The sequence below is a fragment of the Triticum urartu genome, chromosome 6 (assembly GCF_003073215.2).
Source record: "Triticum urartu cultivar G1812 chromosome 6, Tu2.1, whole genome shotgun sequence".
In the NCBI taxonomy this organism is placed as follows: Eukaryota; Viridiplantae; Streptophyta; class Magnoliopsida; order Poales; family Poaceae; genus Triticum; species Triticum urartu.
The window spans coordinates 499,426,649-499,498,354 of NC_053027.1; the positions used below are offsets into that span (position 1 = coordinate 499,426,649).

Genomic DNA, 71,706 nt, shown 5'->3' on the forward strand with positions numbered 1-71,706 from the left:
GGTGGGCTGAGGATACCACTGTCCACCTAACCTAACCAACAAAGTTAAGAGACGAGCAGGTTGCATCCGTTCACAGCTCAAATGCGCCAAGGGCACGCGCTTGCGCATGCGTTTCGGAAGGGATGACTAATTGAAAAGCCACGAACAAAACAACTCAACGGCATGCGTTAGCAACAGCCTCGGCGAAACTAGGGTGGTTGAAGCAGCCGGCGGCTTTCCACGCTCTAAAATCCTTGACGATGGCTTTCAATACCTCCTGAAAGGAGCTGGCCGAGGTTTAGAAGATTCTCCGGCTCCGTTTTTCCCGGATCTTCAGGTGAACTAGGATTAGGCTGACCAGCGCACACACTAGAACTTGTTACCACATATCTATAGTATCATGAAGTATATTAACGAAACAACATGTGAAATTCAAGCGAACCAACTTGTGATTGTGATAGTTAGAGGGACAGAAATATTCCTAGCACATCAGGGTTCAAGTTCAGGGTCACAAGTGTATGCGCGTATGTATGAATGCTTGCGCGTTAAAAAAAGTTGTAAAATTCAAGAGACAAAGTGATACTCCACAATTATGTTGAGGGAAGGAGATTACGTGAATTTGATAGAAGGAGCACATGTTCTCAACTTATAATGGAGAAAAAAATATTATTTTGTACGCGCTTAATTTTGTACGGCAAGTCGAGAAGGTTGCGAGTCAAAACTCACGGCCAGGGGAGAAAAAACTCGCCGCATGCCCCTGAGTCGTTCCCGCGGGTGACTCGGGTGGCGACTGCAACCCTAGCCGCCACCTTCACTCCCCTCCTACGCACCATGCCGCACCTGAGCAAGCAGGCAGAAAAGCCTGCACTATCTCCAAGGACACGACAATGACACGTTCTTTCTTCTTGTGGTGCGCGTGCGATGCACTCGTCGTGGCGCGCTTTGGTGATGGTGCGGAGTGCTAGCATCATAGTTGGGGAGTTGCGATTAGCAGTGGCGAATATTTCGATGTGCTAGTGCAAGGAGGTCAAGGCAAACGGCCGCAAGATGAGATCGCTGGCATGCCTCCTTGCGTGGGAGGCGTCGGCTTTGGTGGTGCACTTTGGTGCCTTCTCTCGCCAGCTAGCGGTGGACGACCTAGGCCACGAGGGTTGTGCGGCCTTGCCAGATCATGAGTCCAGAACCTCCGGCTTTTTCAGAGATTACAAAATCACCGGAAAAAAGCAACAACAATCATTTTTCATATAAGGCCTCCCGTCGAGGGTAGGTCGTCAAAATATCTCTCCGCCCCTATTGCTGATCACCTCCAAGCTCACATTCCCACTTTAGCCAACCAAAAGCCTACATCTTGAGAGGAAAAGAAAGAGGATACCTAGATTTGCAATTCAATAAACCAACCTTGAATCCCCTAGGTTCCTTGCGTAATTTGTTAATCTTTGGTTTGTGGAAACCTTGGGTGAGTTTGTTTCACTTGGGAGCTTCCAAGTTGTGGGGTTTTGCCCCATGTTCATGTTGAGGGTTTGGATCTGAAGAGTTATTCCTAATGAGAGGGAACCGGGGTATATGTTCACCAAAGTTCTCAAAGACCTAGGTGAGACATTCGGTTTTATGGGGGCATCCTCCCCAACAGCAGAGATTAGCACTCCACAAGAGTATGAACTTTGGATTAGATATTCGTCTACATCAGCTTTCGGTTGTCTCTTACCCTAGCTTTACGTTGTGTAATTACTTGGTTGCTCGTCCGCCTTGTATAGTTTGATAGTTTACTATAACACATCATATATGGTCTATCACCTAGTTGCATTCATAGAAAACTTATATTTTCGCACTAACCTCTAAAATCAACTAAGAAAATACTAAATTTGGTAGTCACCTATTTTTCCCAACCTATTGTCAATGTTTAGCACATCTTTGATCCTTCACTATGGCATCTCGTTGTTGAGCTCCAAGTGAAAGCCTAGCACCCACTTCAGACACTAACGATGAGGGCGACCTCCTTGGAGGCATCACCATGGAGCCCATTCACCTCCTACATCATTTGGATCTCGACCTCTTCAGGTGAAAACACTAATTTTGACCTTGGCTGGGGTGAGCGTCAACGAAGTTACTTCCCTCTTGGGAGCATCGTCTTGGAGGTCATGTCTTCTTTTAGACGACAATGGCTTATGTTGTCTTTCTCGTTGCATCTTCGGCTAGGTAGGTGCTTGTCCTTGGGGCCGGTTGTGAAAGTTGAAGCGGCGGTTTCAAAGGTCACCTCTCTGATGATGGATGTCGAGTAGGGATGCAGAGCGGACGGGTCTGATGGCTACAACCTAGTACAAATCCAGCTCTAGTTAGTGTCAATCTTCCGGCCAGAACTAAACTAGTTTGCCGCTTGCATCCCTAGTGTCAAGTATAGTGAGTTGGCTGTCAAAGTCTTCGGTTCATCTAGTCCCCGAACTCTTATCGTTGTGTGTGCATTGCTGAGGTTTGTAGGCTTGTCGACGGTTCAAAAAAAGAGTAGCAAAGATTGCCTCGTCTTGTGCCTTCCACACTATAGTCAATATTTTCTTTTGGAAAATACCAGGATACAACTAGTTGTAGATGAACCCCATAAACTATTTTTGGGATACTTTTTAGTAGTTCAGGAAAGAGTTAACAATCTTGGGAACTTTTTCAGAACAAATTTGACATGTTGGCCTACTCATAAAAAATTGACAACAAAAATTCTCCATAGAAAATCTGAGCATAAAAACAAATTGTCCAGGACAATATAGAGTGAGTATTAGCTCTAATAGTGTTGATTTTGTCTTTTTTTTTCACCAACAGTACAATGAATTTCATTTCGTCCCCAAAAAATTTACGCAAGAGTAACGTTTTATGAAGATTGTTGCCAACAAATTTCATGATTGCTTTGACCTTTTTTAAATCACTACTTTAAAAAAGGGTGCACCTGCCTCCATGTTTCATTCGTTCCCTTCCATATTTTTTTTGTTATATACCAGTGCAACTAACTCATATAACATTCTCTTTTCGCAAAGTAAATAAATAAATGACAACCTCTTGTGTGTGCAGGAGCAAACTCTTCACCAAAGGGGTCAATCCTCTCCCTCTCTTTCTCTTCACTATTTTCCATTGTTAATCAACAAGAAGAAATGCTTATATGAAACAGGTGTAGTACGTGTGAGTTGGAGGAGAAAAAGGAAAGAAACAGAACTTACACCAGAAGGGCCCACGAGATGAACCCCGAAAAAGACAAGGGGATTCGTGTAATATTTCCCATTTAAATTCCCCATGCTCCCCACATTCCTGCCCCAAGTTCGCGTTCGCTGCCGACCAAGACTGCGCGCAGAAGCCAACGGCCATCCCTCTCCTCCTGCCCTTCCCTGGCTCGATCCTCACCCTTCCTTCCCCGCGCGCACGACGCGCAGACCCAACCGCCGAGCGACCGCGAACTTCGCCGTCGCCATGACGGAGTCGCGGCGCGCGCCGTCCGGCTGCGCCATGTTCGGCATCTACAGCGGCATGTTCCGCCGCCGCCGCTCCGCCTCCATGTCCTCCCTCTCCCGGATCAACGGGTCCCCGCAGGCCGCCGCCGCCGACAGCGATGCCGCGCCGCCGAACCCGGCGCAGCGGAAGGCCGGCGTCCGCGACGATTCCTCCCTCGTGCCCCGCCCCAAGGTAATGCCTTTGCAGCCGCAGATCAACGGCGCGGCGGCGGCCCAGGCCCAGGCGCAGCGTCCGTCGGGCGACAAGAGCAAGCCGACCAGGGCGATGAACGGCGGGGCGAAGGCGGCGGCGGCGTCGCCCGCCGTGGAGTACACCGGCATGGCCGCGGAGCTCGATAAGATGATCCAGGACCACCAGAGGGTGAAGGGCACGACGCAGATGATGCGCGCCACCTCCGGCAACATGATGATGCACCGCAACCTGGGCAACCTGAACGCCGGCGCGTCCGCCCGCAGCTCGCTGGATCGCAGCACCAAGGCGGCGGCGGCGGCCGCGAGCGATCGGGCCAAGGCGGGGCCAGGGAGCAACGGGTACGCCTTCTCCGGCATGGGGAACATCGTGGGCAAGCCGGGCGAGCAGCTGTGCCGGGCGCTGTCGCACCGGACGGACCCGGAGAAGCTCAAGGAGATGGGCAACGAGGAGTACCGGGAGGGGCACTACGCGGAGGCGGTGGCGCTCTACGACCAGGCCATCATCATGGACCCGACGCGGCCGGCGTACTGGAGCAACAAGGCCGCCGCGCTGGCCGCGCTCGGCCGCCTCGTCGAGGCCGTCGCCGACTGCAAGGAGGCCGTCCGGATCGACCCCTCCTACGGCCGCGCGCACCACCGGCTCGGCGGGCTGTATCTCAGGTACGTACGTTCGCTCGGGCGCACGCATTGATCGCCACCCCTAATCCGATTGGTTTATTGACGCAATGCAATTCAATGCAAAATGCGCGGCCGTTCTCAGCTGCTAATTATCTCCCGTAATTTGCCATAACTGTCATCAAATGGTGACTTGATCGATCACGCGAGTAGTTTCTACAGAAATTTCACCGTGGTGGCCAATTGACTGAACTGATAATCAAGGAAATTTATGTGTAAACGTGCAGTGATATGATAGATAATAATTTTGCAACTTGAATTGAACTCACCTACACCTAGTGGCGTTTCGTGGAGAGCCACTACGTGTGCTCGACGGTGGCTAGCTAGCAACCAAATGCTAGTTAATTCCTTAACGAACAGGTTGGGGAATTAGATAATGGCGTGGCTGCTTTGCATACACATATCATCGGCGTAGCTGGATTATTATTGCTATAGGAAACGACTAACGTTCCCCGGAAGAAATGGAATAGCCCTTTTTTGATAATTAGGGCCTGGATTCCTTGATCCGCAGTCTACATGTGCTGCTTAATCTATGCTATCAACATTCGGTTACTGGCTGGTTTATTTATCAGGTCTAGCATACGCAAAACCTCCCTCCTCAAATCACTCTGGGACTTTGTGAACTTTTCATCCATGATTGGCGCTTTCAGTGGCTAATCACTTGCTCAACAAGCCTTCTTACCCATCTTTTTCAAGACAATGATTGGTATACTTCTAGTTAAAACCTTGCAAGATGATAGAGAATAAGTCCACCTTCATTTCATTTGTCTGCACTGCACTCTACCATGCTACATCTACCAAGAGTTCCATAATAATCCATGTCAATTCTCAGTTACTCGCACGGTGAACTATTAAACGGACCAAGAATTGTGATGTACTATGTAAGACGTTTATTTATCAATGATGAGATGATCGATTATATACTCACTAATAAATGGTTACGTGTTCGTTGTCAGATTAGGAGAACCAGACAAGGCCATAAACTACCTGAAGCAGTCGCCCATGGACTCTGTAAGCGCGGACGTTTCCCGCGCGCAGTCGGTGAAGGGCCGCATCGCCAAGTGCGGCGACGCGCGCAAGGTCAGGGACTGGATCACGGTGCTGCAGGAATCCCAGGCCGCCGTCTCCGACGGCGCCGACTGCTCCCCACAGGTCAGTACCCAGTGCCAAACGAGCACGCCATCGCCTCCTGTAGTGGCGTCAACGTTGCGCGACCAACATGACGTACGTGCGTTAGTGGCTGACACGACGTACGAACTTGACCTATCCGACAGGTGATGGCGCTGCAAGCGGAGGCGCTGCTGAAGCTGCAGCGGCACGACGAGGCGGACTCGGCGCTCCGCGGCGCGCCCAGGTTCGGCGCCGACGAGTCCACCAAGTTCTTCGGCACCACCGCCCACGCCTACGTCCTCATGGTCCGAGCCCTGGTCGACATGGCCGCCGGAAGGTCTGTTTGCTTGTGACCCCGTGAACATTTTTCACCGCAAAACTTGTTTTCCTCCCGAGTGGCATGCATGGCACTGCTTGGCGAAATGCACGTCTTGGTCTTCTGTTCTGATGTACGCAAACAAACTCGTGAAGGTTGGAGGAGGCGGTGGCGACGGCGCAGGCGGCGTGCGAGCTGGACCCGGGCAGCCGGGAGGCCGCGAGCGTGCACCGGCGCGCCAAGGCGGTGGCGACGGCGCGGCAGCGCGGCAACGACCTCTTCAAGGCGTCCAGGTTCGCCGAGGCGTGCGCGGCCTACGGCGAGGGCCTGGACAAGGGCGAGGCCGGCTGCGCCGTGCTGCTCTGCAACCGCGCCGCGTGCCACGCCAAGCTCGGCCGGCACGAGAAGGCCGTCGAGGACTGCAGCGGCGCGCTCGCCGTGCGGCCCGGCTACAGCAAGGCCCGCCTCCGGCGAGCCGACTGCAACGTCAAGGTCTTCCGTCTTCACATGCTTTCTGCTGCATTGCGCGATCGAGCTCGTTTTTCGTCAGATTTGTTGAATTTTTGTGTGTATGCTCGTTCAGCTGGAGAGGTGGGAGGCGTCGTTGAGAGACTACCAGGTGCTGATCCAAGAGCTCCCCGAGAACGAGGACGTGAAGAAGGCTCTCGCTGAGGTTGAGGCCAAGCTCAAGAGCCAGAGGAATTGATGGGGGGTATGTCTCAGCATCGACGTCAGGTAATTGCTCTCAGCTACTCCTCAGACTATTCATGCTTCAACTGCCAGTCGGTGGACTTCACCATAGTCCTAATGAAAGCGTGGGTTAGGAACCGAACGCTGTATTTTTACAGCAAAAGGAAGGGCTGCTCTTTCAAGTTGACGGAATTTGTCTTACAAAATTCAGACCCTGCACAGAATGTTGAACAGACTTGCTTGATGCTTACTGTTTGTATACTGAATAGATACTGTTCTAAGATACGTTGCATACTAATACTGGTAGCATCAAGGTCTCTTCTATAAGTTCTATTACTCCTTCAACACCAATCATCCAAATGTCGGCCATAAGAAACATACTTCAGTTAGTTCAGCACCTTTATCTTTCTTAATCGTAGTTGGTTATTCGGTAGGTGTTAGGGCATCATCAGATGACCACGCGCAGATGAAAAGAAACCAAAGGCGGTTTGAAAACCAGGGCAGATTCCTCGCCCGCGCTTACATATTCTTTAGAACAAAGCAAAGCATCGGCATGCTAGTCGTCGTAGCACTAACCTATTCTTCTCCGCAGGTTCGTTTGTTTCTGTCGGCTACCGGAGAAATCAGCACCGAAGTTCTGAAGAGAGGGCATGAACAAAGCGACTCCGCACGCGCCGTCGCGCAGCTTGTTTAAGTTAAAACCTGTGTGCCTTTTTTGCCTTGTTGTTAATTTAAACATACAGCAAACTACAGGAAGAGGATGAAGTGATGGAACTGTACATAATACTGCTCGCTCCATTGTTGTGATGTGTAGTTAGTGAATTTGTATGAGTGTGGGGTGCCGGTGGTGGCGCCCAGGGCTTCTGAAGCTTGCCTCTGAAACAGAACGTACGGAACAACTGTACACTGAAATGGATGTTCATTCTAAGCAGAATGTCTGAATGTGTTTGGCTATACGTTTGGTTTGGGCAAGGCTCCCTTTTGCTGAAATTAGAACAGACAGCTTTGTTCTATGTGATCACAGGCTGTATTCTAGTCATGGTGTGCGCTAGTGTCTCGTGGTCTGCTGGAGTTCAAACAGTGGCGAAGGCAGGAATAATTTATATGTGTGGCGGATTTCACGAGGTAAAGACCAATGTACAATATAACTATGTGCCGCTCGTGCTCTGCCTCGCCCGCCCGTGGCCACTGCCATGCCCGGCCCGGCACTTCCAACCTCACACGGTTGCTCTCTGATCGATGCCTTACTCGATCTTCTGGCACTTAGCCGGCTAGGGACGGCAGGTCGGAACCAGGAAAGAATCACACGAAGCTATGCAGGCTCGCGAGTTTGGAGAGTAGCTGTGCGGAGTGCCACATTTAATGGGTATTCAAAGTCTAGAATGAAAATCGAAAACATAAAGGTTCACAAATCGTTCACTGCAAAACATAAACGTTTGTCGGTGTTGAATTAGTGCTCTTTGAAGCTTTCTTCCAATTTTTTTTCTAAAATTGCTTATTAGTCTCTCTAGTTACTACTCCCTCCGTCCCAGTGTGAGAAAACGTCTTACATTATGGGACGGAGGGAGTACATAGTAGATTCCTTTTTTAACACAACTTACTTCATAGATCAGAAAAACAAATTCACTGATGATAGATCACAGAACAACTAATCGAATTCCCCTAAAAAACAACTAATCGAATTTATAAAAAAGAATTGATGTTTACTAGTGTATGGACTGAAAAAATGGACACAAGAAGTACGAAATTTTAGAACCAATACGGCCAGGATCCTGACCTGACGTCATTGCTCCGGCCTCGCCGTTGTTGGCACATAGAGGCATTAAGCTCGTCGCTTTTGGGTCTGCGCCGCGGCTGTGTCACTCGCCACCTAATTCCCTGCAGTGCCACCCGCCGCCGCCGCGTTCGCCGAGCATGGTCGCCGCCGGAATCCCCGTAACCGAGAGCTAGATTCCGTAATTGCGGTTGTGTCTCTGCGTGATTTCCATCAGCGGGCTCGATTTGTAGCGTAACTGGACTACTAGAGGCTGGAGCTGGGCTTTTTTTTTTTGGAAAAGGACTGGAGCTGGGCTAACATGCAGCTAGGTGGGCTGCTGGGAGGATAATTGGGCCATGGGCAATTCGACGCGCCTCTGAGAGTGTTCTCCTCCTCCCAACTAACGAAACTGAACTCAGCTCAAATCTTCAGACAAGTATAGTATATATACGTAGTATTTTTGCCAAATTTTAGGTATGGCACCTGCCAAACCTCGTCATATAGCTGGCTCCGCCCCTGAGTTCAAATTCTCTCTACGGTTATCAGCTGATGATTTAAAATAAAAACCTTTGATTACCCAATTTGACTAAAATCGCTTTACTGCTGTGCATATCTGAGCTTATGGATCATGGCTTGTTTCCCCCAAGATGCTTCCGAGCTATGCCTGACACTCTGCACATTGTATCTCTCTCGCCCTCAAGCTCGCCACCGAGCACGTCAGCCACTGGAACAGCGCCCATGTCCGGTTCACGATGGTCACCCATCACGGCAAGCCGGCGCCGGCCACGCCGTACAATGTCGGTCACCGAAATTCCTTCAGTTACACGGGAGAATTTTGGTACCATCCGGCCTTCGTCAAGACTCAAGAGGGAAGTGCTCGAGAAGGCCGGAGTGCCTCGTGGACGACTGATTCGCCGCCCGGTGCGACGTGCGTGTCATCAGCTCGTTGGCCGTCGCGGGTGAGGTCGTGCCGGCGCGTGGCCTCGAGAGGATGGGGTTGGCCGGCAGCTGCAAAGGACGAACTCTGCCAGCGTTGCCACGCATCGAGTTGGGTCTCGGAGAAGGAGACTGCCTCCGAGGGCTCGATCGGAACAGCTTCGATCTTTCTGGTTCGCTGGTCGCGGTTGACCGGTCCACCAATGACCGTAGACCTTTCTGAGAAATTGTGATTATTCAAAAAAAAGGAATTCACAAAAACTGTTCACGAATCTAAAAAAAATCAGGTCTTAAAAGAAGTTCACGAACTCGAAAAAGTTACGAGTCCAAAAAGAGTTTGTGGAGTTGAAAAAAGTCAGCAAACCCGAAAAAGTTTACATGTTCAGAAAAAAAGTTTGCGGGATTCAAAAAAATTCGTGGATTTGAAAAATGTTCACGAGTTAAAAAATACTTCATGGATATAAAAAAGTTCATGCTTTTGACAAAAAAGTTCACGGATTTAAAAAAACTTTTAATGTTTTGTGAATTTTGAAAAAGTTAACGATTGTGAGGAAAAAAGTTCACAAATTCGGAAAAAAATGTTTGCATATTTGAAAAACATTCGTGTATTTGATGGAAAATTGAAAAAAATTCTCAATTTTAAGTAAAAATGTTCTCAAAACAGCAAAGAAGTTCACGAAGAAAAGTTCATGAATTTGAAAGATGTATTCAAATTTGAAAAGCTTCATGCATTTTTTAAAAAAAGGGGAAAAGAAACTGAGAAATAAAAATAAAAAGGTAAAGAAAAGAAAAGAAAAGAAAAAGGAATAAAAGGCGTTCAGAAAACCAGAAAAAGAAAACCCCGGTCTTCTAGAAGCTTCCCAAAACTGGCCGGAAGTTTCCCAAAATTGGAATCACACTCTGATTAGGCACATTAGATAGCAGATATTGGTACTGCCGAGCCATCTTGTCAGCATGCACAAATTCCATCTTCCCAACCCCCAAACCCATAAGGGCCAGTTCTTTTCAGGCAAGATTCTACAGAATCAAGGTTCTGGAAAATTCTCCCAGAATCTGTTGCCGAGTTCTTTTCAGAGATTGTATTTTGAGATTCTAGAAACTGTTGTGTGTTGAAATGTTTGTACCGCCCTTAGACAGAATTTGTTTGATGAAATATCGACATATTATAGCATTATTCAAGCATGAAGAAAAACAAAGAGATGCAGAAAGGAGGGCTCACCGTGAGCGTCGGCGTCGAACTTTGAGGGACGGGGCTGAGGGCCGGGGTGGACTGAGGGGCGGGAGGAGCTGAGGAGGGAAGCTAGCCAGCGAGGGCGGCGACGGCTTGGCCTGGCCGGGCGGCTGGCGGGGGCGGGGGCGGGTTGAAGGTCCCCTGCCCCGATGCGGTGCGGGAACTGGGCGACGAGCGAGCGGTCGGGTGCGTCAGCTCGTTGTTGGGGTCTCGGGCTGGACTGCGGGGTGGCATTTTGACCGTAAGTACGTGATACAATATGTGTACGGGTATACTTCGAAACGTTTTCTTTTGTGGGACTAGGCAGAATTCTGAGATTGTAGGAGAAACCAGGTATTTTGGGATTTTGGGATTGCACTAGGATTCTGGAGAATCCGGTTTAGATTTTGGAAATTCAATCGAGTTCTTTTCGCCCGGGATTTTCGGGACCGAGATTCTTCATATTCTGCTTAAAAGAACTGGGCCATGTTGCAAATTACCCACCTGTTGAGCACTAAAACCATGCTGATGTTGTGGCACCACGCCTTGTGTCACCACACTCTGTTGCAAATTCTACGGGTGTGCTTAATCTATAAGCAGTGAATGTTCTACTTCTTGCCTAGTACACAGTGAGGGGGTGGGGTGTTATAGCAAAATTTAATTCGGAATATGCATTGTAGCAAAAAACTTCATCTCATTTGGCTATGAGAAATAATCGATCTCATTTCATAAATGCAATTTTGAAAGTATGGAAAAATGCTTCAAGAGATATGAACCGGATGGATGCCGGAGGCTCCTCAGGGATTTGAAACATCCGACCGTCCATCTCGTTTTCCTGGCGCGTCACAACCGTCGGATCTCGGGCTAGATCCATGTGAGCCGTCGGATATTTACCGGATCAACCTCGGCCGTCGGATAAAATTCCAATGGCATCAGAATGTAATATCCATGCCCCCACCAGGGCATTTTGGTCATTTCACGTGGGGAGGGTATAAAAAGGGACCGTTGTCGTGGGATGACCTAGCCGCATCCTCCCTCCCGCACTCGCGCCTCCCCCGTGCCGCCTCCTGCTCTCCCCTCCCGCGCGCCTCCTCTCCCCTCCCCTCCCACGCGCCTCTTTCCTCCCACCCACATCGCCGCCGCCGCCACCCACCGCCTCGAACCGCGCCGTCGGCGGCCAGATCCGCTGCAACAGAGCCCCCCCCACCCTTCCCAACGACGATGAGCAGCAGCGGAGGGAGGACGGGGAGCACGACAGCGGCGGCGGAGGGGAGCAGCAGCAGCAGGCCAAGGCGGCGCAGCACAAGCGCACTCCCGCTCCGTCCTCCCCTAACCCTATCTCCTCCTCTCCTCTGAGCCGCCGCTGCCCGTCCTCCTCCTCTCCTCTACGCCGCCGCCGTCGACGGGAGGAAGCCAGGCGGAGCGCACCGTCGCCACCGGCTGCGGCCTCGGCGACGCCGACATGCTCTAGTGGCTCAATGCCACGGAGACATCGTAGCAGAGGCAGAAGCAGGTGCTCGATGCGGCGCTCCCCCGTCGCTCCTCTTCTGCATCTGGTACAGGCGCTCGATGCGGTGCTCCCCTGTTGCTCCTCCTTCTCCTTCATCGCCAAGAGGGGCGCTGCCTTCTACTGCTGCTCCAGGTCCTCTCTCTCTCTCTCCCTCCCTCCCTCCCCCCCTCCTCAGGTTTAGATCCCTTTTCTAAAGCTCAAGACTTATAGTTCAGTTTGTGTGCAACAGCTTGGGAGGGACAAAAGAGGAGGTCGCTGGTAGATGACGGGGGAGCAAGCAAGGACTGATGGGTGCATCACTACACTGCTACCCGTTTCTCAACTTTTGCTTTACACGGCACTATTTCGACAGGTATAATTGTTTCAGTAACTTCAGTTCTTGCAACTCATCATTTTGCTAAGAGAAAATCGATGCATCACATTACTAATGAAGTGGGTTTACTGAAACCTTTCACTTTCAAGGTAGGAGACTGATATGAACTGCCAATGTAATTTCTTTTTATTTGTGATTCTTGCTGTTTAATTGATTGATTGGTGTGCATATGATTTCTAATATATGAATTCCTTCGTCTTGTGTATTGAATATAGGATTTAGCTACAGATAATCATTAATCAACTAATGTAATTTCTTTGCCAAGTTGTAGTTAGAGTTAAATGTGCCACTGGTTATTTTATATCCTTTATTTATTCTTATTCTTCTAAATGAAATAGGAGATTTGTTGGTGCTCCATTAACTAAATATCACTGACAAAATGTTGTTCTCATTTCAGTTGAGAGAAAAGTTGCATACTTTGTGAACCAATTGGAGATTCATGTTGTTTCCCTAGATATTGTGTAGTTAGAGTTGATGTCACTGTTTATTTTATATCATTTGTTACTATTCTTTAATCGCCAAATCATATAGGAGATTTTGTTGGTGCCCAATTAACCAAATGTTACTGACAAAACTGACAAAATGTTGTTCTTATTTCAGTTTGAGCGCAAATTGCATGCTATATAAACTAACGGGAGATTTCTGTTGTTACCAGAATATTGTAGGAAGGGTGGACTATGAAGGGAAACACTGGTGTTCTAAGATAGATGTTCTGTGTTTGAGATCTTGCCTTGGTAGCTGGATGCCTTGGTGCAAGACATTCAAGGTAAGATTGATCCCCTGTACCCATGAGTTCACTTCTCATGTAGAGTTAATAGTCCTGTTATTTTTCTATACACTATGGCAGAGTAGAGATATATTGTGTATGCCAACATGTATGTAAGAGTAATAGTAATATGATACTTCTGATTGTAGATCCAAGGTTTTAAACCGACAAAAAATGCTATGAGTTCTCATATCAAATTTTTATGCCAGATGTGCATGCTCAAAGATTTTGGTCGGCAACTTATAGTGTGTATCAAAGGATTCTGAAAAAATAAGGTTGAGTTGTTATTGGACATTGGACCTTTATATCTTTTGCATGACATTTTATTTACTACCTGAGCTCTATATTTTTCCTGTGCATATCTTTGTGCTAAAAAATGCATTTCTGTTAAATAGTAATTCCTAACTAATTGTTTCTGATAAACAACGATGCCTTCCTTACACAGGTTGTTTGATGCGTTCGTGCTCGTCGGCGGGACGGTGCAAGGCGCAACTCCGACGCGGTTCCTCGCCGGTTGGACGGCGTTCAGGCGCAACCCCGGCGCGCACTGAGTACTGCCTCGGCTACAGCCTCCCTCGGTGAGGTCCATCTTCCTCCCGCTCCTCTGCTTCGGCTACTGTATGGGACATTGCCATGGCTATATTGATGTGGTGCTTGTCTGGTTGATGCTCTATGCCCTACTCATGCATCGGTTCCTACTTGAGCTCTGTACTTGTGGATCCATGCCATTTTAGGGTTTGCAGGCTGTTGTTCATGTTTAGTTGCTATCATAGGAGCTAATGTGATGCTCTGGTTTACATGTGGATGCCCTGGTCCTATAGCTATGCTCCTGGATTTGCTAGATTGATCAGTGGCATTCGTGCTAGGGCGATGATGATTAATCGTGGCTGAAATAAGTGTGCCTTTGAGCAATCGTGGCACCTGTGCATATCAGGTTGGATCCTCCCTCTTGTCTCTAGAATCCTTTTTGATCCTGTGATACTTGTTGTTGTCCTTGGATGGTCATTCTTGTTGAGTGATAACCAGGGCAGCTCCACTGTAGGAACAGATTGATCTGGTGATAAGAGATGACGGGGGTAGGTTATATGATCGAGGAAAGGTGAATCTGAGCCCGCTATGCATCCCCTTGTTAGAGTCTGAACCGAAATGGAGCTCTCCCGTGCGTTTCCCTTTGTTAGAGTCTGAACTGAAATGGAGCTCTCCCGTGCGTTTGGATTCTGGACCGTCGGATCGAAATCTCCTCGCGATACAGGCCGTCGGATCTCGATCTAAATCGTTGTGGGTCGTTGGATATTTACCGATCAACTTCGGTCGTCGGATAAAATTCCAATGGCAACAGAATGTAAATATCATGCCCCCACCAGGGCATCTGGGTCATTTTGCTTGGGGGGTATAAAATGACCGCGGCTTCCTGCGATGAAAACCTAGCTGCCGCCTCCTCTCTCACTCGCTCTTGCAGCTCCCTCCCTCCCACGCAGGTGGTTCCCATGGCGATGGCGGCAGCGGCCACGGAGGAGGGCGGCATATCAGCGGCACCGGCAATGGTGTCCGTGCCGGCTATGCAATGAATCCTGAACCATTTTTTATTTGTATTTAAAGTTGTTGCTTATTTATGCTCAAGTGGTGTTCGTGCTACGGCGGTGATGATTACCTTGGCTGGAATTAGTGTGCCTTTGAGCAATCGAGGCACCAGTGGGTATCAAGTTGGATCCTCCCTCTTGTCTCTAGAATCCTTTTTGATCATGTGATACTTGTTATTGTCCTTGGATGGTCATTCTTGTTGAGTGATAACCAGGGCAGCTCTACTGTATAAACAGATCGATCTGGTAATAAGAGATGATGGGGTAGGTTATATGATCGAGGAAAGGCAAATCTGTGCCCACTATGCAATAAAACTGCAGCTACCTCCCCTAATGTGTGTAATATTGAAGGAAAAAAAGAACTTTTCATGTCTTGCTACTTTAAAATTCCAAAAGGTTCATTCTTCTTTTGTTGGTTACTTAACCATGTTTTTTGTTTTGCTTTGGTTCTGGTTGAGATACTAAAGGTTGTTTATATATGAAAAGAACAGACACTTATAGTTTTGTATGCCTCAACTGTAGCTTAGGATCCAGTGTTGTTGTGCTTTGCCTAATTAAAAAAAACTATAATCAATAATAGTCATTCTTTCCTTGTGATTTGAACTCTGAGAGGGCCATTGATTCTTGATCTTAAGGTGACCCCATTTTTCTATGCCTCATGCTCATGCTGCTCTATGTTCCTTTTTAAAAATTCTTGCTTGCATTTTGGGTTGGTTTTCTGCTCTATGTGTTGGGGAACGTTGCAGAAAACAAAAAAAATTTCTACGGTTTCACCAAGATCCATCTACGAGTTCATCTAGCAACGAGTGATCGGATGCATCTACATACCTTTGTAGATCGCGAGCGGAAGCGTTCAAGGAACAGGGATGAGGTAGTCGTACACGACGTGATCCAAATCACCGGAGATCCTAGCACCGAACGGACGGCACCTCTGCGTTCAACACACGTACAATCAGCGTGACATCTCCTCCTTCTTGATCCGGCAAGGTGAAAGGAGAGGTTGATGAAGATCCAGCAGCACGACGGTGTGGTGGTGGTGGATGCAGGGCGTCACAGTAGCAAGGCTTCGCCTTATACTACGAGAGAGAGAGGTGTAGCAGGGGAGAGGGAGGCGCCAAGACTCAGGGTGCGGCTGCCCCCTCCCTCCCCTTCATATATATAGGCTCCCCTAGGGGGGGCGCCGGCCCTAGGAGATTGGATCTCCTAGGGGGGGCGGCGGCCAGGGCTGGAGTGGCCCCCAAGGCAAGGTGGGGCGCCCCCCCACCCCTAGGGTTTCAACCCTAGGCGCATGGGGTGGGCCTAGGGGGGCGCACCAGCCCACTATGGGCTGGTTCCCCTCCCCACTTTGGCCCATGGGGCCCTCCGGGATGGGTGGCCCCACCCGGTGGACCCCCGGGACCCTTCCGGTGGTCCCGGTACAATACCGGTGACCCCGAAACTTGTCCCGATGGCCGAAACAGCACTTCCTATATATAATTCTTTACCTCCGGACCATTCCGAAACTCCTCATGACGTCCGGGATCTCATCCGGGACTCCGAACAACATTCGGGTTACTACATATACATATCTTCACAACCCTAGCGTCACCGAACCTTAAGTGTGTAGACCCTACGGATTCGGGAGACATGTAGACATGACCGAGATCGCTTTCCGGTCAATAACCAACGCGGGATCTGGATACCCATGTTGGCTCCCACATGCTCCTCGATGATCTCATCGGATGAACCACGATGTCGAGGATTCAAGCAACCCCGTATACAATTCCCTTTATCAATCGGTATGTTACTTGCCCGAGATCTGATCGTCGGTATCCCAATACCTCGTTCAATCTCGTTACCGGCAAGTCACTTTACTCGTACCGTAATGCATGATCCCGTGACCAGACACTTGGTCACTTTGAGCTCATTATGATGATGCATTACCGAGTGGGCCCAGTGATACCTCTCCGTCATACGGAGTGACAAATCCCAGTCTTGATCTGTGTCAACCCAACAGACACTTTCGGAGATATCCGTAGTATACCTTTATAGTCACCCAGTTACGTTGTGACGTTTGGCACACCCAAAGCACTCCTATGGTATCCGGGAGTTACACGATCTCATGGTCTAAGGAAAGGATACTTGACATTGGAAAACTCTAGCAAACGAACTATACGATCTTGTGCTATGTTTAGGATTGGGTCTTGTCCATCACATCATTCTCCTAATGATGTGATCTCGTTATCAATGACATCCAATGTCCATAGTCAGGAAACCATGACTATCTGTTGATCAACGAGCTAGTCAACGAGCTAGTCAACTAGAGGCTTACTAGGGACATGTTGGTGTCTATTATTCACACATGTATTACGATTTCCGGATAAGACAATTATAGCATGAATAAAGACAATTATCATGAACAAGGAAATATAATAATAATGCTTTTATTATTGCCTCTAGGGCATATTTCCAACACTATGTTCCCTTTTAGCGTTTCTTTCCGTTGTTGCTGCACTCCCTTTTCTGTATACTACTTGATCTTTTTGTATCTCATTCTGCCGCTTCTTGGTTATTAGATGCTTTGAGTTTGAGTGGCTTGAAGATACAGATTACACAATGTTCTGTTCTGTCATATGCCATCTTGATATGGATACAATGTTAGCTTTTGATATGAGCTAGAATTATGTTGCCCCACCAGCCTGAAAATGTGATAAATAAAAGCCTACAATGCTCGTTTATTTGTGTTTACAGGCTTCGTTGTGTAGATAATTTACTCTTTGTTCCATAGGATCACATTTGGTAGTGGTGTGACCTGAACCTTGATGCTTTCTTCTTGTTGCTGCTGCTGTATTCTGTAATGGAACTGTTAGATAAGGTAGTTAACTGTCTAGCCGTAGGTCTTAGTAGTGCAGATTCATTTTCTTTTCTAGGGTGTGCAGAACAAAATCAGGAGATGGTAGTAACTGGCAGCTACTTCTGAGTACAAATTTTGCTTTTCTGGATTATCATATTCCTTTTGTTTCTCATAATGAAGCCGCCGGGCAGTGCTCCAATATTGTAATACTGGGCAGTGCACGCCGTTGCCACCAGTTGCGCCTTGCGCGGCCGAGGGGCGCCAGCCGCAGGTGCTCGATGCGGCGCTCCCCTGTCACTCCTTCTGCGACCGCTGTAGGTGTTCCCCGGTCGTTCTTCGTCCTCCATTGGCAGGAGGGGCTCGGCTGCAGTTCTGCTACAGTCAATCTCCTCTCTCTCTCTCTCCACCCATCATCGTGGAATTGCAGGTCGTTCATTAACACTATTTGATATCTGAGAACTAGAAATGCTGAAATCTGAAAACTGGAATCTCCAGTTAACTGAATTTTTGAACGTTTAATCTTGTCTAACTATTTGTGAGGTTTATTGGTGTTTCCAGTAGATAAAACCTAACCCTATGTATTTATAAATGGAGCAGAATTGTATTTATAGAACTTTAGAGAATATATTGTTGTCTTCTTCATATTCTTTTATTACTGAGCCACCATACAAAACTCTCTAGAGCAGAACTCTATTTCAACTATAAATAACAGGAACAAAACTTTTATATATTTTCTGTGTGTAGATGCTTAAGCTTAAGCTTCTGTTATTTGCTTCAGTTAGATATTAAAGAAGACTGAAATTGAGTCGATGGTGTATATACTTGATATATATAAATGGTCAAAATACGGAAGTGCTTTATGAAAGTCAAATATGCAGTTGTCTTCCTGTTTGAATCTTCATTGTTGATTCCAGGTTTGCTGCTTCCCAAAAAGTGGAGATTTGTAGTACGGACAGAACTTCAACCTATTCAACATAGATCTTAAACTGACCAGACAATAGTATAATATTTTTTATTTACGTCCTTATAATTGTATTGCCACAAAAAACAGATTTGGAATATCAAAGAAAGCAGGTTCTTATGCTACATAATTGTTTCCTCTACTTATAGTTAACCTCTCTATTTTGTCGTCTCTAAATCTTCATTGTTGATTCCAAGTTTGCTGCTTCCCAAAAAGTGGAGATTTGTAGTACGGACAGAACTTCAACCTATTCAACATAGATCTTAAACTGACCAGACAATAGTATAATATTTTTTATTTACGTCCTTATAATTGTATTGCCACGAAAAACAGATTTGGAATATCAAAGAAAGCAGGTTCTTATGCTACATAATTGTTTCCTCTACTTATAGTTAACCTCTCTATTTTGTCGTCTCTAACAGCCAAGATGAGTGATCTACTCTTACGGCTCATGCTAACTGAACTGGTGATGTTTCTTTCTTCACCTCGATTGACGCCACATGTTCCCCCTGGTGAGTCTTGACACCATGTTTATACAATTAAGATCGTCCTCTGGTTGCTTGAAGAACACATTTGATTTATTGCAAATTTTGGTACACTATTTTGATAGGAGTGTTCTTTGCTTTTAACCGTTCACACTTACTATGTTTTTCAGAACGTTTGTTAGAGCATAGTTCATGTATCTGGTACCTTAGCATTGTTAGCTTTTAAACTTGTTTTATGTCCATCACCCAGACATCATCTTATGTTCTTCTCAATTTGTGTGCGCAAAAGTTGCAATTCCATGTTCTAGGCTTAGCTCAACCAGATAACATGTAGGGAGTTCAATTTTATTTGTTAATATAATGGTGGAATCATATATCTCTAAGGTGCAGTCATTAGTCAAGTGTCAGTAACTTGCTGGTAGTTCTATTATGTCATGAACTAAAATGTTAAGGAGATTTCTTCCGTTTTATGAATTAACGATGTGGCCAACTGTTGTGAAGTCTCAAAAATGAGAAATGGTTGTCCATCAGTTGGTTTCTTCATTTTCTGCTTGGTTTTGTGAAATACATTTTGATTAGGGTTAAGGTTGGCCTTTGGTCTCAGGTTGCCGCGTCGTCCTCGTCTTCGGCTTGCAAGGGACTGGATCTGGTGTGATTGATTCTTCCTCTCGCAAGGTGGGTACATCCTCTATTTCGATTTCTTCCACGAGTTTTGGTTTGCTGACTGAGAAATTTCAAGCAGAAAATGCACATATTGTACTTCTCTTGACTATTGTTTCTTCCTCCATTTTACCTTTCTGGGTATGTCCATTTTTCATTAGATACTTTTCTGCAGCGCATATGCGACAAATTCACAAATTTATAATTTTGACGTACTGCTGAAGGTAGAGGGACAAAAATTGAAGATCCAAATGAGCGACTCAAATTCAGGATTTGAGTTACCAATGTAGTGTCTACGACTGGCTGATGGTTCAAGAGTTCGAAGAAAGTCAAGCAGAAGGGAATACTACACATGCCCACGCTGCTATATGCCAAGGTATCACTTCAGCGGTGTTATTAGTTGCCATTCTGTCCTGATACAAACATGAGCCTAGAGTAGAGGAAGCACAACCCCAACAAGAACATTCCTGTCTCAACATATTGGAGCCCCACTTTTGCGGATTTTGCTAGAAGTTAAAACAGTTGCTACTGTCACAACATACTAGATGCAACTTAGTATGCTGCCCTATGTCCCTCTTAGTTTCAGCACCACAAGAGCAGTATTGAGATGATTGGAAGTTTCCTTCTCTTCACATCTATATTTTGTTACAGGTTAAAAGGTCTGAAAATCTAGGTATGCTAGCATTGACAATCTTGCAGCTCTTTTGAATTAGTCCTAAATCATAACAGAAAGCTTTCTGTCATGATAATATATATTTCCGGATACATACTAGAGGCTACATATTGGGCAATACTAGAGGATACATACTAGAGGCTACATATTCCGACTTGCCAAGCCTTAAAGCCAAGTTTTTGTTCATCGATTTACCTACAAAATATTAAGAGTTATAATAGATTCTCTGATCTAAACGAGTTAATGCAATGTTGCTGGCAGGTGCTAGAGGCCACATATTGGGCAGGAGTTGTGGTGTGCAAGTGCTAGAGGCTACATATTGCTGGAAGGTGCTCAATTCACATTAGGACAGCCCACCCCCAAGAAGAAATTAAAACAGAGGTGAGACCTAAACTTCATGCCGATAAAGTTAATAGCTTCACATATACACGGTCCTTCACTCTCACTGATAATGCACCTTCACTTCCTTTTACCTGCCTATGTAATCACAAATATGAGAAACCTATTGCCTTATTGAACTTTGAAGATCCACGTTCCGAGGTACATAATTGACTATATTGGCAAGTTACATCTTTTTGTGGGCAGGCAAGTTACGTCTTAATTCTACTGTTTTGTCCAACCTTGCATTTTTTAAATCAATGGAGAAGACCAGTTCTCTCCAAGTGCGCATAGTCCTCTTTCCTGTAATCATATGAACTACTAAAGCCAATCTGTTGTTGGACTGGGTCACATACATTTTGTGCACCGCGCTTCCATACTCATGTCATATTTTGGCAAGGGCTATTCTCACTAACATATTCTTTCGTACCAACTGTCATCTTATGTAAACATGCTGTCAACCTATGAAATCTACTCCCTCCGTCCCATAATATAAGATGTTATACCAACCAATATATGAGTACATTGGTTGTAATAACATTGGACATTGCTTTGTTGAACATCTTTCTGAGTTTCACTTATGCAAAACAATGACATATTCTTTCTTGTGTCATATGGTGGTCTTTTTTGTATTTCAGTGGAACTGGACTGTGATATTAAAGATCATGCCACTGTTATGTTTTAGGAGCAAGTTGTTACTAATGTTGGATTATCAAATACCATTTTAAACTGGAGTTCACAAAAAAAGTCAAAACATATAGCGATGTAGCACATGATTTTACAAGTTAATTATCAGCACATATACATTCATTGTTCTTCACGGATTTCTTGATGCTAAAACCGCCTGATACATGGAAGTATACACCTCTGCTTACTAATAGGATCTATTTGAGTATGTACTCTAGCCTGGTTAGATATATCTTATGCATGTTCTTACCTTTGTTTCCTTAGTGTACAACCTTATACTTGGTGTCTTTTGAACTTAAAATGTATTACATAACAACGGGTGAAAGAGCTGGTGTACATAATCATCGGAGAGTCGGGATAAAACTGAAAAAATGGAACTCTTGAGCTTTGTCACATTTTAGTAGGAAAAGTTGATATGCAGGTTGTCAAGAGCTTCTTTTTTGTCCATCAGATAGTTTATATAGCTTTGTCACCGAAGGTAAGTTTCGGATAGGGGATGCTGCTTGTGAAAATTATATACAACTACGAGTCCCTAGGTAAGTTCCGCATAGGGGATGTTGCTTGTGAAAATTATATACAACTATGAGTCCCTTTCTCTTTCCTGATATTTACAATTCCTTTTCAATTGGCCGTCACCGACACTGGCTGAAATATTTAGTTCTGTTGTCGCGCACCTAATACTTGCACACTATTTGTTTATCTATTTAGTTGGTCCTCACTGAAAATATATATATTGTCCGCGATGGATGTCGAATTTGGTGTGGAATAGTTAATGAGAATCTGGAGAGTGCCTAATGTTACATCAACCTTTATTCCGTCCCAGATACACTATTAGTGTTGATCAGCTACAAAGAACACTAAATAATATATGGGGATTAGAATGTAGGTACATGGAATGCAATCCAGCAGAGGAACTCAACAAATGAATAGACTCATAGAAAGCTACCAGTTCACCTCACACTTGATCTATTAGCTTTTTTTATTTTTCAGTAGTAGCATGTATGCCATGTAGATGAGTTATTCATAAAACTTACTGGTTCTCTAGAGGAAACATCTACTTTATCAAAAGACATCAAAGCTAATTTTCTAGGATGATATGATGATACCTTATATAGAATCCAGTTTACTCGCTCTTCATAGAAGTGCTTTTTAAGTGGTAGAAGTGTGCAGAACATTTTTACTCCCTTTTCTCCATTAACTGTTCAATGGATGAATAATTATCTTTCTGCTTTAGGAATACTAGCTTGATTAATTAGTGTCTCTGTGCGATCGAAAAATTTGTAAGTCCTGAAAGTGAATCCTGACCGATGTACCCCTGCTTACCTTTCTATGCACAGATTATTCACTTTGTGAAGATCAATAACAAGGAAGAGCAGGTGCCGGCAGCTGAGGCGTGTTTGTCTGGTACACACGAGCCAATTTCTCCTGTTAGGGTGGACGACATGTATGACTTTACGTCTTTACCCCGCATGTCGGTCCTTGGTTTGCTTGATTTTTAATGAGCGATGTGAGATTGATAGCGGGTCACATGTTTATCAATGTTATTTTGGCATCATCAAATTACTTACCTGCCAGTTCTTCTGTCACAACTCTCTATCTTTTTGTTTATACATTTAGAAATCTTGTCTTAGGTTACAACTACTATTAAAGTAGTTGTATCTGCACTTTACCCGCGTTCACTCTTCTCATGTTTGATTTTTATGCTTCTATTTTTTTGGCTGACGAGAGCTTTCATGGCTGCTTATGTCATGTGAGTAAGCCCGATGCCAAATGTTAAAAAGTAAATAGGAATTGAGCTACAAATTCTTAGAGGAAATCAGATAGCTCCATTTGGAACGAAAACTGAAAAACACAACTTCCAGTTGGCTTTGATAGAATAGCAGCAGATCCAACCATGGCTAGCCAGAATAGGTTCTTCTTCGTCAATTGGGCTAGAGAGACGATCATGATTGGTCAATATGGTAGCATACAAAATATGTCACAATGTCAACCGACTGTAGATTTGATGGTCCAGTTTCACAGGCAATTGACATTTGTATCAATTATCCTGTGTATACATTATGCTATATGACCATGGAAGGTATGCCTACAAAATACAGAGCAGTTTGGTCTACAAAACATTTTACAAATATATTTGACGGTCCATATGTGTGTTTTCCTTTGACCCTGCAAAAGAATTGTAAAATAATGAGCAGTTCTGGAAAAATACCAGAGGCCCAACTAAGCACAGTAGAAAGCCCGCATCTCACTTTACCATTATATAATTCATTTTGGTACCATCTGACCTAATGTTTTTCATTTCCTTCTGCTCCAAACCAGGCAAGCAGCCGCGATGACGGACAGGCCGCTCTCGCACCACCAGACTCCCTTCAGGGTAGTTACCCACGGGCACGTACTTTTGCCGTTTATTTTTACTTGTGATTCCGCTCGTTGTGAACGTGGCTCGATCCATGTTGTGGCCCAGTTATTATTTTTGTTTTGTTTCGATGGATTGTCTTGGCTTGCTTTTGGCCTGAAGTTGTTGCCTTGCTTTTGGCACACCTGATTCCACTACCTTTTGTTGTTGCTTGGACCAGTTTCTATGTAATGAACATATTTATATCAATGTTGTGCTTCTGTTATAATCTTGCTATATTACACTGGTGATTTTCGGTGATTACTCTGATTTCTACTTGCCCCAGTGAGTATTTACACGGTCATACTCATGTTGTATAATTCCTTTGGCTAAATTGTATAATTCTGACAGGTTCATACATCATGTTAAGGAGTATTAAGTTGTAGCACGCTTACTTAGGTTCTTTGGCATGTTATTCATAGGGTTATCAAGTAGGTCCTAATAGGGTTACTCACAGTATTAAGTTAGGGATTGAACTTGTGGCAGTCCAATATCATGCTATTGTGTATATTTGCAATGCTTTGGTCACTGTATTATTGTTACTGGATTGGATATGACTTTTACCCGGCAGCGGTGCTGCCGGGTGCGGCAAGCCGCACTTCCTATCTAGTTATAGATTACCATAGCTTGTTTTCACCCTACGATGTCGATGTAACTAGAGACTTGAATCTGGAGTATTATGAGTTTCATGATGAATGAAATTTGACGGCATGGCCCTACATTAAAATTTTTAAATTAATTCTACATAAATATACTAAGTGGTTTTTTTGTGTGCCAAAATTTGGTGTCACTCGAACTCGATAGGTTATGTCAAGTAAGATGGCTTGGTGGAATCATCCTCAGTGCGAGGAAATTATTCTACCCTAAACAGAAACACCAAGTAACACAAAAATCAAGGAAATTTTGTTTTTGCTAATCACTTTGACTCAATGAGGGTCAATGATACAATAGAGGGAAGGGATTCGGTAAATCTAACATAGAAGGGATTCGACCACTCCCCTATGCCAGGGCTACCTGGTCATCGCACCACTGGAAGAAGCAGCAATCGCCCAAGGATACCTTGGGTTATCAGAGGGGATTGCACTGCAAGAAACCCCGCCGCCGCCATCCGCTGCATGGACTTAGATTTACAGTGTCCACTAGTGACGGCGAGGGGAGGTGGGGCAGTGGATGGGGGCCGACGGTGCGAGCTAGGGTTTCCGCCGTTGTTGCCCAAGAGGTGACGTGAGGGACAAGTGGGTAAAGGCCAACAATAGTGGCACAACTGAAAGTAAGGAATGACGAAAAATGAACAACAAAGATGAAGTTGGCACCAGTCTAACTAACTTCTAATCAACCTTCCCTGAAAATGAGAGACTTCTAATCAACGTATTTGCTCAGATCCATCAGATAACATACTGACAGCGATTGCCGTATTTGCTCAGATCCATCAGATAACATACTGACAGCGATTGCAGCCGGCCATACACAACGTACAGCTCTTGTTATGAACCTGGACTTTTCTAACTATCAATCGTACTTTCAGAACCGAAGAAGTTGTCGCTGAACCCGACATCCGGCGTTCATAAAAGGACAAGATCGTTTCATTTTCTCACAGCTAATATGAGGTGAACGGTGGCATCAAATTAATTCTCCCAAGTAGTACACAAACAGAAAGCAACAAATCCTTAACAGTCAGCATACTGTGTAAACAAGAGTAAGGAAAAGCACCAGAGAATTTCATCTCAAATCCAAAGTTAAATTGCACGCTGGCTGGGAGCTATAATACACTTCACTCATATTACTCCTCACATACTACAGGTACTACTATTCACCATGTACATAGTATATATCATAAGGTAAAAATATGGCAAGGGATCCCTAATGGTACAGCAATATCTACAGAGCAGAATTTGTTTTGCTGAGAGACCTACACGCCGGCCTTCTCTGAACCAATCCGCCACATGCTGATCGAATCCTTTACGCGATCCATGCGCAAATTGTGGTGGTAACTCTGCTCTCAGAATGAGAATCGGCGGCAGAGGATCGGGTCGCAAAATGTTGAAAACACACACACACATTGTTCGCAGAAGGAGAGGATGGATGGACGGATGGATCGTCGCTCATTTCTTCCAGCTCCGGCAGCGTAGGACCGAGTCGTCGCCGCCGACGATCCATGTCTCCTTGGCGATGTCCATGGACACCTGGAAGAAGTCGGGCGGGTACCTCATCACCACCAGGTTCTCCTTCTCCGGCTCTTCCTCCCTTGCCTTGTTGCTCTCGCTCTCGGCCTCCTCCTCGTCCTCCCCTGCGTCGGCTACTCCTAGCCTCCTCGCCAGCCCCTTCGCCGGCGCCGACCGGCACCGCATCAGCATCAGCGCGTTCGCCGGCGGCGCCGCGTCTTCTTTCTCCTGCTCCTCGTGCGGTAGCTCGTGCTCCTGGTTCTTGCGGGGAGCCCTCTTCCCTTCCTCGAGCACCATGAACCACTTGGCCAATGCGTCGCCGTGGCGCCGATCCGTCTCCTTCCCCGCGCGCCCCGCCTGCTCCTCCTCCTCCTCCTCCTCGTCCTCCTCCCCGGAGGTGTACTCGACGACGGCGCCGGGGAACCTGCCGAAGCAGCCGGAGACGTTGAGCCGGAAGGCGCCGTGCAGGGCGCTGAGGAAGGGCAGGGCGTCCTTCTTGATCCCGAGCGCCTGCATCCACGTGGCCTTCTTCTTCCCGCCAGCACCGGCGGCCTTGGGCTTGGCCGACCGGGAGACCTTGATCTGCCCCGCGCACGTCACCTTGGGCGACGACGGCTCGTTGTCCTCGCCGACGTCCACGGCGTGGTGGCGCCGGCTCGGGTTCCTGTTGGCGGCCACCCTGAGGTGCGAGCCGGACGACGACGGCCGGGCGCCGCTGGTGCTGTGCCGGCGCTCGGAGCTGGCGGACGGCCGCGACGGGCTGCAGGCCGTCTTGGGCGGCATGAGCGCCAGGTGCGCCCGCGGCGGGAAGCAGACGAGGAAGTCGGTGGCCGTGCCGCTGCTCCCCCTCCTCCTCCCCCTCATGACGCCCGCGCTGCGTGTGAAGCTTCTTCTCCCTCGTCCTCCTCCTCCTCCTCTGCTCCTAGCTCCTAGCTAGCGTCCGCTTCTTGTTGTGAGGCTTGAGGCTGTGATGAGTGACCGAGCTGTCCGTTTAGGTGGCAGTTTTAAAAGCCCGGCCGGACGACGTCCAGCTTTCGGTTGGTGCCGGAGTTAAAAGAAGAGTGCTTAAGCCCAAATAAACAAGACAAGCCAACATGTAATGTAACAGGAAAAGCTTGAGCCAAAAATGATAGCTAGCTGCAATGGCGTGTCGTGCTGCTTGGCCGTATGCCTGCGGTAAGATTAGCGTCCGGCCTCCGGCGATTGCTTTTGTGAAGTGGTCTGGGCTAAAATATTGGGATCTAATCGGGGGCCTAATTGAGGTAGTTGATCACGGGTATCTTCAAGGAAGTGGACCTTGGAGCTGTTCTATGGATACATAATCTAATCTATCTACTGGGTATCTTCAAGGAAGTGTTCGTAAAGCTACACTCCACCACCTTCCGATCTTGATCCCATCAAAAAGAATGCGCGCGTAATCTACTGTTGCATGGCGGAGGATCTATTTATGTGTTGTGTGTAAGAGCATCTCCAACAGCCGCCTAATGCGTGGCGCCTAAAAAACGGGTTTACAACGCGCAAGTAGTTTTTTTAGGGCGCTAGAAGACGTTTGCTCCAACAAGCGCTGTAAAATATGGTGCGCGCGAGTCCAGCGGTCCCAATCAAGCGGTCCCATCTGCATCAGCCCAGATTTTACAGCGCGCGCGACCGGGCGCACTAAATATGCTGCGCGCGCTGCATTAGTTATAGCGCATGCGTTTTTTGTGCGGCCGCTGGAGACTGAAAATCAGGTCCGCGCGCGCTAAAAGTAGTTTTTATACCGCGCGTCGCTTATATAGCGCTTCTGTTGGAGATGCTCTAAGTGCAGCATCATCAGAGGAGCCCAGCTTTGTACTCCCTCTGTCCCATAATATAAAAGCGTTTTTTACACTATTATGGAACGGAGGGAGTATTATACAATTCTTCTTCTTTTCAATGTGCTACGTCGGCTCGATCTGTATTATACTGCTGTGGGCGCAGGTTTGTGAGAAGTGTGCAACAACGGCTTAACCTACCTGTTGCACAAAACTGCAAACAGATGTGCAGATACAATGATAGGCTGGCGTTCAAATTGGGTGGTAATGTCACCCTACTAGCATGATCTTGCCTAGATTTGTAGATGAAATGCACCGGGAGCCACTGAACATGTGGGGACAGTGCAATTCAGTCCTCCAACTTTCAATGTGTGCACTCGAGGCAGTGAGTGAAATGCATTGAAAGCCATTGAACTTACACCATGTCTACTGGATGCACTGCAAAAGAAGGGTTATGGACCGTCGATCGACCACTTTGTAAAGTTTGAGGATGTATGGTTGCGCCTCCTCTGCGACCACGTCACACCATGATGGTGCCTACATGCGTCACCTGATCGACCATCGGCCTCTCATTCTCATGTCTAATGAGTATCCCTGGCCTTGGGATACCCGGTCCGACCGACCCGACCTGACCCAGCCCAGAAAAGCCCGACCCGACCCGGCCCTGTCTTACCCGTGGGCCGGGCCTAGGCCTGCCATATTTGTGATTTTTTTGCAGAGGCCCGGTGGGTTTTTTCGTTGATAGGCCGGGCTTGGGCCTGGATTCTAGGCCCGATGGCCGGGCCGGGCTAGGTTTTTTGCGTCGGGCTTTGTTAGGCCTAGCCCGGCCCGACAAATAGCCAGGTATACCAATGAGCCACCACAACGCTAGATGGTATCTACCTCCACTACCTCTTCTCCGACGACCCGCAATGAGGAGGCAAGGCACTGAATGGTGCACTAGGGCGCTAACATGGGTGCGTCGCTCCAGGAAAGGTGGGCTGAGCCGGAGAACAGAGCCATATCGTCACACCGAGGTCGGCAAAGGCACAATCATCATCTAGGTGGCCTAGAAAATGGCGCCACATTTGATATGTAGATCGGGGAAAGCGGGTAGGGACGTTCTGTGGGGGAATAGAGGCAGTTTGTCGGTTAGTATAGGCATGATGAGGTCAATGTTTCATTGTGCTAGGTGTCACTTACAACTAGGCCTTGTGGGGCCAAATATTTCTGGTTTTACTAGCAAAGGGACTAGGTTTTGCCGATTTCCAAGCAAGGGAGCCACCCCTCCTGCTTCACTGTCCTCCCCTCTCACAAATTGAACCTCGCACAGCAACCAAAAATAGCCACCACCACTCAAACCCTAAACCACCACCTCTTACCTCCCTGACCTTCCTTTCCCCGACCGCTTTTAGAGACCAGTGGCCGGGCTAAGCCCCGTCACTGGTCGATTTAGGTGTAAACGGGAAGGTCATCGCTCTGGTAGCCTTTGGTGGCGAGATGTCATTTATGAGCGGCGGCTAGAGGCAAAGGGCATGGTTGCGTAATGGTGACAATTGTGTTTTTGGCATGGTCGACAATCTCTGGTGGCGAGGTGGCGGTGCCGACGATCTTGATCCGTCTGCAGGCACGCAAGGGGCAACGGTGTCCATCTACGCCCTATCGTGGCGGTCCTCTGCTCGGGGGCATGGGTGACGCCATGGTCCCTCGTTGTTAGGCGATTGATGCGGCATCGGCTAGACGGTAGTCGCAACAAGCCGAAGTGTCTTGGACCTTCTGATCGAGCAACAACAATGGGTAGTTTGGTCGGACTATTTTGCTGCCACATGTGACAACAAAAGAGCAAGAGGATGGTGTGCGACCACAGGAGCACCCCCAATTGGGATTTTGGTGGTGTGGGTGACTTTCCTCCCCCGTTAATCTTTGTCCCGTGTGCGATGATGACCTTTTCCATTCTGGGCTTTTTGGTGGCGACCGACTCTTTGTTGTTGCTTAGCTGCCTGTTTGTGTGGGTATTTCTTCACTTGTGCGACATCTTATGCCAAGATCGTGCCACACATGTAATTAATGGGATCGCATAAAGTGGTGATGACAACATGATAATTTCGATTTGGTGGTGTTCTTCACGAGTACCCAGTCTCAAATTGTGTGTTGAAATCTCTAAGTCTAAGCATAGTACGTTATACTTGGCAATGGCAGTGTTGTCGTGTCATTACCTTGTTGAAAGCATTGCTCGGACTTGATCTTCATGGCGAGAGCTCAGGCCTAGTCATTATTGGTTGGATCTAGCGACCTCAGCAGTTGAGCGTAGTTCACTTCCTGAAGGTGTTGTTACCGGAGAACATTTCTCACTGTTCTTGTGATGTCAAAAAATGATTGGTGCATATAGTTGTTGTAGTAGTTCGACGATCGTTGTTTTGATCACTTTGGAGATCCTTTTCTTCTGTTTCCTCTGCTTAGACATAACTTCTGTCTGATATAACTTTGCCCTTTGACAGCATGATTGTGTGTGTGTTGGTTGTATGCATTCTAATCATAAAGGGACCAAGTGTGTCCTCATTGTGTTTGTTCGTACTGCCTTGATACTTCATTTTGAGTTAATAAAAAATCCACCTTCATCGAAAAGGTTTTTCCAATTTTCGTGCCGAGTACAATTTCTGGACTTATTAAGAGACAAATTTAAAACACATTTGTCTTTAAATTTAACTACTCATAGTTTTTCAATTTCAACCAAACGCCCTATGCATACATCTGAAGATACCAGCATGGATGCGTCGGTCCTCATCATACGAACCTGTTGCTATCAAGTGAGGAAGCAAGTACGGACAGTTCACAGTCAGCTGACTGTGGCAATGTTCGTACACAGTAGACATATCTACAAAGGTTTTGCCACAAAAAGAATCTAACAGACATGCTTCTCCATGCCGTGGTGGCCCAACGGGGCCGGCGTCCATCACCATGCATGGACCCCGAGCTCCAGCCGCCCCTGATGGCCACGCTCGAGCCCTCCGAGTGCGCGGTGGCGGCACACGGCCGGGCCGGCGCGGCGCCTAACCAAATAATTCATCTACCCCCCCAGCATGATTTCTCTCCCCCGGAGCACGAATTATTAGCGCTACTGCCGCGTCGATCAATACTACATGCAAACTGAACGGACGAAAACCAATCGATGCACCATTACGCATGCACTGATGCAGACCGGAGCAGCGGAGCGCTTTCCATGAGCCACCACTAGTGCTACTTGTTAATCCTCTGCAATCATGCGACGAGCTTCGCATAATGATGGTATCTCGAAGCATTAGCTAGCACTGACAGAGCACCGAGCCGCGGCTACGCTGCTGATGATGGCCGTCGCCGTGGTTAGCTGTTGTTTATCCGCGTAGCAATGATAAGGGAGAACCGGGGGAGAAGGGTTGGGTTGGTGTGTGTGTGGATTGTTTTTCTTGTGAAAGCAGGTTGGTGTGGGTGTTCATGAGTGATGGATGTGTAAAGGATTAAAGGTGTTAAATTCATTTAAGGGAAAACGGGTGCCATCATGGGAAGGGGGATGCATCACGCACACTATTGGGAGTTGAGAGGGGATGGAGGGGGTGAGCTAGCGGTTGGGCTGGCTGGCTGGACCCTCCACCACGAGCCAAGATTTGGAGCCCGAGATTCGGTGCGATTGCCAACTTGCTTTGCTCCCCACGCATCGCTAGCTAGCCTACCCGGCCACGGCCAGCACGGAGGCCATCCTCTGGGGGCGCTTTCTACAGTGTTCCGGCGGAGTGCCCATTTTCAGGCTTCCGAGGGCGTCGAGGTTCGGTGGAACTCCATACGACCTCCGGTCCCTGCATGTGTTCTCGTTCGCCATGTCGTTGCGTGTCTCCTCTTGGGTTCTTCCTACCATCAGTTGCACGCTTCGTGGATGTTTTGCTGAGGAAAGTAGATGGAAGTCTGGCCAGTGTTTTGCGAGGAATGACCACCGTCTTTAACATGCAAGTTTAATAGTAGAAGCTTAACTGCAAAAACTGTATCATGGATAAAATTCATGAAAATCTCCTGCGCCATTCCCCACTAGCCACCCTAAGTTCTTACATATCAAGATAGAGATTTTCGATGCACACTTTCTTAAATGTCATCTATTTCCGAATAGAGGTGATAGCTTGTATGGAGTTGAGGTGATGTATTATAATACAACTAGAATTTGTTAACGTGTGCAACATATTATGTGTTTTGCTTCTTTTGGATGTGGGGGCCAAATCTGTATTTTATGTTTTGTTGCATGTTATGAATTAGAATGTGAGATAGGAAAAGGTACTGACACAAATTCAAGTATATGTTGAGGAATAGAGAATATCAACTTGTATGGTGGGATCGTCTTAGTCTATGAACTTGCAAAACGATATGGGCTAGCCCCTAAACTTTCCATGCGGGTTCGATTCGACAAAAAACAGTCTGAATCACACACGAGCCATGCCATAAAGGGCACACTCCCGTGGCTGTTTTGTGTTAAAGCCGAACAAAATTAGTCAAATGGGTCCTTAATATGTGCTTGCCCATGTAGATATTTTGTTTACGAACCAGGGGTTTAGGCAATTCTCACTCCTAGTCTCCAAACCCTACATGCCCCCCTCAAACTGTTCGCAACGACTGTGTAGAGTTGTCATTCGCGAGCTGGCTGGCTGCTAACCACACTAAATGGAGCCACGACATTGAGGAACATGAGATGAGCTTCCCGATTACGATAAGTTGCAGCTTGATCTTGCTACCTATTGGCCCAAATTTTGGCAGGGTTTTGGTGTAGAAAATTGCTTTTTTTGCATGATTGCGCCCAAAACTAGACAAATTTGATGGTTATATGTTAGTACTGACATGGACCTGTTTATCGATGTACATGGCACTTCTCTCAGATGTACCTGTACGCTCCATTTATGGTCGTCTCTACAACGTGTGGAGAATCGAGACCTGTTTACGAAGGTGTGTACACGCTTGAAGAACACGGCGAGGGATACTCTTACCCGACATGGAGGGCAGCATGATCTTAGGATTAGCCCTCCCACAGATTAGGCGTCATACAGTCTTATGATTACTTGTATGTCGCTTTTTTCCCTAAGTTTGAACTTGATTTGGATGTGTGCATCTTAGTTATGCAGAGGCCAGGTCTTAAACTTTTTAAGTAATAAAGCGCCCCTTATCGAAAAAAGTAGTGACAGGAGAAAAGTGATAGGAATGATAGTTTAGGGGTCGTGATGATTGTTGCCTTAGGTCCATGGGTGGTTTGAGGGGGTAGTACTGATGGTTTGACCAGAAGATAGAATCCTTAAGTTAATGTATGTCTTCTAAGTTTGCTAGTACGTTGATCAGATCATACCCACTCCTCCCATAGTCGGCGTGGTTTCTCTTCTCCATCAGCGGTAGCGGTCAGGACCGGAGCCAGAAAATGGTGATAGAGGGGTGGGCGCTTGAACTAGAAGTATCGATCACAATCACACTCATATATCATGGTAACTATCAGAAGGTCTAGTCGTCTAGATTCTCAAAACATGTTTGATGTTCTACAATATGAATAAAATTTTATCTGTATTAATCTGAATTTGGCTCTACACCACCATGATTAATGGTCTCGGTAATTTATTCTGAAGTAAATTGGCTACTAGTCCGAGTTGGCTTGAAAAAGTTCTCAATTGAACTCTTCCTCTTCATGTCTATATAAGTAGTTTATAGTTTTGTAGTTTTAAGACACACAACCGAACAAAATTAAATATAAAAAATGATGGTAGGAATCAAGACTAACTATTATCATGCGTACACCCACTGAGACTAATATGTTTGAGGAAACCCTCTCTCTTATCGGCCTACCATAAGCCGTTTGCACGAAAGTTAGGTGTGTACATCGCAACTCGGTGTCCACAAGCACCGAGTGGACGAGCTAAAGGCCAACGGCGGAAGACCGAACATGATGACCAGTCACATAGTTGGTTGGTTTCTCTATTTTACGCTATGTGTATGGGAGAGGATTTGTGGCACACAGGGACAGGGGCACACAGATTTGGGGCCACTCGATTGTCTTGTGATTCGCAAATTGAATTGGTCCTCCGCACGTGTTTAGGGCTTAACTCATGTAAAGGGGTCCACAAATACAACTTTTAGCAGAGAGTGCATGGCACACTCATCCCACCTCCCATGCTTTTTTACTTTTAATTTTGAATTTATTATATGTTTTGCACAGAAAGTCCAATTTATATTTTGTTTGCATATTTGTGTTTCTTGTGACGATGGCATTGAAATAAGACCCATTTTGAATATGTTTTTGACACGGTTTTTAAAATTTTGTTTGGTTTCCATTGCTGAAACTTAGTTGAAATGAACGATAAAATCAATAAGTTTCATATCTCAAACTTAAAACCAAGTGGGGCTCCAACGTTTTGACAAGTTTTAACAGCTTTAGCAAGTTTTAAAATGGTAAGTTTCTAAAAAGCAAATGAAACTTGGTACAACTTTGTAAAACTTTACGACTATCAAGTTTTATATTTTGAACTTGGTAATTTTTTTAAATGGGAGTCTAAATGTATTGAAAATTTGTATTATTTGAATGTACTCGTTGTAACGCTCGTGAATATGCGAACGAAACTTATTTTGGACTTCGGTTTAAAAGATACAACAAATTTATGTTTTAAGATAAAATGAAATGGCATGGGTGGTGGGAGAGTGACGCATAGCGAGTGCACTTCAAGAAAATGGGTGGTCTTATGCATGCTACGGACGTGCGTGCCACTGCGAGTTTTAGCTATGTGGATTAATAGTTAATGGGCTTTTGCAACATTCCGCCGCCCAACTTGGAAGGGAGGGGGCAATAGCCTGTCTTTTTGAAGAAAAAAAACCAGAAAAAAAAACTAGTCAAAGGCCTGAAAGAACTAGAAAGCAAAAAAAAAATGAAATCAACAAGAATGAACAAAAATAAAGTCAGAACCAATTAACTGAGTCGATCCATTTGCCCTCATTGTGGGCATAGCCTTGCTTAGTTGACTCACATATCATGTATTTAGAAACATTAAATGTGTATTGAGAAATATTCAAGATGTATAAAAAATGTAGAATACTAATGAAAAATTAGACATGTGGTGACACAAGAGAAAAATAATTTTAAAAAGCAAAAATAATAAGAAACAAAAAAACCAAAGGAAACAAGGAAAGGGGATATATGAAGAAAACAAAAAAAAGACAGAAAGCCGATGCAAACTAGTGAACAAACTGACAAGAAAACACACAAAAAACTTGTCGATAGGCGACCCAAATACTGTTGCGTTGTAGGCGAGTTGTTAATAGGACTTAGTACGGGCGACATATGGGGGAGCTCAGAGAGCAAATAATCAGCGGGGCTCCTCCTCAGCTCCCGGTGTGCCACCACGTGTCCCGCGCTGGTTGCATCCCGAGGGAGCATGTTTTTTTTTGTCTTTTCCCTTGCTTTGCTAGAATTTGGTGAGAAATTTTTTTAGGTTTCACGAGTGTGCTTCTCAAAAAGAAAAAAAATACAATTGTGCATTCCAAATACGGGGAAAGGACAATTTGTCTTCTATGAGAAGCACATTTGTGCTCCCCTATAAAAAGAGAGAAACACAGCATGTGCTTCCAAAAAGAAGTGAAAACCGTAATCATCCTTTCGGGCTATGATCTCTTTCTTGTGGTTTTTATTCCATTTTTGGGTTTTCTTATTCCTGTTTTTTCTTGAAGAAAAAATATCATTGAAACATATAAAATAGTCTGAATAAACTATGAAAAAAGAGAAAACTCCTATATTGTGACAAAGTGGGGCGCATGCTGTGTGCCACTTGTCAGGAGCAAAGAAGGTGGGGAACTCCTATATTTCGCTATTATACGCGTCACGCGGTAGAAAGCGAGCAACCGGCTCTCCTCTACTCGTCAGATCTCTTTGGGTCGGCCCATCTACGGACCGGGGGCCTGTTTTTTCGTTTTTTGTCTTTATTTCTTTTTCCCTTTTTAAAATAAAAAATGGTCACGAATTCCAAATTCAGAAAAAAAATAATGTTTTGGTATTTCAATAGAACTAATGAAATTAAAAAAAGTTTACATATTCCAAAGTCAAATAATTATTCTGGATTTCAGAAAAAGTTATGAAACTAAAAAATGTTTGAAATCCCAAATTCAAAAACTGTTTTGGATTTAAAAAATTGAAATTCAAAAAAGTTCATGATTTTCAAAAAGTGTTCATGATTTTGTAAAGTGTTCTATAAATTCAAAATTTATTCACAAATTCTGAAAATCGTTCTATGATTTCAAGAAAATTCATTAATTTCTAAATTTAACGAATTTGAAGAAATGGCCCTGTTCTTCGTAAAATGTTCATGAATTTGAAAATATGACCTTGTATTTATAGAAATGTTCACGAACTTGGTTTCAAAATATATTCATAGATATAAAAAATGTTTATAAACTTATTAAGTGTTCTCAAATTTCATAAAACGTTAAGGAATTTTAAAGTTTTCCCGTATTTCAAAAACAAATCACGAATTTAAAAGTTGTTTCCATATTTCGAAAAAAACACTGAAAATGAAAATAAAAAAGTAAAATAAAGGAAAAAAGAGAGAGAGAAAAAAGAAAAAAAAACAATGAAAAGAGTAAAAACCGGTTCGGGAAACCACAGAAAAAACACAGAAGATACGAAATGGCCAGCCCAGTACTGCAGGCGTGGATGCATGTTTAGTCGTTATCCTCGACAGGTGCGGTGAATAGGATCTGACGACATGTAGCTCTGTGGACGGACAGTGAGTCCGATTTGCGGCACGGTATTGGAGATGCCCTTAGTCGCTTCTCCATTTTTCATCTTATATTTCATATATGAAACATCTACACAGAGAATCCTCTGGGAAAAAAACTTATTTGACAGATACCCAGAAATATTTCCTCTAAATGGAGTAGTCACCAGTTGTCTATAAATTGCTCGCTGAATGATGATTCTACTCTAATGTTTTTAATTCTGATGATGAGTCGCGCGCCCTGAAAGCGTCGAGAAATCATCAATCGCCGTGGCACGCACGTTGTGTGCAGGGTGCATTGGCATTCTAGCTCGAGCTACTATCCACGCGTCCGCGCGCGGGAGCCGGACACCACGACTCGGCTACACTGCTGCACCATGGACGCAGTCGACTAGAGCTTGGAACTGAATCTACATTCACCGCATGAAAACATGGACAAAGATACACACAAATGAAGATGCCATATTGACACCATCAACGTACAAAACAGCCACCGCAACTAATGACAACTCCCACTAATGGCACACAGTACAAATCAGGTCCCCGATTATTTCGCCACCAGCAGCACGAACTCATATAGTAGTACATCTCCGGCGCGGCGCACGCGGATCACGGGGCCGGCACGCACGGCCCCGCAGCTTATTGCTACCACCACACAGTGTGAGGCCGGCGTACTCGGTCTTACTCCGAGGCGGCGGCGCCATCGGCGGGGCAGCGGTCGACGACGGCCTCGAGCTTGTAGGGCGCGGCGTCGGTGGCGAGCCACTGCTCGACGGTGAAGAGCTGCTGCGCGCAGCCGCGGTGTGGGCCGGTGACGGTGACCTCCACGTAGTTGCAGTACCAGCCGTGGTGCGCGCCGGTGCCGTCGGAGGAGACCCTCATCCGGCAGGGCGCGGTGGCCATGCACGGCCCGCGCCCGCTGAAGATGTCCAGGTTGCCGCGCTCGAAGTAGGAGTGGCCCCCCCACATGAGCCCGCCCCACGACGGCAGGTCCGAGATGGCCACGCCGTCGGCGTTGCCCGCCGTGTAGAGCTCCAGCGTGATGTTGGCGTCCGTCCCGGCCTTCCAGATCGACCCCGTCCGCACGTACACCGTGTACACGCACTCCTGGCTGTCGCCGCCCACCGCGCCGCCGCCCTTGGTCAGCTGCGGATCCGTCGAAGCCGGCAAACGAGATGAGTACACGAGCAGAGTAGTAACCATGTCAAGAGGAGAGGATGGGAGGGGGAGGATGGTGAGTCACCTTGATCTGGGTCGGGAGGTCGCGGCCGTGGGCCAGCGTGGTGGCGGAGACGGCGACGGCGAAGGCGAGGAGGAGGGCGGCGAGCCGAGCCATGGCTGGCGGACGGATCCGAGTTTGATCGTTCGTGTGGGGATGTGTGAGATTGCTGGGGGGAGTGGATGGTATAAAATGGAAGTGGGTGATGAGGCCGCGTGGGGCCTTGGCTGGCACCGTGTGCCACCGTGGCGTCGATCCGATCCGGAAAGCTTTTAAAAACTGCGCAGTTTTGTCCCTGCTCGTCTGAACTAACCCTGCATTATTCAATGGACGCATCATGGCCGACAGAGGACAGACAGGGCCGTGCCACCCGCCCTCCGCAGTTGCTCGTTCCAAATATCTTCCTACTGTTCTCATACTGAATTCGAAAGAACGATGGAATAGCCTTGAGATCCGATCACAAGTAAGTATCATGGCAGAAGGTCTTAAAGCTGAAGATCTAGAGACCGTGAAATGTCTGCAAACGGGGTTCACCTTGAGGCCCAGAACCGATCCATACATTGTGGAATTTCAAGCCAGTTAGCATGACAAATACGTACGTATGATGGACCCAACTTGGACAAGAACAAATAAAGGCATAAGCATTGGAGACCATGAACGTGTCCCAAGGGAATCCCACAAGACAGGTTAGTGGTAAGCTGCACAAATGTAGTAGTACTGATAATACGATCAGGATCGCGGCAGGACTGGATCTGTTCATCTCCGTGGGTTGCTCCCATGTTGGCCATGTTATGCCACATGCCGCCACATTACTAGACATAATTGCCTCCACACTGGAGGCTTCTATGATTAGCAAGAATCCAAAGCGAATTTCGGACCATGGGCTAAGATTTCCATGTCACCAATGCAAATAACAGCAGGAAGCACAACCAGTTCAGTATTCAGGGATTCTTCTATGATACGCAAAAATCTCATGGGAATCTCATAGGTCATCCAGTTACTGATGGGCACAGGAAAATGTCCCTGAAGCAAAGGGACCCTGAGTAACTTACTCGAAACATGGCTGGGCTGGAAAACATTTTAACGGATACAGCTTGCGAAACTTAATCCGTGCATGTCAGAGAGCTGCAAATACAAGAAACAAAACGATGGCAATCTGGAAGCCACGCGACGCAATGGTACAAGCAAAGAGATTCGATTCTACCTAGTGTACAGACTGAGTGCACCAGCACTCCCGGTGACACCCGTCAGTCGAATTGTTGCCGCAGAGCCATCTCAGTTTCACTCTTCCAAGATGCATGTGACGACTGCCCTCTCATCCTCTTCACTTTCTCCTTGTCTTTGACAGCAGAACCCTTCTTCTTCTCCGGCTCTTTTGCCTGCACCGGTCTGTCGTTGCAAACAGGGCATACCATTCCTTGCGCGTGTGAATAGGTCTTTGGTATACCACACTGGAGGCACATTCTACAAACGGAAGAGTTAAAAAAAGCTGTCAGGAGCCCTATATAAGACATAACCAGGAATGACAACAGATTGTACAAAGAATTCAGCCATATATATGCTCGGTATGCTTTTGATTAGTTAGTTCATAGTTATACTCATGAATCAAAGTGGCCATTTGTTACCTTAGAAGCTCGGCAGCATCTTCTGGACCAGGATTTGCAGCCCCTATTTTTCTCTTTCCTTCAACTGAACCTGGAGGATTGGCACCATTCTTCGTGTCACTGGTAACTCGTTCATGACCAGCAACCAACTGTGGTTTCGCCGACACAACAGCAACTGGAGATAGTTTTCTAGTCAGATTAGCCAGGAGATAACATGAATTTGGAATAGAATAATTAGCATGAGCATAAGTGTAGTACTAGGAATTTTATCAGATGCCAGCATATATGATAAGATGCTTTACTATCTATCCCATATTCAAGCATATTAACTAGCTATATGATATTTCACAGACTAGTAACAGAGCCGATCCTATTAAAAAGGGCACAACAATGTAACTTAGATGAACATTCAACAGAACCTGGAGGATTGGCACCATTCTTCACGTCACTGCTAACTCGTTCACGGATGGCAACCATCTGTGGTTTCGCCGCCACAACCGCACCTGAACATAGTTTTTAGTCAGATTAGCCAGCAGCCAACTTGGATTCCAAATATAATAATTGGCATGAGTGGAACTAGGGACATTATCAGAAGCCAACACACATGATAAGATCTACTTTAGTATGCATCTCATATTCAAACATATTTACAAGCTATAAAATTCTGTATAACAGTACAGATCCAATTCAAAATGGCCAATTATATCCATTTGATGTCCTCAAACAGAGTATTGCAGGTTTTTGTCGACCTATTCCGTTAAAAACTGCTTGGACAAATAGTTGCATGTAAATCTTTCGTGCAAGAAGTAAGCCAGATACCCAGGTCTATAGTCCTTCTAAGTGGTCTAGCAAACACACTGAAGTGAGAGCAGGTTACTAGTTACAGCCCAAAACACATCTATGCACTTCTCGCCTTATTTTGTGATGTGAGAATGGATGCCAATTCAAACATGCAATTTCTAGCCGCAGTGCATACATAGTGCACAAGTAGCATATACCAATAATGCGACTGCAACCCTCGTCGTGTACATCAACCTGCAAGGGAGCTAATATGTTGAACGCTCAACTAAAGTGAAAGACACATGTCTTCATCTGCATAAGTGTGTTCCATAACTCTTTTCTAACCTACATAAGCTGGCTATGCCACCATCTCGGCTTCATGATACTTGCTCATAGCAACAAAGCATTATGACATGTAAAATAAAAACAGAAAATATCAGTACCTTCCCTCATTCTACTCACTTAGTCACTTATCACAAACAAAAGACTGGACAGGCCTTTATAGTTCATACAACAAGGCACCATAAACACACCAACACAACTACAGATTAACTAACTTCCAAGTAGAACACAGACCAGTGCATTGTAAGTTACTCTAGAATACAATTGAATTGACAAACTCTAAGGCTCTAGCACCGAACGGTCCATGAACTGCCAAGCAATTGAAACAACTAACCTTATAGCGATGCAATTCTACAATCAAATGCCTCGAGACCACTAAGAAAGCTGACACTATAGCAACAACAACAAAAACTCATGTAATACGCTAACTGTACTCCTTAGTTGTACCATATCTGAACAACTGGTTCAAGTTTTGCCGAATAAATCCCCATTTGTCAGTGGCAAACACAGCCAGTTTTGAACAAGCACGATAATCTGCTGGAAAATTAGCAGTAGTTTAAACGTCTCACCGGGAGGTGGCGGCTTTCTCCTCTTGGAGTCGGAGCGGCGATCGAGCACGCCGAGCGCCTCCCCGACCTCCTCGGGCTGGGCCACCCTGCGGTTGAGGAAAGCCGGGGGCCCGGAGATCTCGGCGAAGACATCTAGCGCCGAGGGCAGCGAGGAGTCCCCATCTCCGGGGCTAGGGTTTACGCGGGGGCGGGGCTTCGCAGCCGGCTTCGATGGAGCGGACTTCTCGTCTCCGTCAGATCCGGCCTCTTCGGCTGATGAGTCGCCGGAGTCGCTCAGCTCGGCGCCGGCGCCGGCGGCGGGGTCGTCGTCCTCGGCGGAGGAGTAGCCCCCTAGAAGCGCTAAGCTCATCTCCGTGTGCGTTGTTCTTGGGCTTTCCTGGCTCGAGCAGCCGCAAATCTAGCAGAACTCTCTACGGCGCGGCGGAGCAAAGGGGGCGGCGAGGTTACGCGCGCCCCCCGCTCCCTCTTGCACGCGCTTTTCGCCGGCCCATGTGCGGGCAGGGCGGGCCGCCCCCGATTTTCCTTTTTTCTATTTTTCAAATAATTCGGCATTAAAATAATGCTCGTAATTAAAAACTGGAAAAAATTGTTCGATAAATCATAACATTTTAAAAATACGCTTATGATTTTGAAAAATGTTCGGGAAATCAAAAAGCGTTTGTGATTTTGAAAAAAAAATCGTAGATTCAAAATATTGTTAACGATTTACAAAAAATATTAAGGAAATCATATAATGTACATGATTTTGAACAAATGTTCTCATATTAAAAAAATGTTTGTGGATTTAAAAAATGTTCATGAATTTAAAAAGTTCACAAGATTGAAAATTGTACACGATTTTCCAAAATTGTTCCCACATTTCAAAAAAGTTCAATCATTCAAAAAGTGTCCGTCAAAACAAAAAAAAATTTCTTGAATTTAAAAAAATGTTCCCCAATTTCAAAAAACATGTTGGTCGGCTAAAATTCAGCAATTCAAAACAATGTTCATGAGTTTCAAAAAATGTTCATAATTTCAAGAAACTATTCACAAATTTAAAAATTGTTCATTATTTTCCAAAAAAGTGTTCACGAAGTTGGGAAATGTTTATGATTTTAAATAATGTTAAGGATCTCGAAAAATGTCAGGAATTTGAAATGTGTTTGCAAAAATGAAAGAAGAAAAAGGAAATAGAAAGAAGTAAGGAAAGAAAAAAACAAGAAGTAAAAGGGGAAATAAGTAAAATGATTTTTTTTTGAAAAAACAAACAAAAGGTAGAAACAAGAAAATATCTGGTCAGGGAACCTCCCCAAAATCGGTGGGGACAAAAACCGGGAATGGGCCGTCTCACGGAGGCGCTCGTACTGGTGGGGTACGCGCTATGACACTATCCGGCGACATATAGGCAACTAACTAGGAGGTACCCCTTGCGGGAGCCCCTCAAAAGTCACTATTGGTGGGTTGAGAGCGCGCCGCACTCTAACCGCCTCCAAGTGTCGTATGTTTTTTTATATTTTCTGTACGGGTTTTCAGCGTTTATATGTTTTTCATTTCTTTCCAGATTTTCGGTTTTCACCTGTTTTTTTGTAGATTTTGGAGATTTATTTTGAAAAGTAAATATTTAGGAGCAAACATGTTTTTTCTTCCACAAGAGGCATGAATTTGCTTTTCATGGAGACACATATTTGCTTTCATGAAAGGCACTCGGAAAAGGAAAAAAAATGTTATCATATTTTTGCTTCTAAGAAATGCATAATTGTGCCTCTCAGAAAGTAAAAAAAAAAACATTTCAGTGACTTTCACGAGAGGCACGCAACTGTGCCTCTCGGAAAGTGTTTTTTCCTTCCATGAGAGGCACATTTATACTTCTTGTGGAGGTACGGATTTGCTTCCGTGAGAGGCATCATTGTGCCTCTTAGAAAAGGAAACAAACACTTTTTTTTGTTTCGCAAGATGTACATATTTGCTTCTCGTGGACGCACTGATTTGCTCTTGTGAGAAGCACTGTTGTGTCTCTCGAAAAGGGAAAAATACAAAAAAAGAACGTGTTTCCAGTGATGTTTTTTGGGGTTTTCATAAAAAAATCATCGAAACCTGTTAACATGAGATCTAGTTTCAAAGATCTCGACGTGAGGAATCCAACTATGAAAACGGGTTGGGATTTGGATGCACAGTTCAAGAGAGAAAACTCTTTGAAAAACTAATCTACCAAGGAAAAGAAAATTTCATAGGCTGCCATTTGTCATCCCCTGAGAAGGTGAGAGTTGTTGGGAAACGTAGTAGAAAAAAATCGGCCTACGATCACCCAGGAACAATATGAAGATGCATAACAAGTTGTGCTCAACGTTCGTTGCTGACTCCGAGAGTGTAGTGGAAGTAGACGAGTCAGTGTAGATCGTACTTGGAGTCCCTCGAACGCTGATGATGATTCCGCGAACCGCCCTCGAACGATCCCTCGAACAGAAGACCGAAAGCACGGCCTCTCTACTTGGTTGCAAGCGTACGATCTTCACGATCCGGCAGCGCTTTGCCGTCTAGAGCTAATCGTCGCCGTAGAATTAGAGGGCGGAGTTTAGAACCACACGGGGCTTCAAATTATGAGGATTAGAGATGGCTAGGGCTCGCTCTAATTACTCAACTAGGATCAACTAGAACGTGAACTAGATCAACTAGAGAAGGCTCCAAAACTTATGTATCAATAGAGAGAAATCCTCTAATATATATAGGTTAGGAGGGAAGGAGAGGGCAGCCACCAAGGGAGGAAAGCCTCCCTTGATGCGCCAGCCGGGGTGGGGGGGGGTCCTACTCCCTCCCATGATTCGGCCCCCAATAGGAAAGGGGGGCACCTTCGCGTGGGCCTTCATGGCCCAAGTTTCCTTCCACCTCTTGGTCTTATTAGACCCATTGATATTTAAATAAGGGTTTTTATCATTTATGCCACTAGTTGTGACCCACTACTTAATTTTGCCACTAGAAATTTCAACTGCTCAAAAATTCCATCGCTTCGTTAGGCGCATGCTCAAAGATGCCACCGGCCATCATTACTGTGAGCTCAAATCTCGTTTACCCTATTATAATGACATAAATACCTATGGACCAACATGTCAGCTCTCCTTTATCTCACTACAGTAAAGTGTGGGTCCTACTTGATCCCAACAATGTTCTTATTTTCCTGTAAAATTGTTCGCTTGCTTACTCTTACAAGTGGGGCCCATACATATGATTGTGAGATAGAAATAACTGAAATGTGGGTCTATGGGTATTTTTGTCATACAACATGGTCAGCGGGTTTGACCTGAAAATAACGATGTCCAATGGCATTTTTGAGATATCTAATGGCATTTTCGAGCAAGCATCTCACAGAATGATGGCATTTTTTAGCAGTTGTAACTTTTAATAGCAAAACTAAATAGTGAGACACAACTAGTGGCATAAGTGATAAAAAACCCTTCAAATGAAATATAAAATGTTCTAAATACTTATAGAGCATTACATATACTCCCTCCATTCCACTTTATAGTGCGTGTGGTTTCTAGCACTAAGACCAATGTATGACGTGGAGATGCAGTTTATACCAAACTAGCCCTGCATGCAGGGTCTGCCTGACATCCATGTGCGCCAGGCAGCTGTTTCTCGCATGGTTGCAGTCGAGGGCTAATTCGCCAATACTGAAGGAAATATGCCCTAGAGGCAATAATAAAGTTATTATTTATTTCCTTATATCATGATAAAAGTTTATTATTCATGCTAGAATTGTATTAGCCGGAAACATAATACATGTGTGAATACATAGACAAACAGAGTGTCACTAGTATGCCTCTACTTGACTAGCTCGTTAATCAAAGATGGTTATGTTTCCTAACCATGGACAAAGAGTTGTTATTTGATTAACGGGATCACATCATTAGTTGAATGATCTGATTGACATGACCCATTCCATTAGCTTAGCACCCGATCGTTTAGTATGTTGCTATTGCTTTCTTCATGACTTATACATGTTCCTATGACTATGAGATTATGCAACTCCCGTTTGCCAGAGGAACACTTTGTGTGCTACCAAACGTCACAACGTAACTGGGTGATTATAAAGGAGCTCTACATGTGTCTCCAAAGGTACATGTTGGGTTGGCGTATTTCGAGATTAGGATTTGTCACTCCGATTGTCGGAGAGGTATCTCTGGGCCCTCTCGGTAATGCACATCACTTAAGCCTTGCAAGCATTGCAACTAATGAGTTAGTTGCGGGATGATGTATTACAGAACGAGTAAAGAGACTTGCCGGTAACGAGATTGAACTAGGTATAGGATACCAACGATCGAATCTTGGGCAAGTAACATACCGATGACAAAGGGAACAATGTATGTTGTTATGCGGTTTGACCGATAAAAGATCTTCGTAGAATATGTAGGAGCATCCAGGTTCCGCTATTGGTTATTGACCGGAGACGTGTCTCGGTCATGTCTACATTGTTTTCGAACCCGTAGGGTCCGCACGCTTAAGGTTACGATGACAGTTATATTATGAGTTTAGGCATTTTGATGTACCGAAGGTTGTTCGGAGTCCCGGATGTGATCACGGACATGACGAGGAGTCTCGAAATGGTCGAGACATAAAGATTGATATATTGGAAGCCTATGTTTGGATATCGGAAGTGTTCCGGGTGAAATCGGGATTTTACCGGAGTACCGGGAGGTTACCGGAACCCCCCGGGAGGTATATGGGCCTTAGTGGGCCTTAGTGGAAGAGAGGAGAGGTGGCCAGAGATGGGCCGCGCGCCCCTCCCCCCCTTGGTCCGAATTGGACAAGGAGAGGGGGCCGGCCCCCCTTCCTCCTCTCTCTCATCTTCCCCCCCCCCCTCCACGAATCCTATTCCAACTAGGAAAGGGGGGAGTCCTACTCCCAGAAGGAGTAGGACTCCTCCTGGCGCGCCACACCTTGGCCGGCCGGCCCCCCTCCCTTGAACCTTTATATACGGAGGCAGGGGCACCCCTAGAGACACAAGTTGATCCATGTGATCATATTCTTAGCCGTGTGCGGTGCCCCCTTCCACCATAGTCCTCGATAATATTGTAGCGGTGCTTAGGCGAAGCCCTGCGACGGTAGTACATCAAGATCGTCACCACGCCGTCGTGCTGACGGAACTCTTCCCCGACACTTTGCTGGATCGGAGTCCGGGGATCGTCATCGAGCTGAACGTGTGCTAGAAATCAGAGGTGCCGTAGTTTCGGTGCTTGATCGGTCGGGCCGTGGAGACGTATGACTACATCAACCAAACCCTTCCGTTGTCGATCTACAAGGGTACGTAGATCATACTCTCCCCTCTCGTTGCTATGCATCACCATGATCTTGCGTGAGCGTAGGATTTTTTTTGAAATTACTACGAAACCCAACAGTGGCATCCGAGCCTAGGTTTTATATGTTGATGTTATATGCACGAGTAGAACACAAGTGAGTTGTGGGCGATATAAGTCATACTGCTTACCAGCATGTCATACTTTGGTTCGGCGGTATTGTTGGACGAAGCGTCCCGGACCAACATTACGCGTACGCTTACGCGAGACCGGTTCTCCCGACGTGCTTTGCACATAGGTGGCTTGCGGGTGACAGTTTCTCCAACTTTAGTTGAACCGAGTGTGGCTACGCCCGGTCCTTGCGAAGGTTAAAACAGCACCAACTTGACAAACTATCGTTGTGGTTTTGATGCGTAGGTAAGATTGGTTCTTGCTTAAGCCCGTAGCAGCCACGTAAAACATGCAACAACAAAGTAGAGGACGTCTAACTTGTTTTTGCAGGGCATGTTGTGATGTGATATGGTCAAGACATGATGCTAAATTTTATTGTATGAGATGATCATGTTTTGTAACCGAGTTATCGGCAACTGGCAGGAGCCATATGGTTGTCGCTTTATTGTATGTAATGCAATCGCGCTGTAATGCTTTACTTTATCACTAAGCGGTAGCGATAGTCGTGGAAGCATAAGATTGGCGAGACGACAACGATGCTACGATGGAGATCAAGGTGTTGCACCGGTGACGATGGTGATCATGACGGTGCTTCGGAGATGGAGATCACAAGCACAAGATGATGATGGCCATATCATATCACTTATATTGATTGCATGTGATGTTTATCTTTTATGCATCTTATCTTGCTTTGATTGAAGGTAGCATTATAAGATGATCTCTCACTAAATTATCAAGAAGTGTTCTCCCTGAGTATGCACCGTTGCGAAAGTTCTTCGTGCTGAGACACCACGTGATGATCGGGTGTGATAGGCTCTATGTTCAAATACAACGGGTGCAAAACAGTTGCACACGCGGAATACTCAGGTTATACTTGACGAGCCAAGCATATACAGATATGGCCTCGGAACACGGAGACCGAAAGATCGAGCGTGAATCATATAGTAGATATGATCAACATAGTGATGTTCACCAATGAAACTACTCCATCTCACGTGATGATCGGACATGGTTTAGTTGATTTGGATCACGTAATCACTTAGATGATTAGAGGGATGTCTATCTAAGTGGGAGTTCTTTAAGTAATATGATTAACTGAACCTAAATTTATCATGAACTTAGTACCTGATAGTATCTTGCATGGCCCGTGCTGTTGTTCCGTTGAATTTTAATGTGTTCCTTGAGAAAGCAAAGTTGAAAGATGATGGTAGCAATTACACGGACTGGGTCCGTAACTTGAGGATTATCCTCATTGCTGCATAGAAGAATTACATCCTGGAAGCACCGCTGGGTGCCAGGCCTGCTGCTGGAGCAACACCAGATGTTGTGAACGTCTGGCAGAGCAAAGCTGATGACTACTTGATAGTTCAGTGTGCCATGCTTTACGGCTTAGAACCGGGACTTCAACGACGTTTTGAACGTCATGGAGCATATGAGATGTTCCAGGAGTTGAAGTTAATATTTCAAGCAAATGCCCGGATTGAGAGATATGAAGTCTCCAATAAGTTCTATAGCTGCAAAATGGAGGAGCACAGTTCTGTCAGTGAGCATATACTCAAAATGTCTGGGTATAATAATCACTTGATTCAAATGGGAGTTAATCTTCTAGATGATTGCGTCATTGACAGAATTCTCCAATCACTGCCACCAAGCTACAAGAGCTTCGTGATGAACTATAATATGCAAGGGATGAATAAGACTATTTCCGAGCTCTTCGCAATGCTGAAAGCTGCGGAGGTAGAAATCAAAAAGGAGCATCAAGTGTTGATGGTCAACATGACCACTAGTTTCAAGAAAAAGGGCAAAGGAAAGAAGAAGGGGAACTTCAAGAAGAACAGCAAGCAAGTTGCTGCTCAAGAGAAGAAACCCAAGTCTGGACCTAAGCCTGAAACTGAGTGCTTCTACTGCAAGCAGACTGGTCACTGGAAGCGGAACTGCCCCAAGTATTTGGCGGATAAGAAGGATGGCAAGGTGAACAAAGGTATATGTGATATACATGTTATTGGTGTGTACCTTACTAATGCTCGCAGTAGCACCTGGGTATTTGATACTGGTTCTGTTGCTAATATTTGCAACTCGAAACAGGGACTACGGATTAAGCGAAGATTGGCTAAGGACGAGGTGATGATGCGCGTGGGAAACAGTTCCAAAGTCGATGTGATCGCGGTCGGCACGCTACCTCTACATCTACCTTCGGGATTAATATTAGACCTAAATAATTGTTATTTGGTGCCAGCATTAAGCATGAACATTATATCTGGATCTTGTTTGATGCGAGACGGTTATTCATTTAAATCAAAGAATAATGGTTGTTCTATTTATATGAGTAATATCTTTTATGGTCATGCACCCCTGAAGAGTGGTCTATTCTTATTGAATCTCGATAGTAGTAACACACATATTCATAATGTTGAAACCAAAAGATGCAGAGTTGATAATGATAGTGCAACTTATTTGTCGCACTACCGTTTAGGTCATATCGGTGTAAAGCGCATGAAGAAACTCCATACTGATGGACTTTTGGAACCACTTGATTATGAATCACTTGGTACTTGCGAACCGTGCCTCATGGGCAAGATGACTAAAACACCGTTCTCCGGTACTATGGAGACAGCAACAGATTTGTTGGAAATCATACATACAGATGTATGTGGTCCGATGAATATTGAGACTCGTGGCGGATATCGTTATTTTCTCACCTTCATAGATGATTTAAGCAGATATGGGTATATCTACTTAATGAAACATAAGTCTGAAACGTTTGAAAAGTTCAAAGAATTTTAGAGTGAAGTTGAAAATCATCGTAACAAGAAAATAAAGTTTCTACGATCTGATCGTGGAGGAGAATATTTGAGTTACGAGTTTGGTGTACATTTGAAACAATGCAGAATAGTTTCGCAACTCACGCCACCCGGAACACCACAGCGTAATGGTGTGTCCGAACGTCGTAATCGTACTTTACTAGATATGGTGCGATCTATGATGTCTCTTACTGATTTACCGCTATCGTTTTGGGGTTATGCTTTGGAGACGGCCGCATTCACGTTAAATAGGGCACCATCAAAATCTGTTGAGACGACGCCTTATGAACTATGGTTTGGCAAGAAACCAAAGTTGTCGTTTCTGAAAGTTTGGGGCTGCGATGCTTATGTGAAAAAGTTTCAACCTGATAAGCTCGAACCCAAATCGGAGAAATGTGTCTTCATAGGATATCCAAAGGAGACTATTGAATACATCTTCTATCACAGATCCGAAGGCAAGACTTTTGTTGCTAAGTTCGGAAACTTTCTGGAGAAGGAGTTTCTCTCGAAAGAAGTGAGTGGGAGGAAAGTAGAACTTGACGAGGTAACTGTACCTGCTCCCTTATTGGAAAGTAGTGCATCACAGAAAACTGTTTCTGTGACACCTACACCAATTAGTGAGGAAGCTAATGATAATGATCATGAAACTTCAGAACAAGATACTACTGAACCTTGTAGATCAACCAGAGTGAGATCCGCACCAGAGTGGTACGGTAATCCTGTTCTGGAAGTCATGCTACTAGATCATGATGAACCTACGAACTATGAAGAAGCGATGGTGAGCCCAGATTCCGCAAAATGGCTTGAAGCCATGAAATCTGAGATGGGATCCATGTATGAGAACAAAGTATGGACTTTGGTTGACTTGCCCAATGATCGGCAAGCAATTGAGAATAAATGGATCTTCAAGAAGAAGACTGACGCCGACGGTAATATTACTGTCTACAAAGCTCGACTTGTCGCAAAAGGGTTTTGGCAAGTTCAAGGGATTGACTACGATGAGACCTTCTCACCTGTAGCGATGCTTAAGTCTGTCCGAATCATGTTAGCAATTGCCGCATTTTATGATTATGAAATTTGGCAGATGGATGTCAAAACTGCATTCCTGAATGGATTTCTGGAAGAAGAGTTGTATATGATGCAACCGGAAGGTTTTGTTCGATCCAAAGGGAGCTAACAAAGTGTGCAAGCTCCAGCGATCCATTTATGGACTGGTGCAAGCCTCTCGGAGTTGGAATAAACGCTTTGATAGTGTGATCAAAGCATTTGGTTTTATACAGACTTTTGGAGAAGCCTATATTTACAAGAAAGTGAGTGGGAGCTCTGTAGCATTTATGATATTATATGTGGATGACATATTACTGATTGGAAATGATATAGAATTTCTGGATAGCATAAAGGGATACTTGAATAAGAGTTTTTCAATGAAAGACCTCGGTGAAGCTACTTACATATTAGGCATAAAGATCTATAGAGATAGATCGAGACGTTTAATTGGACTTTCACAAAGCACATACCTTGACAAGATTTTGAAGAAGTTCAAAATGGATCAAGCAAAGAAAGGGTTCTTGCCTGTGTTACAAGGTGTGAAGTTGAGTCGGACTCAATGCCCGACCACTGCAGAAGATAGAGAGAAGATGAAAGATGTTCCATATGCTTCAGCCATAGGCTCTATCATGTATGCAATGCTGTGTACCAGACCTGATGTGTGCCTTGCTATAAGTCTAGCAGGGAGGTACCAAAGTAATCCAGGAGTGGATCACTGGACAGCGGTCAAGAACATCCTGAAGTACCTGAAAAGGACTAAGGATATGTTTCTCGTATATGGAGGTGACAAAGAGCTCATCGTAAACGGTTACGTTGATGCAAGCTTTGACACTGATCCGGACGATTCTAAATCGCAAACCGGATACGTGTTTACATTAAACGGTGGAGCTGTCAGTTGGTGCAGTTCTAAACAGAGCGTCGTGGCGGGATCTACGTGTGAAGTGGAATACATAGCTGCTTCGGAAGCAGCGAATGAAGGAGTCTGGATGAAGGAGTTCATATCCGATCTAGGTGTCATACCTAGTGCATCGGGTCCAATGAAAATCTTTTGTGACAATACTGGTGCAATTGCCTTGGTGAAGGAATCCAGATTTCACAAGAGAACCAAGCACATCAAGAGACGCTTCAATTCCATCCAGGATCTAGTCCAGGTGGGAGACATAGAGATTTTCAAGATACATACGGATCTGAATGTTGCAGACCCGTTGACTAAGCCTCTTCCACGAGCAAAACATGATCAGCACCAAGGCTCCATGGGTGTTAGAATCATTACTGTGTAATCTAGATTATTGACTCTAGTGCAAGTGGGAGACTGAAGGAAATATGCCCTAGAGGCAATAATAAAGTTATTATTTATTTCCTTATATCATGTTAAAAGTTTATTATTCATGCTAGAATTGTATTAACCGGAAACATAATACATGTGTGAATACATAGACAAATAGAGTGTCACTAGTATGCCTCTACTTGACTAACTCGTTAATCAAAGATTGTTATGTTTCCTAACCATGGACAAAGAGTTGTTATTTGATTAACGGGATCACATCATTAGTTGAATGATCTGATTGACATGACCCATTCCATTAGCTTAGCACCCGATCGTTTAGTATGTTGCTATTGCTTTCTTCATGACTTATACATGTTCCTATGACTATGAGATTATGCAACTCCCGTTTGCCAGAGGAACACTTTGTGTGCTATCAAATGTCACAACGTAACTGGGTGATTATAAAGGAGCTCTACAGGTGTCTCCAAAGGTACATGTTGGGTTGGCGTATTTCGAGATTAGGATTTGTCACTCCGATTGTCGGAGAGGTATCTCTGGGCCCTCTCGGTAATGCACATCACTTAAGCCTTGCAAGCATTGAAACTAATGAGTTAGTTGCAGGATGATGTATTACAGAACGAGTAAAGAGACTTGCCGGTAACGAGATTGAACTAGGTATAGGATACCAACGATCGAATCTCGGGCAAGTAACATACCGATGACAAAGGGAACAACATATGTTGTTATGCGGTCTGACCGATAAAAGATCTTCGTAGAATATGTAGGAGCCAATATGAGTATCCAGGTTCCGCTATTGGTTATTGACCGGAGACGTGTCTCGGTCATGTCTACATTGCTCTCGAACCCGTAGGGTCCGCACGCTTAAGGTTACGATGACAGTTATATTATGAGTTTATGCATTTTGATGTACCGAAGGTTGTTCGGAGTCCCGGATGTGATCACGGACATGACGAGGAGTCTCGAACTGGTCGAGACATAAAGATTGATATATTGGAAGCCTATGTTTGGATATCGGAAGTGTTCCGGGTGAAATCGGGATTTTACCGGAGTACCGGGAGGTTACCGGAACCCCCCGAGAGGTATATGGGCCTTAGTGGGCCTTAGTGGAAGAGAGGAGAGGTGGCCAGAGATGGGCCGCGCGCCCCTCCCCCCTTGGTCCGAATTGGACAAGGAGAGGGGGCCGGCCCCCCTTCCTCCTCCCTCTCATCTTCCCCCCCTCCACGAATCCTATTCCAACTAGGAAAGGGGGGGAGTCCTACTCCCAGAAGGAGTAGGACTCCTCCTGGCGCGCCACACCTTGGCCGGCCGGCCCCCCTCCCTTGAACCTTTATATACGGAGGCAGGGGCACCCTAGAGACACAAGTTGATCCACGTGATCATATTCTTAGCTGTGTGCGGTGCCCCCTTCCACCATAGTCCTCGATAATATTGTAGCGGTGCTTAGGCGAAGCCCTGCGACGGTAGTACATCAAGATCGTCACCACGCCATCGTACTGACGGAACTCTTCCCCGACACTTTGCTGGATCGGAGTCCGGGGATCGTCATCGAGCTGAACGTGTGCTAGAACTCGGAGGTGCCATAGTTTCGGTACTTGATTGGTCGGGCCGTGGAGACGTACGACTACATCAACCAAACGCTTCCGTTGTCGATCTACAAGGGTACGTAGATCATACTCTCCCCTCTCGTTGCTATGCATCACCATGATCTTGCGTGAGCGTAGGAATTTTTTGAAATTACTACGAAACCCAACAAATACCACCCTGGAGCTGCATGCACACACTACAATTCGGAATTCTAGCACAAAGCTAATGCGCACTACAAAGAGGAATAGAGGAAGTATAATTTAACATCCCCGGAAACATTTTCCACACATATATATATAATTAATAGGTAATACCCGGTATTACCCGATATTCATCGAAATCCTTCCGGTGACCCCGAAACGCTTCCGGAACCTCTCGAAACTATTCCGGATATTAAGGAAACAATTCCACAAATATATTATCATCACTCCCGTACCACTAACACTCAGTATATCGTGATTACCTTAAGCTTGTGACCATGTAGGTTCGGTAAACCATAGGCATGAACGAAACTCTTTCGTTCAATGACCGATAGCGGAACCGTGGACATCCATATCGGTCCCTATGATTACACGAATGATATTCGAGTGAACCTTTGGTTATCATGTGATGCACCCTTTGCTTCGTGATACTTTACAAAACCCAGTGTGCATCGGTATCCACTTGAGTCATCACCATACTCACTATGCCGTTGCGCCCGTTATCGGTTTTGTTCTTCTTTCTCGTTGATGTGTTCCGGCATCCCCGTGACATAGTCATCTGTGTCTGGCCAAACGATGATGGATGCCATCACACCGAGAGGGCCCTAAGAATATCTCTCCATCGTCGGAGGAGCAAATCCCACTCTCGAGCTATCCAGTGACTTGTCAAACTTTCGGGTGAGCCTGAAAGTTGTCGTTAGGATCACCTTGTTACAGATGACGTTTGAGCAACCCCAAAGCTCACCGTCTAGTAGGAAGTGACCGAGACACTCTCATGTTCTTAGGAACTAAAACACATGCTAACACTACGTGTTATAACAAATGATTTTAGATGATATAATCATAAAGTATAACAGACAAGCATTGGGTCGATTCAATATGATCGTTCTTCTAACGTCATACCCTCAATGTTGTTTTAGGGCCATCGTTACACTTAACGATTCTAAAATCCGGAAAACGTGATCACTAACAACACTTGAGCCAGTCTTAGAGGCGAGACCAGGAACCTATTGTTTACAGTTTATCATTTCACACATGCATATGAGTTTTTCATTGAATCGCATATTCCAGGACAATAGCAATTATAGTATGAAATATAAACTCTTAACTATGAATAGGGAAATATAATAATACAAATATTATTGCCTCTAGGGCATATTTTCAACAAGAGTGACCGTCCTTGATGATTTACATGATTTTTTTCGGAACTAGTTACTGAATTAGTAGTGCTATACTCAAGTATCATTTTTAAACAATGTAACTATTATTTTTAATCAATTGACAAGATAAGAAAATGAATGAATCGAAGAAAAAAAGAACAATGCAACCAAATCCTCACTGAATTAGTAGATACAAACTTACTCTATACTTTTAAACAATGTCCAACATGTATAAAAAATCATTGTGTATTAACTAAATGTTAACTTCACATTTTAAAATGTTATCACATACTTTGATAAATGTTCATCATATATTGATAGTTTTCCAATTTGCCTTCCAGATTTTTCCATGTATTTAGAAAATATCTATTAATATAATAAACTATTCACCGTGTAGTTAAAAATAGTCATTACGTAACAAAATAAATAGTAATCATATACTCCCTCCATTCCTAAATATTTTTCTTATTAGATATTTCAAATAGACTACCACATATGGATGTATATAGACATATTTTAGAGTGTAGATTCACTCATTTTGCTTCGTATATAGTCACTTGTTGAAATCTCTATACAGACAAATATTTAGGAATGGAGAGAGTATTTAAAAATTATCATCAAGCACTCCAAAGTTATTCTAAAAATTTTGATGAAAATTTTATATTTATATTAAAATAGATAATAAAATTTAAAAGTAAAATTAAAAGGTAAAAAGGAAAGTAAGTGTGATAATTTTGGAAAGATAAAGAGATAACAAGAGAAAAAAGCCACACAGATTCGCAAAAATCGTAGAAGAAAAAAGAAAAATAAAATGGCAACATGGACGGGCCCAAAATGCGCCATCCCTATGTGTGAATAGCGGACTATCTGATTTACCGAGGAGCAACATGGAGGAACTAATCAAGGGAAGCGATTAGTTAACGAGCGCTCCTTCGGAAGCCTCGCAACGATCAACGCTACTTGGCGCGCTTTCAGCCATTCGCCACGTGTCGCGCTTCGGGTGTTCCCTTCAGATTTTTTTTGCACGCGTTTTCGGCTTTCTAAACGTTTTTTTCCGGGTTTTTCGACGTTTTGGTTTTTCAACTGCCTTCCTTAGCTTTTTGGAAAAAAAATATTTTTTGCGCGAAAAAACACGTTTTTTTTCTTTCGCGAGAGTCATAGTTTTGCTTCCACGAGAGGCACGATTTTGCTTTCGCAAGAGTCACGGCCGTGCCTATCGAAAACGGAAAAAAACGTGTTTTCAGTTTGTTTTTTCCTTTCGCGAGAGTCACGGTTTTGCTTCCGCGAGAGGCACGGTTGTGCTTTTGCGAGAGTCGCGACCGTGCCTCTTAGAAACGAAAAAAATCGTGTTTTTTGTTTTTTCCCTTTCGCGAGAGTCACGATTTTGCTTTCGCGAGAGGCACGGTTGTGCTTTCGCGAGAATCATGGCCGTGCCTCTCGAAAACGAAAAAAACACATTTTTTTTTCTTTCGCGAGTCATGGTTTTGCTTCCGCGGAGGCACGGTTGTGCTTTACCGAGACTCATGGCCGTGCCTCTCGAAAACGGAAAAAACACGTTTTCTATCTTTTTTTCTTTTGTGAGAGTCACGGTTTTGCTTCTGCGAGAGGCACGGGTGTGATTTTGCGAGAGTCACGGCCGTGCCTCTCGGAAACGAAAAAAACATGTTTTTTTTTCCTTTCGCGAGAGTCATGGTTATGCTTTAGCGAGAGTCACGACCGTGGCTCTCGAAAATGAAAAATAAACACGTTTTCTGTTTTTTTTCTTTCGCGAGAGTCATGGTTTTGCTTCTGCGAGAGGCACGGGTGTGCTTTCACGAGAGTCACGGCCGTGTCTCTCGGAAATGAAAAAAACACATGTTTTTTCTTTCCGAAAGACACGACCGTGCCTCTCGTAAACGAAAAAAACGCGTTTTCTGTTTTTTCTTTCGCGAGAGTCACAGATTTGCTTCCGCGAGAGGTACGGTTGTGCTTCCACGAGAATCACGGCCATGCCTCTTTCGGAAAGGAAAAAAACCCGTGCTTCCGGTTCTTTTTCGTCCGTTTTTTTTGTGAAAAAAAGTTTATCAAAACCTATCAACATGGGATCTAGTTTTGAAAATCTTGACGCGAGGAATCCAATGATAAAAGCGGTTCAAGAATTGGACGCACGGTTGGAGAGATAAAAATGTTTTGAATAAACGGATCTACAAAAAAAGGAAAAACTTCCAGGTTGCGATAAGTGGCGCACTGCATGTGCGCCACTTGTCGCAACCAGGAAAGTTGAAGTGATCTTTGCAACGAATACTTCTTAACTAGTGATTTCGCTAATCAAAACATATCACTTGCAGGTTACTGCAAAGGTTGCTTTTTTGGGCCAATAAGCACGCAAAGTGGTGTGTCCAGTCGATCCCATGTGTTGCGTTGTTGCCGCACCATCGAAATTTTGGTTCTTTTTTTTCCTGCATGTGTATTGGGCTTTTTGGGTTTTTTTTGGTTTTTTGGTTTTTTGGCTTTTGCTAGGTTTTAGTAGATTTTTTCGTGAGAATCATTGCTACTGTGTTTCTCTAAAAAGGAAAAGCACAATTTATGCTTCCTAAAAATGGTAAAGCATAGAATGTACTTCCGCGAGAAGCAAAATGGAAAAGCACAGTTGTGCTTCACAAAAAATAAAAGAAGCATAACTTTGCTTCTAGATTTTCTTCTTCAGGTTTTCATTTATCTAGTTTCTTGTTTTTTTTATTTTGAGTTTTTCTGATTTTTTCATCAAAATCTATTAACATGAAATCTAGTTTTAAAGATCTTGACACGAGAAATCTAATGATAAAAATGTCTTGTGATTTAGACGCACGGTTTAAGATTTAAAATATAAAAAAAAATCAAATTTACAAAAAAGCAAAACTCTCAGGTGGTGATACATCACGCATACAGTGCATCACCTGTCACCATTAGAGAAGATGGGAGTGACCTTTGCAAAACGCCCTCTGTTTTGCTATGCACAGATATTGGGCCCGACCATGCAGACATTTTCAGGAGACTTCCTATTCTGGTTTTAGGAGGTTTTTAGAAGGTTCTATAATTTTCCTAAACTAGATTTTTTTATTATTTCCATACTTTCTCTTTCATTTTTTTATTTTCCATTTCGTGAACAAATTTACAATTTGTGCACATTTTTCCTTGAATACTTTTTGTATTTATGAACATTCTTTCAAATAGGAAAGTTTTTTTTTAAACAATGAACCTTTTTCAGAATCGTGAACATTTTAACGAATTCGCGATTGCAAATTCATGAGCAGTTTGTGCCTACACAAATATTTTTTGAAATCACAATCATTTGCGAACCAAGCAAAATTTGGAACTCACAAACATTTTTTGAATTCACGTACAATTTTAAAATGCATGAATACATTTTTATTCGAGATTTTGTTTTGAATTCTCACACATTGTTGGAATTCATGAGCATTTTATCAAATAGTGAACACTTTTTAAAAGCACCAACATTTTATGAATTCGCGGACAATTTGTGAACTCGAGAATATTTTTTGAAATCACAGGAATTTTTCAAATTTAATAACACTTTTTGGAATCACAAATATATTTTGGAATCACGAAAATTTTAAATTTACTGATATTTTTAAATTTTAACAATATAATTTTAATAGGATATTGACAAAATAAATACTCCCTCCGATCCAAATTAATTGGCGCTCCTTTAGTAACATAATACTCGTGGATCTGTGAGAGAGCAATGCTAAACTTAAAGAAACTAAGAGCGACGAAAAACCCATATGTTCCTTGTACAGTTTTTTCTTCAGTCTTATTCTGTTCTTTCTTGTTTTCTTGTTTTCTTTGTTTTTCTTTTTCAATATTTTTTACTTTTTCTTTGTAAGCTTTTCGAAAAGTTCAAATATGGTTCAGAATTTTCGAAAATGTTCTTTTTGTCAAAAATTGTTCATATTTTTGAAATAGTGTTCACATTACAAAATTTTGTTCAGAATTTCGAAAATTTTCATGCTTTGTTTGTTTGTTTGTTCTGATTTTCAAAATTTTGTTCACATTTTAAATCTTTTTAAAATCAATTCAAAAAATGTTCAAGTTTCAAATCTTGTTCGCATTTTCAAAAAATGTTCACAATTCGAAATAATGTTTGCATTGCCAAATTTTGTTCAGAGTTACAAAAAATGTTCCCTTTCCTAAAAATTGTTCACAGATCCAAAAATATGTTCGCTTTCTTCAAATTTTGTTCCAAGCTTCAAAAAAATGTTCGAGTTTCAAATCTTGTTCGCATTTTCAAAAAATGTTAACAATTCAAAATAATGTTTGCATTGCCAAATTTTGTTCAGAGTTACAAAAAATGTTCCCTTTCTCAAAAATTGTTCACAGATCCAAAAATATGTTCGCTTTCTTCAAATTTTGTTCCAAGTTTCAAAAAATGTTCGCTTTTTATATTTTTCGTTTAAAATTTTATGAAATGTTCTTGTTTTGCAAAATTTGTTCAACATTAAAAAAAAAACTTTGCTGCTTTTCAAAAAAAATCAAAGGTAAAAAATGTTCAACATTTTAAAAAAATTATTCGCTATTTTTGGAATTGTCTGCGTTCAAAAAAAGATACAGGTTTTGAAAACGAACTGCGTTTTTCCTGCAAAAAAAGAATGAACTGCGTTCGAACTTCTATAAAAGTTTAGATCTGTCGTGGATTATGTTCTTATAGTATTTGCTGCTTAGTGTTGGCAAAGAACGTTTAGTGGTGCAATGGCTACCGCACGCGGGTATTAAACGGGAGGTCTCGAGTTCAATTCTCCAGTCGCCCTCACATTTTTGCGTTGTATTTTACGTCAGTAGCTGCTCCTTCGTGGGCCGGCCCAAACGAAGCACCCCCTGTTCCCGCTGTCTGCGGCAGAAGGTCGAGCAAACGCACAAGTGACCGACTGGGCCAGCCCACTGGCGGAAGAGCGGAAAGAAGCGATCAAGCACTGTAGCTCGAATTCGCAAAAATGTCTCGCGCTACCAGGCAGCAAATCCGAGACCTCAGTCATTAGAGCTCGCTGTGCTAGCCAACAGAGATAATGAGCTTGAATGATTACAGACTAGCGCAACTTTATAAGAACCGAAAACAACGCACATCGAAGCATTTTCTTTTACTATTTTATTGTTTTGGTGTTTTTGAATTTTTGTTCGAAATTCCAAAAAAAATCATCGATACTGAAATTTATTCACAAATTCAAAAATGTTGTTCGTGTTTTCAGAAATTATTCATATTTTTCAAAAAAATGTTCAACATTTCAAAAATTGTTCATGTTTATAGGAATCCATTTTTTGAAATAGAATTGTTTATGAAATTCAAACAATTTTCAAATTTCCAATTTTTTTTAAACACAAAAAAATTTCAAAATCATCAACATCTTTTTTAACACGTGGAGATTTTTTTGAAAACGGGATTTTTTTTAAACTCTTAACAAAATTTGAAAACATGAGCATTTTCTAAAGCTCCATTTTTTGAAACTAGGATTTTTGTAAAAAGATTGTGAACATTTTTTGAAAACAGGAGCAATTTTTTATACAGAAAAGTTTTAGGAAAACACAAACATTTTTTGAAACTGGCGGAACAAATTTGAAACGTGAACTATTTTCAGGAAAACATTTTTTTAACTGAGAATATTTTTTGAATTTTGTGAACAATATTTTAAAACAGGAACAATTTTTGGAAACACAAATGTTTCTCGAAAACATGTACAATTTATGAAACTACGGAACAATTTTGAAAGCATGAACAATGTTTGAAAACACGGACATTTGTTGAAAACGAGTATAGTTTCTGAAACTCCTAGTTTTTTTTGTAAAATGCGGACAATTTTATAAATTTGTGACCAATTTTCAAAAACCATGAAGTTTTCTGAAATTAAAACGAGAATGAAAATGGAAACAAAAATATACAGAAAAAAAGAAATTAAAGGAAAAAATAAACAAGAGAAATGAAAAACAAATTGAAACAAAAAAACGGTTCAGTAACCTTCTAGAAGGTTCACAAAACCAGGAATACCCAGCTAGGAACCTCCCTGAAACAAAAAAACGGTTCAGTAACCTTCTAGAAGGTTCACAAAACCAGGAATACCCAGCTAGGAACCTCCCTTCAGCTGAAGCGCTGGAATCTTCCCCGCCCCCCCCCCCCCCCCCCCCCAAAAAAAAAGATGAAGAGCTGGATGTGCCAAAGCTCGACAACTTGACGCATCGTGCGTTATATAGGAAGAGGATGCTCGCTTACTAACACAGCCAACATCCCTAAAAAAAACAGCGAACTGTTAGATGGTGTTATTATTTTTGGTCTCAGTAAAAACAACATGCAGTTTATCCATTAGATTTGAAAAATATTTATTATTTTAATCAAGCAATAAAAGTCTCGAATAAAACAAAATGTACACTAATTTGTAAATAAATCACGAATATAAAATTGTTCATGAATTTGAAAGTTATTCATGAATTTTAAAATTGTTTTCAATTTTCCAAAAAATATTTGTGAATTTCCAATTTTTTCAAAAATTTAACAATGTTCCCAGATAAAAAAATAATAAATTTCATGACCACTCACGTATATGAAAGAAATCTAGCATTTTTATATTTCACAAATTATTTATTTTTGCAAATTTCTAAAGGTGTTCATGAATTAAAAATGTAAGAAAATTTTGAAAATATTCATGAACCATTAGAAAGAGAAAAAATGATAAAATAATAACCCCCCTAAAAAACACATAAAAAACCCAGACTAGAGCTTGTAGAAGTTTTACAAAACCAATAGAAGGAGCTCCTACATGGGCCGACCCACTTGACCACAGGTAAGTTAGGCGAGGTGTGCGTTATCTATCAAAATCGAAAGAGCAAGGAATTTTTGAGAATACGCATGAGCATGCGTATCGTTGTGGTAAAGAAGCCACAGAACAACCAACCTGCGTCACGACCACCGCAGAAGACCTCTACAATATGACCAAGACCCAAGGACAACACATACCTATGTACCCACACCCATTGCGCCAAGAGGAAGTCAGCAAGTAGATGACAGGGTTTTGGCAGACCTAGAGAAGATGTCGTTAAGAGTGCGCCAATGATGGTATACATTACGCCTCAGAAGCCCACGCCCAGAGCAGTTGCACCACCAGGACTTCTCGAGCAACCAAGACAACGCTTCCAAGGAGAGAACGCTGCCATGACGCTGCTACCTCCGCCTGGACCGGTCGGACCAATGGTTTCACTAGAGAGAGGGAGTTTGATCATTGGATGAGAGAGAGCGTGGCGGAATTTGGCCTCATGGAGAGGTCCCATCTAACAAGTTTTGAGCCTTCTTTCGCTTAAGGCCCATCACACACTTTATTTTGAACATAGACCTACCATCACTACTCAGTCGTGCGTATGCAACAAATACGATCCAACAATCCAATCTTCAGCAAATATGAATCCGCTAAAATAGAATCTATCGCAATGCCTAACCGCAAAGTGAATGAAAAAGCGTTCCGACTTCCAACATACACACACACACACGTTCTTCGTCGGCTTACCACCTTGCCCATACATTCCATGCACTTCATTTTTTTATTAACCCCGCTTCATTTTATATGGTTTTATTTTGGTGGTACTATATAAACCCGTGTCTTTTAGATCATTTCGTGTATTTGAAAAATGTTCATGGTGTACTTAAAATAGTTGCATATTAAAATAAATATTCATCATATATTTAAAAATATTCACCATGTATTCTTAAGTTGCTCGTGTATTCTAAGAAATATTCATGTTCTAGAAAAATGTTTCGTGTTTATAAAAGGTATATATTTATATTTAAAGTGGAGCAAAAAATGGAAAAGAAAAAGAAAGAAAAAAGAAAATTCAAAGGAAGATAGGAAAGAAAACATGATTATTAGGGGTAAACAAAGAAAAAAAACCACACTAAACTGAAGAAAAATGGAAAAGTGAATAGAGATTAGTGGTTTGGAAGAAACATGTCGCTAATCCTTCTTATTCCCCTCATGTCACTGCTATAGTGCATCGCCGGGAAAAGCCCGCGTGCCGGTGGCGGTGGCAGGGAGGTCCGCAGGCGTGGATCTGGTGTCCAGCAGCTTGAACGGCTCGGTTCAAGCTTGCTTTAGGTAGTCTTCGTGTCTTGGTTGGGGCAATCAAGTAGTGGTATTATCTCGTTTAGGAATAATGCCTTTTCTGACTGTTTTAACCTCGTTTGGTCGGTGCACTTAGCGCCGACGGTGGCGCATGGAGGTGTGTTTCTGGGCAGATCTTCCTAGATTCAGTCTGTTTTGGTTTCCGGTGGATCCATACGGATTCGCCCGACGCTTGTGGTCTTTGGAGTATCTGCGAGGCGTTTTCGGCGTTTTCTTCTCCAGAATAGCAATTTTCTATGTAGATTGTGGCCACCGCCATCTTCTGGTCTACATCCCGTCCGCTATTTCTACAAGCTCCTAAGGTTTGCTCGGCCCATCACAGTCTTTCAATTTGAATTTGAAAGCAGACCTATCCACCCACACTCAGTCGTGTGTATGCGGCCCTAAAGAAAAAACGGATACAGTCCAACGAATCGAATCTTCAGGAAATACGAATCTGCTAAAATAAAACCCGTTGCAATGCACCAACCGCAAAGTGAATGAAAAATGCGTTCCAACTTCCAACATACACACATGCACGTTCTTCGTCGGCTTACCACACCTTACGGCCGTACATTCCATGCGCCTCATTCTATAAATTTTCTGACTAACCCGCTTCATTTTATACGGGCGTATGCCGTGTGCCCACCTGCCGCTTCATTTTTCCACGACTAGTTACACGATTTAGGAATACTATACACACCCGTAACCAACGGCACACATTTTCCACGGTGATTTTCGTCTGCTAACCTATGACGGATAAGAGATTCGGACGGGCGATGATTGGGCGCTAGAGATATTAGCTTCAACATCACATGCGGCGCCAGGTCGGACGCGAAGTTGACCCACGACTTCTCGAGAAAGACAAAGGCAAGGAGACGAGCTGATGTCGAGTACAGTCAGATCCATGGGTGATGCTACTTGCGATTTCGTTTGCTCACCACAATCCCATTCTTTAGCGCGCGGCGTCGTTATCATATCTCACCACATACATAGCCGCGCGCGCACCTGTACTCTCATCTTCTCTAGCAGATGCAGTGCACTTTCTTAACTCCAACAATGGCCGACGCATCGTCCAAATTTCTCTTCTTGTTCTTAATCCGCGCGATATAAGTATATATTCGCGAGGGGTGTCTTTGGCCATACGGAGTTTACTATAATTTCCGTGGGTGTAGTCGCTCTCGCCGTCGATGCCAGAATTTGAAGGACCTGGAGTACGAATAATCATATGCGCAGCGAAGATGCGCCAACCGTCACTCTGGAAGCGCCGACTGATCACAGCGCAGCGACGGTTTAACCACCCCGGGAGGGAGGGAGAGGCCACATATGGATCGACCGTTTGTTTACTCGATACTCAAAAGGAGTAGGGATTTAGTTTGGGCAAAGCTGGTCGCCAGTGCCAATCAGGTCAAAAACTAGTCTCTTTAATCGATCAGGTCAAGAACTAGACTCATAAAACTAATCACGCGAAGGAGCGAAGAATCCGCCTAAGAGCATTCTTTGCTTGCTATGCCAGATCGATTGGACTTTTGGCGGTTTCATTTATATGATATGGTGATTGAGTTTGACAACGGATTCCTGCAACTTTGTTGTGAATATTGCCTTGTCCCTTTCTGGCTTTCTGCTATGTAAATTCCAATGAAGGTTCGCGTGCGTATGTAGAAAATGGCGCTATCATTTTTATTTGTTCAAGTTTGCACCTCAATGATTACCACTTAGCATAATAAAGTACTCCTACTAGCTATTACATAGAAGAATAACATTAGCACATCCAATCAACTAATTAAGCAAGCGAGAATCAAAGCAATCAACAATTGGTAGGGTGGCTACATGGGTGTTTGTACTCCATCCGTTATTTTCTACTCGGCATATAAAATTTGTCTGAAGTCAAACTTCATAAAGTGTGATCAAATTTATATTAAAAATATCAACATCTACAAAACTAAAGTTATACCATATGAACAATAATTTCATGATGCCTCCTATAGTATTAATTTCGTATTGCGATTGTTGATTTTTCTCCATGAAGTTCGACAAACTTGACGGAATTTGATTTCACACTAATCCTATATGTGTAGAGTAAGAAAAAACCGAAGGGAGTACCTTAGCGTGCAATGTATAGAAACTCTTTTCCTTGCTGAACACAACATTACATGACATTTTGTTTCCGATAAAGGGCTTTTTTATTGATTCATTATGTAACGTCGAGGGATACAATTACAATGAGCACACACCTGACTCTGCATTATTATGATGCACACAACACACACACACACACACAACACACACACACACAGAGAGAGAGAGAGAGAGCACGGAGCTAAGTCATATAAGACCAAAGTTACGCCAAACAAAGAGATCAAAACAACGATCAACGATATACAACAACGACCATCGATACCAACCATTTTTTGAGAACACAAGGACTACGAGAACGGTTCTTCAAAAGCAATACCTTCAGAAAGGGAATGATGCACAAGCGTCGCCCAGATCCAACCTCTGATGGCCAGATCATGTGTTTTCAGCTCGAAGATCAAGTTCGAGCAAACTCCGAGCAATGCCTTCAAGAGGGTAACGAAGCAAGAACGTTGTCATTGCCATGTATAACTGTTGGGACATCCTCCTCATGTGGGTTGTGAGGAGATGACTACTTGAAGCTATTTAGGCAGCCCAAAGGTGTGCAAGAGCCCATTACCCATTAGGGTTATAACCAAAGGTCATTTTAAGACTTTGCACGTGAGGGGGGGGGGTGCTTACCCTCCCATGCAGCACACACCAAACAGTGTGACAAATCTGAGTTGAGGTTCTATTGGAGAAGAAGAGAGAAAACCAAGAGAGAGGTGGAAAGATAGGAAGATGAAGGAAGAAGCTTGCCCTCAAGCAAAGGGATCCAATCCCAAGGTTGTGAAATCTAGATCCACCACCTTGTCTCCTTCAAGTTGCGGTTCCACCACCTTTGGTGAGATCATTCTAATCCCTACCCCCCGCAACCCAAATCTTGTTGTTACTATCCAAGAGATACACAAATAATCATGATGTATGAGATCCTCTAGTGCTACCTAGAGAAGAACTTGTTGTATCCGACATGTGATTATGGTAGAAGAAGATTCCGTGGCTTCGTCCCATGGTTTTTACCCCAACCTGGGGGTTTTACACGTTTAAAAAAATTAGGTGTTGATGCTTTGTTGCTGTCCAGAAAATTTCTCCTATAACCAGACATCGTCTAAGGAGCGTATGATGTGTTGTGACTTGTGAGAGTTACTTACTACATATATGCTGCTGCAAATGTTTCATTCCGTGCTAAGCAATGATCCTTGAATTAGTACATGATGTGGTTTTGAGATTACTTTGTCTCGGCTATAGTTTTCAATTCACCACACATGTATTTGTATGCTAATTCCGAACAATAACCAACTAGCCTATGACATAAGGTTTTCACCTTGGATCTTGAGACCGGGTACTGGAGGAGCACCACCCAATAGAAACCGTCATATGTTATCTCCTCCATTGTCAACAACCCTAGAAGCACTACACGACATAGACTTGGACGAGGGAGGAAGGTCACATGCACCGCCAAAATCCCAAGTTTGGGACGCTCCGACATTCCCGCACCATCCTCACAAGTGGCATAGATGACCAACCTACATGAGACAACATCAACACTTCACCACATGCCGCCACTAACTCCGTCGTTCTCATATATGGCAGCAGATTACTCCCGCATGGAGAACATGGCTGCCATCATGCATCGTCATTAGTGACGATGATCATGAACCTCACCAGATTTGAAGGTCCAAGCCCATCCGACCTTCCAACGCCTGTGATACGTCTCCGTCGTATCTACTTTTCCAAACACTTTTGCCCTTGTCTTGGACTCTAACTTGTATGATTTGAATGGAACTAACCCGGACTGACGCTGTTTTCAGCAGAATTACCATGGTGTTGTTTTATGTGCAGAAAACAAATATTCTCGGAATGACCTAAAACTCCACGGAACATCTTAGAAAAAACAATAAAAAATCCTCGCCAAAGATGAAGACTAGGGAGCCCACACCCTTCTCACGAGGGTGGGGGCGCGCCCCCCTACCTCGTGGGCCCCCTGGAAACCCTCCGATGCCAACTCCAACTCTATATATTTGCTTTACGATACAGAGCCGCCGCCAAGCCCTAAAACCTCTCAGGAGGGCTGATCTGGAGTCCATTCGGGGCTCCGAAGAGAGGGATTCGTCACCGTCGTCATCATCAACCATCCTCCATCACCAATTTCATGATGCTCACCGCCGTGCGTGAGTAATTGTATCATAGGCTTGCTGAACGGTGATGGGTTGGATGAAATTTATCATGTAATCGAGTTATTTTTGTTAGGGTTTGATCCCTAGTATCCATTATGTTCTGAGATTGATGTTGCTATGACTTTGCTATGCTTAATGCTTGTCACTAGGGCCCGAGTGCCATGATTTCAGATCTGAACCTATTATGTTTTCATGAATATATGTGAGTTCTTGATCCTATCTTGCAAGTCTATAGTCACCTACTATGTGTTATGATCCGGCAACCCTGAAGTGACAATAATCGGGACCACTCCCGGTGATGACCGTAGTTTGAGGAGTTCATGTATTCACTATGTGCTAATGCTTTGTTCCGATTCTCTATTAAAAGGAGGCCTTAATATCCCTTAGTTTCCAATAGAACCCCGCTGCCACGGGAGGGTAGGACAAAAGATGTCATGCAAGTTCTTTTCCATAAGCACGTATGACTATATACGGAATACATGCCTACATTACATTGATGAATTGAAGCTAGTTCTGTGTCACCCTATGTTATGACTGTTACATGATGAACCACATCCGGCATAATTATCCATCACTGATCCGGTGCCTACGAGTTTTCCATATACTGGTTCTCGCTTATTTACTTTCCCGCTGCTACTGTTACAATCACTACAAAATACCAAAAACATTACTTTTGCTGTCTTTACTTTTGTTGCCGCTACCGTCACTATCATATTACTTTGCTACTAAACACTTTGCTGCAGATACTAAGTTTCCAGGTGTGGTTGAATTGACAACTCAGCTGCTAATACTTGAGAATATTCTTTGGCTCCCCTTGTGTCGAATCAATAAATTTGGGTTGAATACTCTACCCTCGAAAGCTGTTGCGATCCCCTATACTTGTGGGTTATCAAGACCAATTTCTGGCACCGTTGCCGGGGAGCATAGCTCTATTCTTTGAGTCACTTGGGATTTATATCTGCTGGACACTATGAAGAACTTGAGAGATCCAAAAACCAAGATCTATCCCTCAACTACGAGGGGAGGTAAGGAACTGCCATCTAGCTCTGCACTTGATTCACCTTCTGTTATGAGTAAGTTTGTGACACCTACATCTGCTTCTGCTATTCGTTCTGATATGTCGCATGTTATTGATGATGCCACTTCTGCTATGCATGATACTTATGATGAAACTGCTTCTATGCCTGATACTACCGTGCCCCTTAGTGAATTTCTTGATGAACAAATTGCTAGGGCTAGAGAAAAAGAAATTATTGAATCTGAATACGATGATGATAGTGATGATGAAAATATGCCTGTTATTCCCGAGGGCTATCTTTTTGATACGGAATCTTCTGCCGCTATTTTTGCTTGCAAAGATAGATATGAGCTTAAGAGGTTATTAATTAAATGGAACAAAGAATCACTTAGAGATAAAATGAGACCTGACCCTGCTTTTGCTACTTCACCTATATGTGTTCCTGATAACAATTATGAATTCTCTGTTGATCCTGATATAATTACTTTGGTTGAATCTGATCCGTTTTATGGCTATGAATCTGAAACTGTTATGGCACATCTTACTAAGTTAAATGATATAGCTGCCCTGTTTACTAATGATGAGAGATCGCGTTACCTTTATATACTCAAAATATTTCCGTTCTCATTAAAGGGTGATGCTAAGATATGGTTTAATTCTCTTGAACCTGGTTGTGTGCGTAGTCCCCAGGATATGATTTATTACTTCTCTGCTAAATATTTCCCTGCTCATAAGAAACAAGCTGCTTTGAGGGAAATATACAACTTTGTGCAAATTAAAGAAGAGAGTCTCCCACAAGCTTGGGGGAGGCTTCTCAAGCTACTTAATGCTTTGCCTGATCATCCTCTTAAGAAACCTGAAATACTTGATATCTTTTATAATGGACTAACCGATGCTTCCAGAGATTACCTGGATAGTTGTGCTGGTTCTCTTTTCAGGGAAAGAACACCGGATGAAGCTGAAATTCTATTGAATAATATGTTGACAAATGAAAATAATTGGGCACCTACTGAGCCACCTCCTGAGCCAGCTCCTGGGCCAACTCCTGCTCCAATTACTGAGCCTATTCCTAAACCAACTCCGAAGAAGAGAGGTGTTTTATTTCTCAGTCCCGAAGATATGCAAGAGGCAAAGAAATCTATGAAAGAGAAAGGTATTAAAGCTGAAGACGTTAAGAATTTACCTCCTATTGAAGAAATACATGGTCTTAATTCATCGCCTGTTGAAGAAACATATGATCTCAATTCTTTATTTACTGAAGAACCTCCTGATCCCGATATCCCGACACAGGTAGTAAAGGTAAATTCTCTCTATAGATATGATAAAGCTGAAGTCCCTCCTACTAAAATTGCTAGTCAATGCTTGGATGAGTTTGATAACTTTATGTATAAGCAAGACGACTTCAATGCTTATTTTGGTAGACAATTAAAAGAAAATGCTTATATGATTAGACGCTTGGGTGATTATATGGCTAATATTAAAGGTGAACTTAAACTTGTTAGCAAACATGCTTCTATGGTTACCACTCAAGTAGAACAAGTACTTAAGGCTCAAAAAGAAGTGCTTGATGAAATGAATAATAATAAAAATGATTATGCTGTTAGAGTGGCTACTAGAACTGGTAGAATGACTCAGGAACCTTTGTATCCTGAAGGCCACCCAAAGAGAATCGAGCAAGATTCTCAAAGAAATAATATTGATGTTCCTAGTTCTTCTAAAAAGAAGAAGAAAAATGATAGAACTGTGCAAACTTCTAGTGAACCTATTGCTGAACCACCTGATAATCCAAATGATATTTCTATGTCTGATGCTGAAACACAATCTGGTAATGAACATGAACCTAGTAAAAATATTAATGATGATGTTCATGATGATGCTTAACCTAGTAATGATAATGATGTAGAAATTGAACCTGCTGTTGATCTTGATAACCCACAATCAAAGAATCAACGTTATGATAAAAGAGACTTTGTTGCTAGGAAACATGGTAAAGAAAGGGAACCTTGGGTTCAGAAACCCATGCCTTTTCCTCCGAAACCATCCAAGAAAAAGGATGATGAGGATTTTGAGCGCTTTGCTGAAATGATTAGGCCTATCTTTTTGCGTATGAGATTAACTGATGTGCTCAAAACGAATCCTTATGCTAAATATATGAAGGATATCATTACTAATAAAAGAAAGATACCGGAAGCTGAAATTTCCACCATGCTTGCTAATTATACTTTTAAGGGTGGAATACCAAAGAAACTTGGAGACCACAGAGTACCTACTATACCTTGCTCCATTAAAAGAAATTATATTAAAACTGCTTTACGTGATCTTGGAGCCGGTGTTAGTGTCATGCCTCTCTCTTTATATCGTAGACTTGACTTGAATAAGCTGACACCTACTGAAATATCTTTGCAAATGGCTGATAAATCAACTGCTATACCTGTCGGTATCTGTGAGGATGTGCCTGTTGTGGTTGCAAACGTTACTATTTTAACGGACTTTGTTATACTTGATATTCCCGAGGATGATAGTATGTCTATTATTCTTGGAAGACCTTTTCTTAGTACTGCAGGGGCTGTTATTGATTGCAACAAAGGCAATGTCACTTTTCATGTTAATGGTAATGAGCATACGATACACTTTCCGAGGAAACAACCTCAAGTTCATAGTATCAACTCTATTGGAAAAATTCCATCGATTATATTTGGAGGTTTTGAATTTCCTCTTCCTACTATCAAGAAGAAATATGATATTCTTATTATTGGGGATGTGCATATCCCCGTTGAGGTAACTTAGTGTTATTCGAAATTTCTCCGATTTCATGATTATCGGAATGAGTTTGTTAACAAGACTTGATCAACCTTGTTAGTGGATTCTTTTTGATGAGCATGAGATGGATGAAACTAGAAGCACAAACCTTCTGTACCCCACTTTTACTTTTTGTTATTTATATTAAATAAAGTAAAAATAATATTTTCAGTCTGTTTCCTGACTTATCCGTGCAATATAAAAATATCCCGAAAATAAAAGTCCTCAGAATGCCATGCCAATTTAATATGATTTTTTCGGAAATATTTGAGGATTTACTGTGCAAAAATTACCGTGGGAGGAGCCGCCACCTGGCCACGAGGGTGGTGGGCGCGCCCCCCTATAGGGCGCCCCCTGCCCCGTGGGCCCATGGTGGCCCTCCTCCACTTATCCCAGCACCCATCTTCTTCCTCTATCTCACACCAACCCGAAAAACCAATTCAAGCACGAGTTCCAGCCACTTTTGCTGCGATTTTCGTGCTCCTTGCTCAAAGCACCTCTCTCAAAACTCCTTGGGGAGATTGTACCTTGGTATGTGACTCCTCCATTGGTCCAATTAGTTTTTGTTCTAGTGCTTTATTCTTTGCAAATTTGTGCTGCATAGGTGACCATGTTCTTGAGCTTGCATGTCAAATTTATATGGTTCCAAGTAGTTCTAATGCTTGATATATGCTCTAGGCACTTGTAGGAGTAGTTGCTATCAGTTTTATTGAGTTTGGTTTACTTTTATTTTGAAGTTACTAAAAATTTCAGAATTTTTCAGAAAATGATGAGAAGATTATTGAGGGGCTCATCGAGCCAAAGCTCGAAGGAAAAGGCACCGAAGCCTAAGTATAATTTGCCATGCATCGCGGAGATTCGGGCATGTGAATGGCCTTTTGATGATTTCTTGAGAGCAGCTGGGATTTATGAAGATTTTCATGAATTGGCTCACAATGCAGGCCTCACCACTTTCCTCCACGACCAATGCGATCAGTATCTCTTACTCACAAATACCTTTGTGCAAAACTTTCATCTTCATTCTAGGGACTCACCACCTACGGTGGAGTTTCATTTATATGATGAGCATAAGGAGATGTCACTTTATGATTTCTGTCGGATTTGT

General features: G+C 43.8%; 4 protein-coding genes and 1 long non-coding RNA gene across 5 annotated transcripts; 2 read left to right on the top strand and 3 right to left on the bottom strand.

Moving 5' to 3' along the window:
* The first annotated feature begins 3,279 nt into the window (after positions 1–3,279).
* LOC125514572 (inactive TPR repeat-containing thioredoxin TTL3-like) lies at positions 3,280–7,404 on the top strand. Its single transcript, XM_048679909.1, has 6 exons — positions 3,280–4,319; positions 5,291–5,486; positions 5,609–5,781; positions 5,916–6,252; positions 6,344–6,495; positions 7,043–7,404. The coding sequence occupies exons 1-5, from the start codon at positions 3,427–3,429 to the stop codon at positions 6,464–6,466; spliced, it is 1,722 nt and encodes a 573-aa protein (XP_048535866.1). The 5' UTR covers positions 3,280–3,426; the 3' UTR covers positions 6,467–6,495; positions 7,043–7,404.
* Positions 7,405–20,605: 13,201 nt separating this feature from the next.
* Positions 20,606–23,882, top strand: LOC125514573. Its single transcript, XR_007286523.1, has 2 exons — positions 20,606–22,702; positions 23,578–23,882. It is a non-coding gene; the product is annotated as an uncharacterized LOC125514573 (long non-coding RNA).
* Positions 23,883–25,406: 1,524 nt separating this feature from the next.
* On the bottom strand, positions 25,407–26,797 carry LOC125512524. Its single transcript, XM_048677620.1, has one exon. It carries the CDS (start codon positions 26,677–26,679, stop codon positions 25,756–25,758), a length of 924 nt encoding a protein of 307 aa, XP_048533577.1. The 5' UTR covers positions 26,680–26,797; the 3' UTR covers positions 25,407–25,755.
* A 9,938-nt stretch (positions 26,798–36,735) lies between these two features.
* LOC125514575 (PLAT domain-containing protein 3-like) lies at positions 36,736–37,765 on the bottom strand. The gene is made up of 2 exons (XM_048679910.1): positions 37,587–37,765; positions 36,736–37,489 (listed from the first exon to the last, which is right to left on the bottom strand). The coding sequence occupies exons 1-2, from the start codon at positions 37,677–37,679 to the stop codon at positions 37,025–37,027; spliced, it is 558 nt and encodes a 185-aa protein (XP_048535867.1). The 5' UTR covers positions 37,680–37,765; the 3' UTR covers positions 36,736–37,024.
* Positions 37,766–38,483: 718 nt separating this feature from the next.
* On the bottom strand, positions 38,484–41,293 carry LOC125514577. The gene is made up of 4 exons (XM_048679911.1): positions 40,858–41,293; positions 39,586–39,669; positions 39,188–39,341; positions 38,484–39,026 (listed from the first exon to the last, which is right to left on the bottom strand). The coding sequence occupies exons 1-4, from the start codon at positions 41,204–41,206 to the stop codon at positions 38,810–38,812; spliced, it is 804 nt and encodes a 267-aa protein (XP_048535868.1). The 5' UTR covers positions 41,207–41,293; the 3' UTR covers positions 38,484–38,809.
* Positions 41,294–71,706: the final 30,413 nt, after the last annotated feature.

Bases quoted from the DNA above. Each gene is read 5' to 3' on its own strand.
- LOC125514572 (XM_048679909.1), top strand. From the start codon at position 3,427: ATGACGGAGTCGCGGCGCGCGCCGTCCGGCTGCGCCATGTTCGGCATC. The intron at 4,320-5,290 runs GTACGTACGTTC...GTTCGTTGTCAG, and splicing joins CTCGGCGGGCTGTATCTCAG to ATTAGGAGAACCAGACAAGG. The intron at 5,487-5,608 runs GTCAGTACCCAG...CCTATCCGACAG, and splicing joins GCGCCGACTGCTCCCCACAG to GTGATGGCGCTGCAAGCGGA.
- LOC125512524 (XM_048677620.1), bottom strand. From the start codon at position 26,679: ATGAGGGGGAGGAGGAGGGGGAGCAGCGGCACGGCCACCGACTTCCTC.
- LOC125514575 (XM_048679910.1), bottom strand. From the start codon at position 37,679: ATGGCTCGGCTCGCCGCCCTCCTCCTCGCCTTCGCCGTCGCCGTCTCC. The intron at 37,490-37,586 runs GTGACTCACCAT...ACGGATCCGCAG, and splicing joins ACCTCCCGACCCAGATCAAG to CTGACCAAGGGCGGCGGCGC.
- LOC125514577 (XM_048679911.1), bottom strand. From the start codon at position 41,206: ATGAGCTTAGCGCTTCTAGGGGGCTACTCCTCCGCCGAGGACGACGAC. The intron at 39,670-40,857 runs GTGAGACGTTTA...AACTATGTTCAG, and splicing joins GAGAAAGCCGCCACCTCCCG to GTGCGGTTGTGGCGGCGAAA. The intron at 39,342-39,585 runs GTTCTGTTGAAT...AACTATCTCCAG, and splicing joins GAATGGTGCCAATCCTCCAG to TTGCTGTTGTGTCGGCGAAA.